This window comes from Mytilus galloprovincialis, chromosome 4 (assembly GCF_965363235.1).
Source record: "Mytilus galloprovincialis chromosome 4, xbMytGall1.hap1.1, whole genome shotgun sequence".
In the NCBI taxonomy this organism is placed as follows: Eukaryota; Metazoa; Mollusca; class Bivalvia; order Mytilida; family Mytilidae; genus Mytilus; species Mytilus galloprovincialis.
The window spans coordinates 17,182,282-17,254,370 of NC_134841.1; the positions used below are offsets into that span (position 1 = coordinate 17,182,282).

The following is a 72,089-nucleotide window of genomic DNA, read 5'->3' on the forward strand; positions in this document are numbered from 1 at the left end:
TCGATCCGGCCCATATGTAAAGTCGATCCGGCCCCAATAAAAAATATATTTATAAGGAATAAAAATAAAGATATATATTAATTGTAATTCATAAATGTTTCTGATTTCTTTTAATTATAATGTAAAAGGTGTACGGTGTACGGTAAAAAAAAAAAAGGCCTTTGAAAAATATTTTCTTTAGATGAGCATACAAAAAGGGTTCTGATCTTCTATCTACAATATACTAGAAGTAAAAAAAATATGAAAGTTTCACCTTAGTGAAAGATGATGATGTCAGAATCGTTATATTTTTGTGTTTCGCCAACTTGAAATGTCTTTGATTGTCTATGTAATGAAATAACTCAAGTGATATTTGCATGGATGGCACGGTTAACTATTACATGGGTGTAAAATGGCAACTTCATTCCTCTTGTGTTTGTGTTACTTCCACTTTTTATCAAAATATGGGATCTGCTTATTGATTTGTGCACAACCCGAAGACTAAATCTCCAGCCCGAGGTAGATAAACTGACTTTAAATGCGCAATGCATACTGCTATTACAAAAATTTCATGTTACTACAATCAACGGTTCAAGGTACTCAGATTAATTATCTTTAATATATTTTTTCCGGAATGGTTACTATTTTCGCGGAAAAGTAAGGTATTTATTTCCGGAAACGTAGACTTTTTTTTGCGGAAACGTAAAACGCCGACTGTAATCCAATACGTCTTTTATCTTGTGTTATAATAACAAATAGCTACATACACAACGGTACAGGCCGATCCCCAAGCTGATACATACAAATTTTGTTTTTCTTTTTTAAAAGTTCTTAAAATTCTCAAATTGAGAAATGTTGTTAGATTTGCCTAGTCCTTTCTATAAAAGAGAAGACATAATGCGTTTGTTTTTATATCACAATGGCTTTTCCTTGTGTGTTATGGGACCAATATGTGCATTTAGTGTCATATTGGTTTGTTATTGTCTTGCAATAAAAAATAATGGATACTCATATTACTTGGTTTTTTTTTATCTACACACAACTTTTCAAAGTATTGTCAATTTTAAGAAAAAATAAATTGACTATATTCGATATTACAAAAGAAAAACAAGTGTAACATGTGTTATAGAAGCCTCTGATGTTACCTGAAAAAAATACAATTAATTATTATTATATAAACACCAAACACCAAACAAAAGATCAAACTACAAAGACCTTGTTGATAACGTAACTTTAATTAATCAGGATTTGATTGAACTTTAAGTGATTACGATTGGCATTACCTTAGTTCACAATCATCAGACAATTATTGAATAAACAAACCAATTATAGACTAATGATTTGGTTAAACAAGACATTAATGATGAGTTAAATTTTTACGGTTCCATTGGACTGTAAATATTTATTTAGCTACTCTGTGTGAGAAGTAAATAAAATAAAAATCGCCATGACATTCAAAGTCAACTTTGAAAATATCTTCACATTTTAAAATATCATTGGAGCTGCTGTACAAATAGACACAATAACTATAGTTCAAAGCCACTAACAACTTATAAAAAAATCATGCATCTAAGACTAAACTAACACTCAGTTTCGTATCGATTTAAAATAGTTCTTTAACTGGTACTTCAATACTTCGTTTACCTGTTGTGATCCGTCATCGACACTTTTTGCAAATTCCGTTTATACAGCCCATATGTAAAGTCGATCCGGCCCCAATAAAAAATATATTTATAAGGAATAAAAATAAAGATATATGTTAATTGTAATTCATAAATGTTTCTGATTTCTTTTAATTATAATGTAAAAGGTGTACGGTGTACGGTAAAAAAAAAAAAGGCCTTTGAAAAATATTTTCTTTAGATGAGCATACAAAAAGGGTTCTGATCTTCTATCTACAATATACTAGAAGTAAAAAAAATATGAAAGTTTCACCTTAGTGAAAGATGATGATGTCAGAATCGTTATATTTTTGTGTTTCGCCAACTTGAAATGTCTTTGATTGTCTATGTAATGAAATAACTCAAGTGATATTTGCATGGATGGCACGGTTAACTATTACATGGGTGTAAAATGGCAACTTCATTCCTCTTGTGTTTGTGTTACTTCCACTTTTTATCAAAATGTGGGATCTGCTTATTGATTTGTGCACAACCCGAAGACTAAATCTCCAGCCCGAGGTAGATAAACTGACTTTAAATGCGCAATGCATACTGCTATTACAAAAATTTCATGTTACTACAATCAACGGTTCAAGGTACTCAGATTAATTATCTTTAATATATTTTTTCCGGAATGGTTACTATTTTCGCGGAAAAGTAAGGTATTTATTTCCGGAAACGTAGACTTTTTTTTTGCGGAAACGTAAAACGCCGACTGTAATCCAATACGTCTTTTATCTTGTGTTATAATAACAAATAGCTACATACACAACGGTACAGGCCGATCCCCAAGCTGATACATACAAATTTTGATGCCTTGATTCTGATGTTTTTATATCACAATGGCTTTTCCTTGTGTGTTATGGGACCAATATGTGCATTTAGTGTCATATTGGTTTGTTATTGTCTTGCAATAAAAAATAATGGATACTCATATTACTTGGTTTTTTTTTATCTACACACAACTTTTCAAAGTATTGTCAATTTTAAGAAAAAATAAATTGACTATATTCGATATTACAAAAGAAAAACAAGTGTAACATGTGTTATAGAAGCCTCTGATGTTACCTGAAAAAAATACAATTAATTATTATTATATAAACACCAAACACCAAACAAAAGATCAAACTACAAAGACCTTGTTGATAACGTAACTTTAATTAATCAGGATTTGATTGAACTTTAAGTGATTACGATTGGCATTACCTTAGTTCACAATCATCAGACAATTATTGAATAAACAAACCAATTATAGACTAATGATTTGGTTAAACAAGACATTAATGATGAGTTAAATTTTTACGGTTCCATTGGACTGTAAATATTTATTTAGCTACTCTGTGTGAGAAGTAAATAAAATAAAAATCGCCATGACATTCAAAGTCAACTTTGAAAATATCTTCACATTTTAAAATATCATTGGAGCTGCTGTACAAATAGACACAATAACTATAGTTCAAAGCCACTAACAACTTATAAAAAAATCATGCATCTAAGACTAAACTAACACTCAGTTTCGTATCGATTTAAAATAGTTCTTTAACTGGTACTTCAATACTTCGTTTACCTGTTGTGATCCGTCATCGACACTTTTAGCAAATTCCGTTTATACAGCCCATATGTAAAGTCGATCCGGCCCCAATAAAAAATATATTTATAAGGAATAAAAATAAAGATATATGTTAATTGTAATTCATAAATGTTTCTGATTTCTTTTAATTATAATGTAAAAGGTGTACGGTGTACGGTAAAAAAAAAAGGCCTTTGAAAAATATTTTCTTTAGATGAGCATACAAAAAGGGTTCTGATCTTCTATCTACAATATACTAGAAGTAAAAAAAATATGAAAGTTTCACCTTAGTGAAAGATGATGATGTCAGAATCGTTATATTTTTGTGTTTCGCCAACTTGAAATGTCTTTGATTGTCTATGTAATGAAATAACTCAAGTGATATTTGCATGGATAGCACGGTTAACTATTACATGGGTGTAAAATGGCAACTTCATTCCTCTTGTGTTTGTGTTACTTCCACTTTTTATCAAAATGTGGGATCTGCTTATTGATTTGTGCACAACCCGAAGACTAAATCTCCAGCCCGAGGTAGATAAACTGACTTTAAATGCGCAATGCATACTGCTATTACAAAAATTTCATGTTACTACAATCAACGGTTCAAGGTACTCAGATTAATTATCTTTAATATATTTTTTCCGGAATGGTTACTATTTTCGCGGAAAAGTAAGGTATTTATTTCCGGAAACGTAGACTTTTTTTTTGCGGAAACGTAAAACGCCGACTGTAATCCAATACGTCTTTTATCTTGTGTTATAATAACAAATAGCTACATACACAACGGTACAGGCCGATCCCCAAGCTGATACATACAAATTTTGTTTTTCTTTTTTAAAAGTTCTTAAAATTCTCAAATTGAGAAATGTTGTTAGATTTGCCTAGTCCTTTCTATAAAAGAGAAGACATAATGCGTTTGTTTTTATATCACAATGGCTTTTCCTTGTGTGTTATGGGACCAATATGTGCATTTAGTGTCATTGGTTTGTTATTGTCTTGCAATAAAAAATAATGGATACTCATATTACTTGTTTTTTTTTTTATCTACACACAACTTTTCAAAGTATTGTCAATTTTAAGAAAAAATAAATTGACTATATTCGATATTACAAAAGAAAAACAAGTGTAACATGTGTTATAGAAGCCTCTGATGTTACCTGAAAAAAATACAATTAATTATTATTATATAAACACCAAACACCAAACAAAAGATCAAACTACAAAGACCTTGTTGATAACGTAACTTTAATTAATCAGGATTTGATTGAACTTTAAGTGATTACGATTGGCATTACCTTAGTTCACAATCATCAGACAATTATTGAATAAACAAACCAATTATAGACTAATGATTTGGTTAAACAAGACATTAATGATGAGTTAAATTTTTACGGTTCCATTGGACTGTAAATATTTATTTAGCTACTCTGTGTGAGAAGTAAATAAAATAAAAATCGCCATGACATTCAAAGTCAACTTTGAAAATATCTTCACATTTTAAAATATCATTGGAGCTGCTGTACAAATAGACACAATAACTATAGTTCAAAGCCACTAACAACTAATAAAAAAATCATGCATCTAAGACTAAACTAACACTCAGTTTCGTATCGATTTAAAATAGTTCTTTAACTGGTACTTCAATACTTCGTTTACCTGTTGTGATCCGTCATCGACACTTTTTGCAAATTCCGTTTATACAGTTCAAATTTGTCACAAATTCCTCCATATAGTGAATATAGTTTATTCATATTTTATTATGGGGCCGGATCGACTTGTGGCCGGATCGACGTGGGCCGGAACGACTTGGGCCGGATCGACTTGGGGCCGGATTGACTTGGGGCCGGATCGGTTTGGGGCCGGAACGACCGGATACCAAATCTTGGTAAGGTCAACTACAAAAACCTTTTGGGCGTCTGGGTCAGAGCTTGATTTTTTCAAGTCAGTTGGATTTGTCCGATATGTATTTTTACACAGATTTAACTGATGGATCCCATTTTTTGTCGCGAAAACCAGTAATGTATCCCCTTCACCAAATTAGTCAATAGCGGAACTATTAACGTGCATGCCGAGATACGGAAGGTTTAGCTAGTTATAAAACAAGGTTTAACCCACCATGTTCATCAGAAAATATCTATATACCAAGTCAGGAATATGACAGTATTCGTTCCTACTTATTTATATATGTTAAGAATGCTTAAAAGTTCTTCTTTGTAGGAGCCATAAATTATAGAGAGATAGATTTGCAAATCCACAAGAAAGAAAAAAAAGAAAGAAAAGAATTTATCGAAACGGGTAAGTGTCAAACAGACAACAACCCGACTAAGAAAGCCACAGTCTTGATTAAATAACACTCCAGTGATATCTTTTTTCTTAAAACTGCTGATTGTTGAACAGAGCCTGACATCGACAAATGCACAAAATAATTTATAAGTTTTTGTTGTTTGGTCGATGTCTCTGTTCAACAATAATCAGTTTTTGTTGGTTGGTCGATGTCTCTGTTCAATAATTATCAGTTTTTGTTGTTTGGTCGATGTCTCTTTCCTTTTCTTACATTGGTTATTATTGTAGATTCTTTTCTTTACACGATTTGTTGATCAAGTTTAAAAAGGAGAGTCAGTGTTTGTTAAAAAAAAAACTACTTTTGTTTGGTCGATGTATCTGTTCAATAATTACCAGTTTTTGTTGTTTGGTCGATGTCTCTGTTCAGCAATTATCAGATTTTGTTGCTTGGTTGATGTCTCTGTTCAACAATTACCAGTTTTTGTTGTTTGGTCGATGTCTCTGTTCAACAATTACCAGATTTTGTTGTTTGGTCGATGTCTCTGTTCAACAATTACCAGTTTTTGTTGTTTGGTCGATGTCTCTGTTCAGCAATTATCAGATTTTGTTGCTTGGTTGATGTCTCTGTTCAACAATTACCAGTTTTTGTTGTTTGGTCGATGTCTCTGTTCAACAATTACCAGATTTTGTTGTTTGGTCGATGTCTCTGTTCAGCAATTACCAGTTTTTGTTGTTTGGTCGATGTCTCTGTTCAACAATTACCAGTTTTTGTTGTTTGGTCGATGTCTCTGTTCAACAATTACCAGTTTTTGTTGTTTGGTCGATGTCTCTGTTCAACAATTACCAGATTTTGTTGTTTGGTCGATGTCTCTGTTCAACAATTACCAGTTTTTGTTGTTTGGTCGATGTCTCTGTTCAACAATTACCAGTTTTTGTTGTTTGGTCGATGTCCTGTTCAACAATTACCAGATTTTGTTGTTTGGTCGATGACTCTGTTCAACAATTACCAGATTTTGTTGTTTGGTTGATGTCTCTGTTCAACAATTACCAGTTTTTGTTGTTTGGTCGATGTCTCTGTTCAACAATTACCATGTTTTGTTGTTTGGTCAATGTCTCTGTTCAACAATTATAGATAAACTCACCAAAGATACAGGACTACAACTTCGTACGCCACTGAGACGCTCGTTTCCGAGTCGTTTACAAAGGGCCCATCAGGGTTTCTACAATCAAAAAAGTTAAAAAGGCAAAACACAGCTTAGGAAATCTATTCCTTTGGTATAAAGTCCTTAGTAGTCGAAAAATTGAAAGTTTTGTAAACGGTTAGTTAAGAAGGCTCCGTTTTGAAGACCGTGCTTTGACCTAGTATAATGGTTTACATTTACAAATCGTGACTTGGATGAAGAGTTGTCACATTGGCACTCTCATACCACTTCTTCTTATATCTATCACTTTAAATATACCTATTTCTTTAAACTTTTATCAACTAAATCTTAAATGAGTAATATTTAAAAAAAAAAAAAAAAAAAAAGGTCTAATCAAAATTTTTTTGTGGAGTAACTTTATGAGAGTAGAACTGCCCTGTACAGTCAGGCGGTCAAACGGTAATTTTCGGCTACCATTAGCATCGAATTAATCAAAATTTTAATGTGATTCGTCAAAAAATCCGGCCTTATCATGGTTCGTCAGAGGTCTCAAATAATTATAGTTACCGTTTATTTTTTTTTTTTGGAAATAAATTAACGTGATTCGATCGTCAAAATCAGTCAATTTCTTTTCACGTCTTCAAGAAAGTGTACATTTTAATATCTTCATGCACCAAATGCAATCATGGTTTGAAACTTTCGAAGCGATGCGATTTTAGGATTTACTATGTAAATATAGTTTTATTATTGTTCAAACCAATTTTTGGCATATACAAATTATTGATAACGTGACATTAATGGATGTCACAGTGTTAGCTTGACAACAGGGTTAGATATAAAGATAAGATTCTTTGGAACTTTTAATTTCCCAAGATATATCTGAGACTACTAGTCTTATGATATATATATATGTAGATATATTTACTGGTCCTGATGTGATCAGTCATAAGATGCTAAAGCTGTGTCCAGAAAAGGTAGCAGTTCCGCTCCATATTATATTTAATAAGTCCTTAAGAGAGGGGATATACCCAACTAGCTGGAAGATAGCAAATCTGATACCCATTTTCAAAAAGGGAGACTCATCTCTGCCATCAAATTATAGACCGATATCCTTAATTAGTTGTGTAGGAAAAGTTATGGAAAGAGTTGTGTTTAAGCACTTATACAATCATTTAAAAGCTAATAAATTAATTTATGAGTATCAATCAGGATTTCTCCCTAAAAATTCAACTGTTCATCAACTCCTAGAAATATATAATTGCATATTAAACTCCTTGGAAAAAAAAAATATAAACTGTTTTGTATTCTGTGACTTCTCTAAAGATTTCGACAAAGTTTGGCATAGGGGTCTTATATGTAAAATAAAAGCGTATGGTGTTGACGGAAACGTATTGAATTGGTTTCAGGATTATCTACACGACAGAAAACAGAGAGTAGTATTAAATAACTCGTCTTCTTCCTTCTGTAATGTCTCAGCTGGTGTTCCCCAGGGATCAGTTCTGGGCCCTCTTCTCTTTGTCTTATATATTAATGATATTGCTGATAAGCTTACTTCACTGTGTCGGCTATTTGCTGACGACACATCATTCAATTATTCTGGTGACGACGGAGAACAGATTAAATCTGTTATCGATCGCGACTTGAAAGAGCTGGATGTTTGGTCTTCTAAATGGCTTATGTCATTTAACCCAGATAAAACCGAAATTATGATATTTTCAAATATTGAGACTCCAGACCTTAGCTTTTCCTTAAATGGTAAAAATACACCTTTAAGTACATCTCATAAGCACCTGGGAGTTAATTTCAGTAGTGACGCAAAATGGAACAATCATATTGAAAGTATAATTACAAGTGTAAAGAAACACTTAAATGTTCTACGTAAACTTAAATACCGATTATCTCGAAATAATTTAGAAAAACTATATTTAGTTTTTATTCGACCCATTTTTGAATATGCCACGGAAGTGTGGGATAATTGTGAAATAGGCTACTCACATAAATTAGAAAATTTGCAATCAGAGGCCGCAAGAATAGTAACAGGTCTACCAATATTTACAAAAACTGAAACTTTATATTCTGAGGTTGGCTGGGAATCTCTTTTTGAAAGAAGAAGGAGAAGAAAATTACAGATGTTTTATAACATGAACCAAAAGCATGCACCGGAATATTTATGTAATCTTGTACCTCCTTGTGTACAAAGTACAACCAACTATCCGTTGCGAAATGGTCATGATATTATTGTTCCATTTTGTAGACTTTCCCTTACTACTGAATCGTTTATTCCCTCTACTATACGTGAATGGAATAAACTTGATCCAAAAATTCGCAGTGTCGACTCTATTTCTAAATTTAAGAAAGAATTAAAAAACGATAGTCTATTATGTAAAATTGAAACGTTTTATTTGTACGGCCCAAGGAAATTAAATATAATCTTAACCCAATTGCGATGTTCCGCTTCATTCTTAAACAATGACCAATTTAGAGCTAATATTATAGATGATCCTTCTTGCCATTGTGGGTCCGATATTGAGGATGTTTACCATTACTTCTTCGCTTGCCCAAAATACACATTATGTAGAAAAACCTTATTTCATAACCTTAAATGGCTATCTGAAAACTTTGTTTTAGATACAAAACTATTAATTTGCGGACACTTGGAACTTTCGAACGAACAAAATATTCAATTTTTCAAACATGTTCAAAATTTCATAAAAAGGTCAAACAGATTTCTTATACCTTGATAGAGCGTTATTATTACTGACACGGAACGTCATCATTGTCATCAATTCACAAGTCATCGTCACAGAATTATACGACTTTTCAAATTTTCTTTTTCTCTTTTACTTTCTATCCTCTTTGCTCACCTATCAAAGCTAGTATTATATTGCATAAATTGTTTGTTTTATATGCATGTCCATTATATTATACTATTATTGTAACTTTATATTGTATTATGGAGAAGACTTCATAAGTATGATTTACTTGTGTCTAATCCATTTTGCTTTAATTCAGCAAATAAAATATGTTTAAACTAAATATATGTAGATTAAAAATTACACCACTCCAGACCCTTTTGTTTTCCACATAATTAATAAGGTCTGGAGTGGTGTAATTTTTAATCTACACCAATGTCCTATATTAGTTACATATAAAGTTGAATTCTTTGATTTGTCGTTTTTACCCGATGACGGCTGATAAATTGGACCTCGTAATATATATATTTGAAGTGATAATAACTGAAAATTCACTGACTGTTTTTTTATGATGGTGTAATAGGGTTCTTGCACAGAATAAAAGGATTCGTCAAGTTTAAATGTTTTATTCATACGACATAAATAAATTAACCCATGTATATGGTACAAAGGTCTATCACCTGTTTGGAAACATCACCAGATTAATATAATATGAAGATATTCTGGTCCTGATTAATATGGAATAAGTGTCCAAAATATTAAACTATATAACTATTTTAAATATGGCTGCTATATGTAAAGCTTTCTCTCAAGGTATATCAAAAAGAGTGGCAAAAACTATGAACTCAATGACTGTGACCAATAGTAGACACATGACTGACTATAAATGAACCAGAAAAATAGAGTAGAACTGTACTAAGAAGATGTAAGAGGATAGAAGAATTGATGAACTTTTAATAAACATATAATAAAACTACTTATTAATATTAATTATTCTAAAAGAAAATAAATATTAATGCTAAACACTCTACCACAATCGGGTCTTCACGGTTTGTTCACCAAGTTATGGTTGTTGTCTGTAATGTACTAGTTTTGCTTTTATTAATACGAGTAAGTTTCATACATAAAGCACTAAACTGGTTAATAATATTAATATCATGACTCATATATATAATATACCATTATACATGTTTCTCGACACGGCATTAATCTGGTGAGTGCTCCACATAATAATGGAGGAAAATACATATTACATGGGAACTGAATAACAGAACTGAACTTAACTGGTTACCACTTGATTGTGGAAGTTTTGACCTGATTAGTGGACATAGTATGGATCGATATATAAATTTAAACAATTCCACAACATATATGACATAAAGGATTTTAAAATATACCATTCCGCACGTGTTCTCAGTTAAGCTGCCCCCCCCTAATTGGACCTCATTCAGTGAACAAGATAATATTGCATCAGCAGCAGCTGTTACGTAGTGGAAAAAGTTATTCTCAAGCAGTCAAGGTAAGAAATTTACACTGTAATTTTATATGAATCTAGTGTATATAGAAAAATTGAGAGTTTTACAAACATGATAAAATTAGCAAATTGAAAAATAACACTTTGTCTTTGTAATTATTAAAATAAACATCGTAATTTCATACAAAAAACACAGTTAAACAATGCAGACAGAGACATTGACATTGTATACTTGTTATTTCACACAAGTAAGTACCGGTATGTATAATGTAAACGACCGCTTTGATTCGGACTTCATCAGTTCATGTGAATTTGTCACAATTTATTATACATAGCTTAAATTTATACAGGAACATTAGATATATGAGGGTCTGAATGGGGGGGTCTGTTATTCTGTAAACATTTAATTTTCACCCCTTTTTTCTCTAATCTTCAAAAAATAAGTCTATTCTTTAAAAGTGATTTTTTACGCATTATTCTCTAATTTTTTCCCCAATTTTCTTTAATCTTTAAAAAAAAGTAAAAAAACATTCTTTTAAATAAATGAGAACGGTGATTTCCAAACAACAGCAAGGCTTTCATTTTTTTCTTAACAATGACGTGTTGATGTGTATTGTTCTGCATGATTAAAGTGCTTGTTCCTTGAAGTAACAAGTCAAAATTCTCATCAGTTCTTTCCAGTGATTCTGACTACATATAAGAAGATGTGGTGTAATTGCCAATGAGACAACTCTTCAAAGAGACCAAATGACACATAAATTAACAACTATAGGTCACTTTACGGCATTTAACAATGAATAAAAGCCAACCGCATAGTCAGCTATAAACAGGGCCGGATTCAGGTTTTTTGAAAGAGGGGTCGTAGTTTGTAAAGATCGGCGAGCGGAGCGAGCCGAAATTTTTTTTGGGCCCCTTTTTAGGACTAAAAACATTAAATAAGTGAAATATGCACTTTTTAAACGGTTCCTGGCGTGGGGCATGCATATTTTGTAGTTGCTGGTAAGGTGTAAGAGTTGGACATTTTAGATGCTGTATCTCCCTTTGGATCCAAGAGCTATGTACTGATACATTTAATGTGTGATTTGTCAGTAAAACATAGGCATGGAAAATCCTGCACGTTTGTTGTAAGTTAAGTTAGAATAACCTCACAGAGTTCTTGTTGTTAACAAGATATACGCTGGGCTATTCAATTGAATTTGAAATACGACCGACACGAGTTAAGAAAGACAAACAAGCAATTTTTATCCAAATGTTTGGTTGATATGTTTCACCCAACAACATTAAGGGAAATAAAGGGTTCCAAATCAATCAAAGGCTAAGAATGAGTCTGAAATGACAACGAATTTATAAATGCCAGCCGTCAAATGAAGACATAAAGGCCACACCCAGCAGGCAGGTTGCAGTCTGGTCTTGAAAAAAGTATTCCATATATCAGTTCGGCGAAACAGACATTCCGGTCAGACACGAAAACCCCTGCCACAAAAAAATATGCCCGCTTTTATTCATCATGTTCATTTAATGCTAAATAATTCTGTTGGGAATTTTCGTTTCTAATAGCAAAAAAGTGGACAAGATTTTTGTTTTGCGTCTAGAATTTTTGTTTAAGGCAAAAATCAGAGTTAATTTTTTTTCTCTCAAATATCCAAGACTGTCTCCTCAAATCAAATGGTTCGTACTTACGACTTTAAATCTATATAGAGCTTATGCTGACTGGGGATCATTATTCAGCTATATTATTTCAAAATAGGCTGGGGCGTTTGGGGTTAAACATGTTTCCGTAGTTAGATACTATTGCTGTGGAACTTTTTTTTCATGAGAGTGTAATAGTCTATAGAGCATTACTTTCTGTTTGGTGGAATAGTGAAATAGAAGTCAATATGTTCTTGCTAAATCCTGTGTCGCTTTGAAGGTGTCACGATTGTCATCCTCAGCCTACGCAATGTATTACTGTAATTTGAATTTCAAAATGACTGAGAGATGTTTTATTCGCCCTCTACGCCCCCCTCTGGATCCGCCACTGAATTAAAAGTCCGAGTTGAAGTATCGGAAACCAGTTCACATTGACTGAATCCTATAGCCTGTTATCACGAAACCAAAAAAGGTTTACCAAGTTTGTTTTCACTTTAATCATATTTTTACAATGCTAATTTTGTCTGGATTCCATGTCAGAATCTTTCATAATAATGGCCAATACAGTCAAATCATACAATAACTGCCAATCATGCTGGTGCCTCAATCCCTTAAAATCTGACAAAGTCAAAAGATGAAGCTAGTAATATACATCATTGGCCCCTTGCTTTTACACAAAATAAGGTTGATTTTAATAGCGCGCAAAAGTGACTAAAGCCCTCAAAATCCTAGCTTAAACACTGTTTTGATAATTTTCTTTAAATTTTAAGAAGGGAAAATTCTGTTAACAGTTTATTTTTAGCGTTTTCTTTTATTAATCATTCAATATTCATTATATTTTTAGACCACGCATTTCTCTAATCTTTATTTTTTTTGCCCGTTATTCTCTAATCTTCATTTTTTAAGGGCATTATTCTCTAATCATTTAACCCCATCCAAACCCTCATATATACATTTGTACTGTTCTCAGATTTATGACATTCATGTTTGTGTTGGTTGTTCAGTAATATTCCACAGTCACATATCTATAGTATCCAGATAAAGATGGTAAATCACACCTGTGTAAAATTTCCATCAAGAGCTAATTAATGCAAAAATTATGATGATGTAATATTTGCCACTGGACACAAAGTATCAGACATGTAGTCAATCAACAATGATATGATATGTAAATATCCAAGGATATAAATGCCTTTAAAATATTAAAAATGTGATAATATTACTGTGTATACCAGTATTTTCAAAATAGATTCCTATTTAAAAAAAAATGTGCCCATACATGTATACTATAAAGAATGTAGATCTGCATTATAATAAAAGCACTTTCAACTGCAAGGCATATGATGTGTCTGTGATGTTGTAAAATGACATACACTTTGAAGTGTAAAAAAAATATTATTAATAGCAAACACTTGGCATATGCTACATTTTTTGTAAGTTTAAAATATGATTTAAATGGATGAGGTGCCTGATGGGTTATTTTCGTTCTTCGTGATTGGCTTTTTCTGCTATCTTGATCCGTTTTTTTGAATTTTCTTGATCCGTGATGATGGAAATTTATTTTCTGTGAATCGTGATTGACAAAAAAAATCAACTTGTGAATTGTGATGAGACTCCCCATCAGGTCCCTCATGGATAGGTACATGTAGCAAGGTCACTGTTCATGTTTACTACCATCATGACCATATAAATTTATCTGAAAGCCATTTTATTTATTTTTATTTTCTTCTTAGAGTCTTTCCATCTATCAGTCATGTCAGTATCCTGTCTATTCTTATTATATTAAATCCTATTATATAGGGTATTAAAGATAATAGCTTAAAATATTTTAACTTTTTAAATGGGTCAAATAAATATGTCAATACAGTGTACAAAGTAAGGATATATACAATTGAATTATTGTTTAAAACCTTAAACCTTTAAAATAACATCACATTTGAATGAAGTATGATACAAACATTAATGGTATATAAATGGCAACCTAAGAAGATATAAGGTGATAAGTTTAACATTTAAAGGTAATTTATAAAGAAAGAAGATGACACGCAATAACTTAACCATGTAAATATTTGTTATTCCCTATGCCAAGGATGTTTATTAGTTATACATCCTTGCCTATGCATCGACATGGAAAATAAACATATCACACACCACAAGAAATATATGACAAATGTATGATATTGTATGTCTCTGTTAAAATATAACAAAGACAAACAATATCATATATTACTTGTGGTGTTTGATATGGTGATGACTTGTTGATGGCCATAAGAATAAAACAGGAGTAGTTTAATTGGGGAAATGGGAGGGAGGGATTGGATATTTTGCAAAAAAGTGATTCTTTAATTTGTATAAGTGTAAATTTTTAAATAAAAAATCAACAATACATATTTTTGTTGCTGATTATAGGTTTAATTTTTCCAATGTGTGCTGTGAATGGTAAATATGTTTGATGATGACTTGTATTATTTCCCAAACCAGACATGTAATTTTAAAGTACATGTAAAGTCTGGTCAAAGTCCACAAAACAACATCTCACGAATGAGATTATCAAATGTAAAACATGGGGAGAAGGGATAAATAAATGTTATAGAGGGTCATTATATGCTATGTGATTCTTATGAGAAAATTTTTGTTTGTTTTAAGCATAACCCAGAATGTTGAGTAAATTAGTAAGACAGCCATTGGCATGTGCAGTCAGACAGGTGTGTGCACAGGGATCAGGTGTCAGAACAATTGCCACACAGACCAAAAAGTCAGAGGAAGTGTTTAAAAGAGAGGACAAGTTTGGTGCTCATAATTATCATCCCTTACCAGTAGCTCTGGAAAAGGGAGAAGGTAGGTTTATGTATTGGTGCTTATAATTCATTATCAACCCTTACCAGTAGCTCTGGAAAAGGGAGAAAGTATGTTTATGTATTGGTGCTCATAATTCATTATCAACCCTTACCAGTAGCTCTGGAAAAGGGAGAACGTATGTTTATGTATTGGTGCTCATAATTCATTATCAACCCTTACCAGTAGCTCTGGAAAAGGGAGAAGGTAGGTTTATTTATTGGTGCTCATAATTCATTATCAACCCTTACCAGTAGCTCTGGAAAAGGGAGAAGGTATGTTTATGTATTGGTGCTCATAATTCATTATCAACCCTTTAATTTATAAAATGTAGAAAAAAAATCAGGGCTTTTGTTGTCCTATTGCTGGAAACAATTGTTTATTTTAATTCAGTTTGACGCATATCACCTTATATTATGGATATAAATAAAGGCAACAGTAGTATGCAAATGTTCTAAAGTCCTAAATCGATTTAGAGTAAACAAATCCCAGTTACAAACTATAAGAAAGGGAAACAGAGTAGTACAGTCAATCTAGCATAAATTTGACCCCAACCTTGAAGTAATTGCAACAGAAGATTTTTAAGTTTTAATCTTTAGCATTATACCCCAAATACATGAAATATACACAGTAAAAAGTCTCAAAAAATCTAACTTCAGGAAAACTAAAAAATCATGATTTTAAAATTTCTATGAAGATTTGCATTGATATGGGAGATAACTTGGCAAAAGAGGCAGAAATATCATTAAAAATTAATGCAAAATTATAACTGTACTGCTTCTATTCAACAGAATGTATTAATTCTTGATAAGGTGTCTTCATATCTTTTATCAAGCTTCAATCTAGATTCCATAATTCATTAGTTGACCATTTATTAGATTTTTCATTTTCTTTTAACAAGGTAGATGTGAACAAATATAATTTACAGCTATAAACAATATTAAATATTCACATTTGTTTTTTTGAAATGGTCACAAACCCATGAATTTGCAATTTCCTTAATGAAAATTGTGCAAAAAAACTAAAAATACCAATAACGCTTCAGTTTTGTACTTTTCATGAGCAGAAGTTTATATAATGTTGTCAAACATGTACTTATTACCCCATCAAAGTATCATATTTTACATGAATTTTAAGAAAATCAACCAAACACTGACTTAAAAAAGAGTCATATTGCAGAGTTATCTCCCATTCCAATGTTAATTTCCATAAGAAATTGAAAATGCAAAATTTCAGTTTTCCTCAAGTTAGATTTTATGGGACTTTTTTCTGTGTATATTTGGGGCGTAATGCTGTAGACTAGAACTAAAACATTTTCTGTTGCAATTAGTTTGAGGTTCAAACTTAGTTTGACTGGACTAAAAGGAACAACAGGAACACTGAATTGCAACAAAAATAATCTGGAACATTAAATAAAGAAAACAGTTATTGAAAAGAGAGAGAAAATGCAAAAGCTTCTAATATTGTATATATCAACTATTGTCAGGTTTTGAATAGAGTGCAGAATATAATTGATAGGTCTTGTGAAATTATCGATGTATTTGAACTTTGCTCTTTCTTGATTTGTACAGGTTGTTTTGTTTGGGATGTAGAAGGCAACAGATACTTCGACTATCTAAGTGCATATAGTGCATGTAATCAAGGACATTGTCATCCAAAGATTGTCAAGGCATTAAACGACCAAGCATCCAAGTTAACCTTGACCTCAAGAGCATTCTACAATGATGTGTTGGGAGAATTTGAGGAATATATCACAAAAATGTTCAAGTATGATAAAGTACTTCCAATGAATACAGGTTTGTGTTTACACTTGAAGATAAAGCTTAGATATTTTTCCTGCATTTAAGGATGTACTTAGGTGAAATAAAATAAATCAAGAATTTAAAGTTAATACTATAAGTCAGAAGAGCATTAGTTAAGGAACAAAATAAGCTAAACATATTGATAGGTCATGGGGCTCCTTTGCAAGGTATTTGATTTTTATACGACCACAAAATTTCAATTTTTTGGTCGTATATTGGTATGACGTTGGCGTTGTCGTTGTTGGCCGAAGACATTTGGTTTTCGCATTATAACTTTAGTATAGAATAGAATAGAATAGAATAGAATAGAATATTTTTATTTACCAAATTAGGGCCCCAGGAGGGCATATGATACAGACAATATTATTATAAACAATAACATATGCAATACACACACAGTAAAGATATGTAACAAGTGTTATAAAAATAATAAAATAAAATAATATAACACAGAAAATACACTCAACAAAATAGTAGCAATGTATTATTATTCAATGAATACTATGTTGAAAATGACTCAAGTGCATCCGGTAAGTGTATCTTCACTTTGAGAAGACAAACATGAGGCATTAGTAGTTTGTGCGGAGAAATGTCAATATATAAAAAAAAAAAAAAAAAAAATACAAAAAAATACAAAAAGAACCCAATAAAAAACAAAGCAATTAAGCACTCCCACATTTGACTATGAGGTATACTGCAAATAACAAAGTTTATTTAATAAAGGATATTTAATATGACTTATCTGCAGAAAGCACCAAGAGTCGGTGCTTAAAGGGGAGTCCCTACTTGTACTTAATGCAGATGAGTCAAGCTCCTTAATTATTGAAAATATATTTTAAAAACATATTTCTAAGATTATAGATTCTGTGTCCAGCCAGCAAAGATCATCAAGGGACGGTGCCAAAGAATTTGAAATTTTTCTTATGATCTGTGCAGGCTTAACAGGGTATCCAAATTCATATTAAAGAGTTATAATGAATTAGTTATTGCAGATTAAGTTGTACTTTAATTCTTAGTATCTTCTATATATTTGTAAAATGCAAATAGTACATTAGGATCCTCATTATTCATTATCCAAATTAATTTGTTATCAATATTTAAATTTTGAAAGTTTGGACATGATTTTAATATATTTTGCATCATTTCCTCTCTTTTTAATAAATGAGTGTCACATTTAAATAAATAATGAACTTCATCCTCAACCTCACCAGAGGTGCACCTGAGACAAATTCGGTTTTGTCGAAGAGTACCCTGGTATCTACCAGATTCAATTTGCAATTTGTGAGCAGATATTCTTAATCTAGTAATACATTTCCTTTGCTCAAAATGTCGAATTATTGACAAATAATTTTCAAAACCATAGTTGCACTTGAATGTTACATAAGTTCGAAGTTTACCATCTTTATGTATGTCTAGCTGTTTTTTCCACAATGCAGTATAGTATCCCTTAACTATCTGACCACAGTGTAGTTTAAATGTTGAGTATTTTTCAAGAATATGTTTTTCTATGCCTGACATTTTTTCCCTTAAAATATTAATTGATCCATACCAAGAGTTTTTTTTTTGTTTCAAATAGCTTTTTAGAACAATTATATGCAGCTTTTAACAAGGGAAATGATGAGCCAATATTTTCTAAACGATGCCAATATCCTAAAACATGTTTGACTATATCATAGTGAAGTGGAAAATGGCCTAATTCAGACAAAACTGCAAAGTTTGTACTCTTCCTATTAACGCCTAAAATATATTTGCAGAATTTAATATGAAGTTTTTCACAAAGTATCCTTGAGTAAATTGTATCCACTGTTATGTTTTCTTTTATTAAACGTGCAGTAAAGGGATTGAAATATCCCCAAATTACACACCCATATAAAAGTATAGGCTTTATTGTATGGTCAAAAACATATATATAAAGTATAAGTAAATAGAAATCTATGAAATTTAAACACAAGGTTTATGACCATAAAAGGAAGGTTGGGATTGATTTTGGGACTTTAGTAGAAGTAAATAGAAATCTATGAAATTTAAACACAAGGTTTATAACCATAAAAGGAAGGTTGGGATTGATTTTGGGAGTTTTGGTCCCAATGGTTTAGGAATAAGGGGCCAAAAAGGGCCCAAATAAGCATTTTTCTTGGTTTTTGCACTATAACTTTAGTATAAGTAAACATAAATCTATGAAATTTAAAAATAAGGTTAATGACCACAAAAGGAAGGTTGGGATTGATTTTGGGAGTTTTGGTCCCAACAGTTTAGGAATTAGGGGCCAAAAGGGTCAAAATTAAATTTTTTTTTGTTTGATTTCATCAAAAAATGAATTATTGGGATTCTTTGATATGCCAGATCTAAACGTGTTTTAGATTCTTAATTTTTGGTCCTGTTTTCAAATTGGTCTTCATAAAGGTTCAAAGGGTCCAAAATTAAACTTAGTTTGATTATAACAAAAATTGAATTCTTGTGGTTCTTTGATATGCTGAAAATAAACATGTACTTAGATTTTTGATTATGGGCCCAGTTTTCCAGTTGGTCCAAATCGGGGTCCAAAATTAAACTTTGTTTCATTTCAACAAAAATTGAATATGTGGGGTTCTTCAATATGCTGAATATTACCATGTATGTAGATTTTTAATATTTGGGCCTGGTTATCAAATTGGTCCACACTGCGGTCTAAAGGGTCTTAAATTGAAAATTATTTGATTTCATCAAAAATTGAATTCTTGGGGTTCTATGATATGCTGAATCTAACCATGTATTTAGATTTTGGATATTGGACCATAATAGATAAATGTCCAATTTAAAATTTTTCAGTTTTTAAGTTTAAGTTCTTAAACCACATTCATTCTGTGTCAGAAACCTATGTTGTGTCAACTATTTAATCACAATCCAAATTCAGAGCTGTATCAAGCTTAAATGTTGTGTCCATACTTGCCCCAACTGTTCAGGGTTCGACCTCTGTGGTTGTATAAAGCTGCGCCCTGCGGAGCATCTGGTTGAAATATGGAGGGAAAAGGCTGACTCTGACTTTTACCTTATATTTGCATTGGTATTATTTGGGTCTTAAATTAAATGAAAAAAAAGAAACAAAATAAGCTAAAAATATTGATAGGTCATGGGGATCCTTTTCAAGGTATTTGATTTTTGAAATATGGAGGGAAAAGGCTTACTCGGACTTTTACCTTATATTTGCATTGGTATTATTTAAATGTATTTGGGTATTAAATTAAATGAAAAAAATCAAGAATCTGCATAAATTTTTACAAATGACCCTTTATGAGCTATAAAGTCTTAGATGAAAAAATAAATGAGTGTTATGGTAAAAAACCAACAAGGATTCTGAAAATCTAACACAAATTCCAAAACCTCACCTAAGTACATCCTTAATATGTTAAGATTTGGGAACAAATCATATGCACAGCATAATCATGAAAATGACTTCCATAATTTTAGTTAAAAAATGTTGGGGGTCATTAATTAAATTTAACATCAGTGTATTAAAAGGAGCCCCAAGTACTGATATTCACATACTTAAAAAGTTTGATCTACTAGAATGTAATGTCAAAGATTATACAAAGAGTAATACTTTAACTAAGATGTTGTAAGGAATTCAGACTGAGCTGCAATAGGGAATAAGTTCTAAGTTCATATGTCAGAAATCTTTAACATTTTTTTTAAGACCCACATAACATGTGGTATGATTGCAAAAAAAATGTGATGATTATCCATTAGAGACCAAATGAAGTAGATTTAAAAAAAATGTAAGCAACTATAGGTGACCTTTATAAGTAGGCCATTAGAGGCTTCCACATGCCAAAATGTAAACAGTTCAAACAAGAAAACCAATGGACTGATAAATGTGCAAAAGAATCAATATTTATTAAAAGACTGCAATTAATAACATCCAGGCCACTGTGATATAGGGTTGAACATATTTGAGAGGAGTTCACTATATGTATGCAAATTTACTCAACTTAAGGTCAAGTTACAGTAAATGGGCTATGTCACAGATTTTAGTTAAATTTGGCATACAAGTCTGGATCAATGAACTTCAACTAAAAATCGAAAAAATAATGCATTCATCTCATTTATCATTTAAAATATTACTGATTGAATTTCTACAAAATTTGTGAATATTTGTATAGAAAGCACATAAAATCTGCAAAAAATCTGCTTAAAATGGCCAAATTTCTAATTCTGCTCCATAGATTTGTTTTAAAAAACTATATGTTGTTGATACATAAATTTCCGTTATAATGATGCAAAATAATGGTAGGGTCAATGACTTCATTTTTACGGTATAAATCATTCAAAGTTGTGTTCTTTGTCAAAAAATCCAATAAAATGTCGAAATAATCGTAACATTGCCGCGATGCAGGCCGTAAAACGTTGATTTTTGACGTTTTTCACTACCAATTTCGGTAACACATTCATTTTTAGACAAAAAGCGAAGTCGGTGACCAAATAATTTTTTTATATCATTAAAACAGAAATGTATGTGGCAACAACATATAGTTTTTGAAGAAAAATCTATGGAGTACTGTAGAATTAGAGATTTGGCGATTTTAAGACAAATTGTATATGTTTTTTCGCCGATTTTACATGTTATATGTGCTTTCTATACAAAAATTCACCAATATTTAATGAAATCAATCTGCAATATTTCAAATAAAAAAAAAGAGATAAATGCATTATTTTTTTTATATTCAGTTGTAGTTCACCCAGCCAAGGTTGCATGCAAAATCTTAGCAAGATCGGCGACATAGCCCATTTACTGTTCCTTGACCTTAAACTATTTAAATTGTTCTGTATGCCCAAGCTGAAAAATGTTCAGATTTTCGACTTTCAAAAGATTCTTTCAATTTCAATGATTTTAGGAGTAGAAGGAGGAGAAACAGCCTGTAAATTAGCCAGGAAGTGGGCTTATAATGTAAAGAAAGTTCCAGATAACCAAGCAAAGATTGTGTTTGCTGCTGGTAATTTTTGGGGTCGTACCCTAGCTGCTATCTCATCATCTACAGACCCTTCAAGTTACTCTGGCTTTGGACCATACATGCCAGGATTTGGCATGGTACCATATGATGATTTAGGTTCTCTTGAGGTAAATACATTAAATCTTTCTGATTTGATAATGTTATTGTATCTCCTCTGTGGAGTTCTTATCATTTTATAGATGTATTGTCCCTTAAAGGTTGAACTCCTGTATTCAACTTTTCATTGAAAGCTGTTATAAAGTTTACTGCCAGCATTTTGCAATCAGATTTGATTTAGTTATTTATGATGGCCGTCCCCAATGGGGACTTAAATGCTTTAATAACTAAAGCAGGAACTTTTCATTTCAAGTTTGATTGGTTTTCTACTTCAATTCCTCAGAATTTCTTAATAGAACTGTTAAAGTATCAATTTTCTACATGATCAATATGTTACTGCGTTCAGCATATTACTTTTCCATGCAAAACTAGGTACATGCTTGGAAATTTCATAATCTTCTTTTAGACTTCTGGTTAATAAAACAACCATCACTATGACTATACATAGAAAAGGTATTTTTTTAAATCTAGAAAAATGTATCAGTGCCTGATTCTTCCAAACTGTGGTTAAACAATACATTTAGTATCTCAATTTATTTCTGAGATCTGAAATAAAAATGCTCTAATCACAGCCATGAGAAAATTCTTATCTTTGCAACTGCTAATTATTTGAATTAAAATGCAATGATATTTTTTTTGAAAATTTAATGTAGATTTATAAAATAACAATTCAATGGGATGGAAAGTGACAAATGTTTACCATGGACATTAAAACAATTTTAGTAATACAGGCTTTTTGGGGCTTCTTTAATGGCCATTTTTAATTGTAGAGAGAATTCCAAGATCCCAATGTATGTGCCTTTATGGTGGAGCCAATCCAAGGAGAAGCTGGTGTGGTTGTTCCATCTGAGGGATACCTGAAAGGGGTTAGAGATCTGTGTACTAAGTATAATGTTCTATGGATTGCTGATGAGGTTCAGACAGGTCTATGTAGAACAGGAAAGTGAGTAGATGTTCACTATGAATACATACTAATTGTTTTCAGGGGTGGAATCTAAACCTTACCATATATATATATTATCCAGGGAGTCCAGGAAATTTTAGTTTGATTGAGTCAAAAACAATACCGACAAAAATTGTTAAAAAAATTAAGGTCCTTTTAACTGTCCAAAAACATACATATTTCAGTTCAAGCTGTATGAATTTATCCTGAGTAAAATCAACAATTTCACCATCTTTTGGAGTGTTTCTTATAGTTGATCTTAAAGTAAGATGCTATGTCATTGATTACCCATATCTCATGTATATTTGATTGGTTGCATACTCATAATTGCATGGCTAAAACTGAAGAAATTATAACCTGATCTTTTATGTATGATTACAACTAAAACAAGGGAAATGTTAGATCTCCAAAACTATTTAAACCCCTTAAAATCTGACAGATAAAGAGCTCAAAATACATTGTTTTGTATAGAACCTTGTACGTGATGATGATTGTATGTTGCCCTTTGTAGACAGTCTTTTGGTTATTGTTGTTGAATTTCTGTCTCAATCACATTTGCCCTGATCTCCTTTGAGTCATACTAAGTAGACATTTTTTTTTATGACAATTACAAACAAAGATCCTTGGATAACAACTGTCAACATACCTGAATGACAGAATAATAAGAGAAAAGCAAAAAAAGCCTCAGCAAAATTTTTCACCAGGTGAGCGGTTCAGTTTCTTATTTTCTGAATACCTTATAGTAAGTCTAAGGCAGTTAGGACAAATTAAATGGCATGACAGGAATATTTTTTTAGTTTGTACTTTAACTTTTATAATCGATTGTTTAGTTTATGTGTAACAAAAAAAAGGTTTCAGAATGTTTTGCATAGAACATTATGATGATAGTTTTGATTATTTATTTCAGAATGTTGTGTGTAGAACACAGTGGTGTAAGACCAGACATGTTAGTATTAGGCAAAGCTTTATCTGGAGGTATATTTCCTGTAAGTATTTCAATGTTTCTATTCTATCACTTCCTTAAGGTTTGATTTATAGTTTTCTGCTTCCAGCTGAAAAGACAAGATATTTTCGATTTAGTAGCAATAATGTGAAATATGAAGTATAGATTGTCAATGTTGGGATTGGTGGGGTTTAAGATCTAAGGATATTTGTTAATAGTCCTAAAGGTAGTATGTTAAAAGTCATAAATAGCAACCTTTACCATAGATTTTTTTCTGCTAGATATGGAAAAGATCTTTATGTAAAACTGTTGCTCATTTGGTTTCTACCAAGAAGTATGAGTTAAGTGGTCATTTTATGTCAAATGTGTCAATTTAACATGTCTATGATATCATGGTTTAATTATTCAACCAGACTGGGCCATTCTCGACTCAATTTCGAAAGGATTAAAGAAATTAATATTTTTGGCAATTTCAGATTCCAAATAATTCCCCCTTTTTAATCTTCAATGTAATTGAGATAATGATCTTATATTACATTTGTATTATATAATAAGTACTAATATTTACAAACATCAGAAGTTTAAAAATGGTTGTATACAGAGTGTTCAGACATCCTGTAATACAATTGAGTATGAAAATTGGGATTGCGTCAACAATTTAACAAATATTTCAGACAATTTTTTTTATAGGTGTCAGCAGTATTAGCAGATGATGAAGTAATGTTAACGATAAAACCAGGAGAACATGGATCTACATATGGAGGAAATCCTTTAGGGTGTAAAGTAGCAATAGCTTCATTAGAGGTTAGTTTTTATAAGCCTTGACTTGTTATGGTATACCACTGCAGTCCATCAATGTGTCTGTTTGTCAACAATTCATACAAACTCAAAGTTGCTTCAACCAATTCATGTGGAATTTTTGTTATTTCTTAAATATTTTTAAGCTAGGAAAAGTTTTGTATTCCAGCAGCTCATTATGTGGTAAGTGTCCCCTCCTGTAAAGAAGCTTACTGATTTAGTTGTTAAAGACTCTTGGAAAGGCAACACTAGCTTCATTAAATAAATTATTCATTCTGTATATCCTTGCATTTCTTGGTTAAAGATGATTTGATAATTTTTCTTGATCTAGGTTTTACTTGAGGAGAAACTAGCAGATAATGCCGCCAAACTGGGAGAAATGTTAAGAAAAGAATTAAACACACTTCCTAAAGAGGTTGTCAAGGTTGTAAGAGGAAAAGGATTATTGAATGCTATTGTGATAAGTGAAAGTGAGTATACGTTAAGGATTTATTTTTAATTTAATATGCGAATAGACTGGAAACATATATGACATCTATACATGATTGGCCATGATGTTTTATACAAATTAGTTATGAAACAATGCCATGAATGTTAAATTGTGATTAAATAAGTCTACCTTTGGAAATTGCAAACATTTTATGTCCAATATTGTGAAAGCGTCTATGATATCAAACAACTACAGTTAGGACCCCCTCTTTAAGTATGTGTTGCCCAATTTTAGATGAGCAAAAATAACAAAAGCAGCAACGATACTTAATAAAAAAGAGATGACATTTTTGGTACATATACTAATGGGAAATGAGGATTTTGTTGTAAATTGTGATAAAGACACCAAGTTTTTTTTACAGAAAATCTACAGATTTTATCACTGAGATTTTTGTTATACAACTTTAGACATTATAGTTTACTCACTTGTTTGTCCTTGTTTATGTTATGCTACTGTTTATTGTTTACAAAAAGTTCCACAGTGTTTAGTCTCATCCTTGAAGGTAATCTTGAATAGGTCCATACTCGTACTTGTTTTCACTAATATTTAAATTAAACAATTGTAAAGTAAAATCAATGGTAACACTGCACACAGTCATCTTCTTATATTCTTCTATTGATAACAAATTGTCAGATAAAGGCTGTGGATTTTTCTATAAAATTCCAATATGTTTAGGGGACATATTAATCATTTGATTTGAAATGGAGGGGATTTGCTAAATGAAAATCCTGATCTGGTAAGAGCTGAAATTCAATAACCTTGCATAAATAGCATAGATAGGATGGAAAAAAATATTCTGTAACACAAAAAGAAATACTCTTGCCACCCCTTCACCCCCACCCCCCTTTTTGCTTAAAAATTAAAGTCAAAAGGTTTTCTACTTCACCCTTTTCATTGCTAAGTGTTAAAACTCAGATTAATTAACATTTCATTATATTTTTACAGGATTTGATGCATGGGAAGTATGCATGAGACTTAGAGACAACGGATTACTAGCTAAACCTACACATGGTGACATCATTAGATTTGCCCCACCCCTTGTAATGAACGAAGAACAGTTAATGGAATCAGTGAACATTATAAAATCTACAGTGATGTCCTTTAATTAGAAAACTTTAGTGATTTTGATTGTTTTAGGTCATATAATTGCTTATTATTGAAAAAAAAAATACTTATAGACTTATTTTGATTCAATCAAGAAATGTTGCCAATATTTGGCGGCATTAAATAATTTGAAGGGAACAATCTGTGTCATTTGAAAGGAAGTACATTATTTGCAGTACTTTTTTTGGTTTTACAATATGAAAAATTACACAGAATTTTTGATAAACTTAATGTTTCCCTTGAATGTGTATATCTTAAATTTTTGGTGTATGGACATCATTCTTTTCATTATTTTTCTTTCCTTATACTATATATATAGCTTGATTCGGATTTGTGATTGATTGAAAAGCTTAACTTATTTTTTTGTGCATCATTTTCTTGTTACATGTAATAGATCTGCAAACTGTTTAAACATCTGAAGTTATTTATATTTTGAATAGATCTTTTTGTAACACTGAAGTTTAATTTTCAGTGATGAAGACTTAATTGTTTTATAATATAAAATGAATAGTAGCGTTTGAATTCTTTTTTCTTTTATTTAAATATTAAATTGAAATAAAAATTCAGAAAAATTATTATATTGTTTTGTAGTAATCTCCGTTTTAGACTGAATGTTGAATTAAATGTGAAGATTTGGTTAAAAAGAAAACATTGATTTGTTTCGATTTACTGCAAATTTCAGAAATTAAAATTGCATTTTAGTTTATGCATAAAACTTGACATTATAATGTCAAAGAATAATCATGGCAGTAAATATATTTAAAATTTTGTCTGTTTTTCTATATCGTGTGCATAAATTTATTTGTTTATCTCTTTTTATTGATTGGAGATAAATATTAACACTGATAAACACACATCATTTTTTTTGTTTTTGAAAGGTCATGAAGAAGTGGCAATTACTATGAGTATAACTCATTTTTTATTTTGAATCTCATTACATCATTTATATTTCATTTGATTATGCTGTCTTGGAGAAATAAGTTATAATTTGCTAATTACTATGTCTATCATGGCATGTGTGGTAGACAAAATATTTTGTGCATACAATATGTTATTTTGAAACCAAATGTAAGTGTTTATCAAATAATGGATGTGGTGGGGAAATAAAAATACCTCATTTTTGTCTCAAATTATAAAATAGGCAGTCAATTGAAATTATATTCAATATAGTTGACACATTTTTTTTACTGAAATTGATCTAGTCCAATTTATACTTAACTTATTATTTTTTTTAAATATCTATCAAACCATCAGCTTTATACATGTTAATTATTCATACATACTATGTATTCTTATTGAACCTTACAATTCAAGTAAATATTTATGAAATCCAAATATGTTTGAAATCTCAATCTTTTTTAAGGCTTGTTAATCATGAATATTTTGGCATTTTTCAGCATTTGTAGTTTAGACTTTTCAAAACTTGACTAATCTGCAGGCAGTTATTTGTATGTTACCATAAAGGTATTACAGAAAAAAACAAAGGACATTGGTTATATTCCTCATACTTTACATTTCATGACCCATAAAATTCCCATTTTAGCAAGGCTTATTGACAATATAATAGATTTCATAACAAAAACATACATTCCTTTCCTCCATTGACAATTTTTAACACATACCTGATTTGCATAGGATTTTTTCAATTAAAAAAAAATATCAGGTTTAAAGAATCAATGCATTGCAAAAAGGAATATTTCATCAATGAAATTCCAGTCGGATATTCTCTTGAATACCCTTTTTATATTAGATACAAATTTTATTAGGTCTGATAAAGATTTTTCCTAGGTAAGACGTTTCAACTGAGGCACTACACAGGCGCCAAAAGGCGTCATTATGGAGTAAAGGGGGTGGCATTGAAAAGTGTCATTATGGAGAAAAGGGTTAACATTTGTCGGATTGAATTTAATCAGATTTCTGCAGGACTAATGTTTTGTATGTAAGGTACAGCTCTTATACGTGATGCAAGATCCGGTCTTGTCAGATTGTCGTAAAATTGATATCAAAGTTAAGCATATATCATAGATGTCTCAGCAGGGTTTCGAAAACCTTCACAATTTGATTTTTAAGGAAGTGATGCCTTTTGATAAGTGCTATTTTTTGTATGGAATATTGAATTGTAAGTGCTATTAATTGTTTGGAAAATTGCATTTTTAGTGCTATTAAATGTATGGAAAATTGAATAGTAAGTGCTATCAAAACTACATATCTTGTTAGATTTTTATGATATTTATATGAACAGTTCATATTAAAATTTTGTAATATGCAGTATTATTGGAAAGTTAAAATGTTGACACTACTTAGGTCATGTAAAAGCATAATTATTTTTTATACAAAATGTATTGAGTCAAACGTTTTATTGCATTTTTTTTCCGGAAATTTTAGAATGGTTTCTACTCATTGTCTACATTTAAACTTTTCTGTATTCATTAAAACCATCTGAATCAATGACATTGTGTTATCTTGTGATTACTGATTTTGATGGGGATTAGACATGTTTTGAAGCTAGCATCAGGAATGGTCAATATTGAAAGTTTACAAAGATTCATAATCTGTCGAATAAATGGTATCATATTCTGGTATCTTATTGACCCCTTTCTCCAGACACTCTTGATGGTGGAAATAAAAATAAATCCAAGTTTGCCAAGCATATGTTTTGTTATATTTTTTTTAAACCAGGGAAAAGGGGGTATACAGGTTTACCTTTGTCAACCTCTCTTGAATTCATTTATGTTACAATTTCCACAGCCACTACAAATCAGAGGTTTTTGGTATGTATAGCCATTCCTATTGGGAAGTTAGACTGACCCTTTTTCAGATTTTCACTTTTCTACAACTGGCTTGCTTCAAACAGATTTATTTTTCACAAGATACATGTTTAACAAAGAATCTTTCTCAACAACTACAGATCAGAAACATTGAAGATAAGATCAAAAATGAACAAATTAGGTGCATCATAGCATTTATTAGTTAAGATTCTAAGCAAGGTGTTGTTTAAATTTAATTAGGCTTAAAATTCAAGTAACACTACGTCATTGTTTAGAAAAAGGAAATATAACAGAGTCAATGTCATACAAAAAGAAACCCAAAACTCAACTCATTCTCAAGAAGAAATGAACTAGGACTGCATCATGTGAAAAACTTATCAGAATTATATACGCCAGACACACATTTCTTATACTCAACACCCATCCACAGAGCTTGAATTAAAAGAGTTTGAAGGCCAAAATCGAGACAAAGTTGAAGAGCATTGAACAAAAAAAAAACGTTCAAAATTGTGCCGAATCTGGCTATTGGTATAGATGGAGCTTATGTTTTTTTATTTTCTACCTCGCTTTGCTCATCCAAACATAAATTATTTTTTATTCTATATAAAGAAACAACAAAGACTAATATGGCAGGAGATACACACCAAACAGTTTTAATTTAACAATTTTTTCAAAATACATATGCATCACTTGAATACTAAGTCTATATTACATCATGCGTCAAATTATGCATCTTAACTGTTCATACTAATATCTACAAAAAGAAAATACAAAGAATTAGTATTTATACAAAGCACAATATTACAATCTAAATTTAATAAAGTTGTTGAACAATTTTTTTGTGTGAAATCTCAATGAAATGAAATGAAATGAAATGAAATGAAAAGGGCGCATAAAACAATTTAGAAAGTCCGAAAATTACTCAGTATTGTGCAGCAGAAATAGTAAGAAATCTCTAAATGAAAAGAAATACAAATACTTTTGAATGATTTTAATGTTTTAACAGCACCATAGCAAAATAATGTATATGATAACAGTACAAAAAAGTGTTTCCTCATTTATGTTCTCTTAACTAGATTAAAAGTGAGATAAGTGTACGTTTCACTTCCTTAACCTATTTATTTCGCATTTGTATGGGTTAGTGATCAGTGTACTTTCTGATTTTGACATCAATTTCATGGTTAATTGGTCAAAGTTACGAATTTTGTGTTTCAACCAGTCTTTTTAGTTATTATAAGCAATTATAGATCAACTATATTTGGTGTATAGGATGATTGTAAGGTGAACAGCTCTTGAAGTGTTTATCTGAACTTGACACTAAACGCAATAGTTTAACTATTTTGTTTATGGATCTATACCGTGTTTTGTACAGGTCTGTCAAGCATGGTTTATCTGTTCTTGCCCTCATTTTCATTGCTCATTTGTTGAACTTAACTTTTCTTGTTTAGGTCTGTTGTTTAAAAGTGCTGGATTAATTTATGGCGTTCTTGTATGTCTGGCAGGGCTTATCTGCTTTTGTTTCCGTGTATACATGCATCCATGATAATGTGAATTTTAAGTAATACTTGTACAAATTTAAACCCCTCTTGACCTTCAACACAAATGCAATCATGATCAGTTAAGCAGGCGAGACATTTCAGCGATAACATGAACTTGGCAAATAGCTTTGAGTAATATGACAATTGTATTTGGTATTTAGATTGACTGCAATGTATATAGGTCTTTCAAACATGTTTGGGTTTTACCTGACAGTGACCTCATTACAAAGTTCAGCAATTCAAGTTTTTAGGATTATGTTTGCTTCTAATGAAAAAAAATAAATAAAAAAATAGTCGATAATATCCTATTGACAAAATGACTGAAATCATTTTCATGGACATTTGGATCAACATTAAGAATTTTTTCATTAGGATTGTTTCCTGGATACCACAGATTTACTAATTCTTTCAGATTTTATTAGTAATACGTAAAGATAACTATATTTTGTGTTTAGAATGATTGTATCGTGAGCATGTTTGTATAATGGGTTCATTGTTATATTTTTGTAATCAGAGAAAAATTCAGAATATTTTCAGTCAATGTTACGTTTTGTTAAAAAAAAAGAGGTACGAAAGATACCAAAGGGGCAGTCAAACTCATAAATCTAAAAGAAACTGACAACGCCATGGCTAAAAATGAAAAAGGCAAACAGAAAAACAATAGTACACACGACACAACATAGAAAACTAAAGAATAAACAGCACGAACCCCACCAAAAACTAGGGGTGATCTCAGGTGCTCCGGAAGGGTAAGCAGATCCTGCTCACATGTGGCACCCGTCGTGTTGCTTATGTGATTAAAAATCCGGTAAATAGTCTAATTCGGTAGGTCACATTCATGAAAGGGAAGGGAATTGTAGTTACGACGTAAGGAACATATCCGATATCATTTGTGAAACGGTTATTCCATAACGGTCAACCAACTCGTGATGGCGTCCGTAAAATTTACGAAGGGATGATTTCAACTTCACCATTTGAAACTCTTGGTTTAATAGCTTCCTTGTGAGCAGCAAACCTCTATCAAGAAAATCATGATAGGAAATGCAAGCACGGGAATATCGTATCAATTGGGAGATATATACCCCGTATGCAGGTGCTGCTGGAATGTTGCTACTTAGAAATGGAAAGTTCACAATTGGAAAGCTGAAATCATCTCTTTTGTCGTAAAGTTTTGTTTTCAACCGACCCTCATTGTCAATTTCTAGATGTAATTCAAGATATGAAGCCGACTTAACTGTATCTGTAGTATCCTTTATCTCTAGTTCGATTGGATAGATGCGTTCCACATAGTCACCAAATTTTGAATTGTTTAGTGAAAGAACATCATCTATATAGCGGAAAGTAGAGTTAAAGGATATTGCTAACTTCTTATCTTTCTTCCTAAGAAGTTCCTGCATGAAGTCAGCCTCATAATAATAAAGAAACAAGTCGGCGAGTAGAGGGGCACAGTTTGTTCCCATTGGAATGCCGACAGTCTGTTGAAAAACACGTCCTCCGAACGTAAATCAAGAAATCAAGCATCTTGATAATATCAGTTTCAGAGAATTTTTTGTTTGAATCAGAGTGATTCTTTACAAAGTAGGATTTATCCCTCCCTAAGACAAGATACTTGTATCTACGTTGGCCATTCTTTTTTATGAAGCAAAGTTATACCAACTCTTTCAATTTGTCTTTTAGTTTGGAATGTGGAAAACTTGTGTACAGAGTAGAAAATTCAAATGTTTTAATACTGTTACAAGATGAAAGAGAGTTAGATTGTATGTACTCTAAAAGATCTTTTGAATTTTTAAGTATCCACATCTGATTCACGCCACCTCTAGAATAGGCAGTTTCACAATAACTTTGAAGCCCGTCTTTGATTGCTGATAAAATAAATGTTAATAATTTAGAGGTTTCGTGGAGCACTTCGAAGACCCAGCAATATACCGTTGTTTGTAAGGACACTTATGTAGTTTAGGTATCCAATACAGTGATGGAAGATCCAGTTCTTCATCTTTGGTTGAAATTCCAAAGGAACATAGAACAGACCTATGATTATCCAGGATTTCCTCTTTGGTAAGTGTTGTGAGGGTATATGTTGAGTTTCCAAGTGAATTGTCAATACCTAATTCGTTTATCAAGCAGTTGATGTAGTGACTTTTACACACAAAAACGATGTTATTTGGGGCTTTATCTGCGGGGACAACAACATATTTGTCATGGAGGTCGGATAGGTGTTTTGCAACATTTGGATCTTTAAAGATTGACGTAGCATGGGCATTGATGGACCCATTCAGTTTCTTAATTCTGATTTGTATCAACGACCTCACTGCCTTAATCCATTCGGAAAGAGTGTCTACGTCTTCCTTCTCGCGCTTAGCCCATTGCCTGGCATAATCCTCGACTGAATCCATCAAAATTTTAAAATTGTATTTCCAATTGATGGATTTAGGCTCACGATATTTGGGACCTTTCGATAACACATTTCGTAGAGAAGTGTTATTAACAATGTTAAGGTCACCGGTAATAACGTGGCCAGCAGGATTATATGTGAATTTGGAACTAGCACAAGTGCAATCAGGAGGTTTAGACTTGAAGTCGTCAATATCGAGATCCTGCAAAACGCGTTTGTAATTGAAAATTTTAGTTGCAATAGGTTTGGTATAGGTATAAGAAATTATTGGTACAGACTGGTCTTTGAAATAAGGAGGTATTTTTCGATTGCACTAATTTATGATGAAGGATATTGCCTAGGTTGACGCCATCGAGACCTTTGTTGGCGAAGGAAAGATTAAGAAAAGATCTTTTCTCTTTTTCATCTTTTCCAATGAGGAATCAATTGAAGTAGCATATTTGACAATATACAAGTTTGCGTTGCCATCCTAGCTCTGAAACCTGTTTCTCAAAAATATTGATTTTTTAGAACAAAATCTACATTAATCCCATAGATTACATACAATATTTCACACACACACAAAAAAAAATACGAGTTGACTAACTTTTTCATGTACTTTAACAGCCCGTATCATTATGGTACATGCCTGATAATTCTTGACACAGACCATCAATTTGGAATATCAATTTCCATGAAATCCTAGAACACAGTTAAACGACTTCTCTAAAATTTTACTTAGATTTTGCCCGATTTACCTAATTTCACAACATGAAAACAAATATTCAGAAAGAATTAATCTGGAATAGATATTATACCTATATTTCGATTTTGTTGAAACCCTAGATCAAAGGGAGGTTTTTCATAATTTTTTTTATTTCTTTTCACAAAAACTATGATTCTACCCCAACCCCTAATTTCAAAACAATACTATTTACACAAGGAATCAATTGAAGTAGCATATTTGACAATATACAAGTTTGCGTTGCCATCCTAGCTCTGAAACATGTTTCTCAAAAATATTTATTTTTTAGAACAAAATCTACATTAATCCCATAGATTACATACAATATTTCACACACACACACACAAAAAATCGATATTCCGCACAACAATTATACACAATTTTATCAATTTCCTGCCTATTCATATGAACAATTGTGTTTTGCGTTCATAAAATGTATTAGTAAAACCTTTACCATTGTTGAACAATTTTTTCGAAAATAATAATTTGCACAGCCATCATATTTTAAAATGGGTTTATATGATTACATCATAAATTTGATGCTTGATGTTGCCTATTCACAGCAAATGTTTCATAAATAAGGATGGAGACTCTGTCGGAAAGGTCAGGATCACAATTCATGACTATGAGCAGGATTGCCAGTTTTTCGTGGAATGGTTGAATGAAATACAATCAAAACCTTAAATACTGAACTGATATATAAATCTTCCAAGGTTTATCACTATTTTTGATATACATACAATATAGTTAATTGATCATATCATTCTATCCTATCCATGAACATTTCTAGGAATTTTTCAATGAAATATATGCTCAGATATTCAAGATACAAAATGATGAAAAAGAAAATTACATAACTTTTGCAATGTGCAGTTCTTAAAATAGCATCCAATGATGTCTTTGTTCAAGAAATTTTTAAAATTTGAGTTGAATCAGCTACAACCAATACTTTATACGATTCAATGTTTAATTTTTCGTCTCACTGATAAATCTAAGCAATCTTGTCAAGATTAGTGGTTATCTCCTGGCACACTTGCTTCCTCCACCTATTAAAGAACTGACCACCACGAAGAAGATAAGTGCGTTGAAAGTAGTGTTAAACACTAATAATCAATCAATGGACCAAGATCACAAAATTGCTCAGATTTGTCCTAAATTCAAATATACAAAGTCATGTTTGACTCATAACTGTAGAGTATTCAAGTTACTTTATACTGTTTTATCTCACCATTAATGGAAATGAGATGTGTAGATAAACTCAGCATAGATACCAGAATTTACATTTTATATTTGTGCCAGACGCGCAAAAGACTCATCAGTGACGGTCGACTCAAAAGAATTTAAAAAGGCCAAATAAATGACGAAGTTAAAGAGCATTGAGGACCAAAAATTCCTACAAGTTTTGCCAAATACAGCTATGTAATCTATTTCTAAAGTAGAAAAGCCTCAGTATGTCTGGGGAGAAGGGTCTAGTCTTGAGTTTCATATTGCTTGAGGTTATCTATATACCAACATTTGGGGAAGGTTAGAATATCTATCTGCAATGGCAAGACAATACATTTTATTTATAAAAGATGGCGGAAACTCGGGTATCCATTTTTGAGCTTTGCTTGCCGTTAACTCCAGTATGAGGTTAGGGATAATGAGTTATGCAAAGCTTTATATTTTTATTGTAGAAATTTTGTTTCATTGATGTCCCTTGCTCTGTGTTTCCATCTGCCATAAGTTATTTTTCTTAAAATAGTATGTCAATGAAACTTAGTATGCAGTTGTTTCCACAGGGAGATGCAGAATTTGGGAAATGTTCACCAAGTTTGTCATCTTAAGAAATAATTTGAATAGTTCTCATGTTTTTCCATGACGCCATCTTGAAAAAAAATTTCATATCTGCTTTTTTAAACATTTTGGCCTCGATCATCACTAAAGAGACCTTGATTGTCGAAATACGCGTTTAGTTCAGAAAAAATGGTACCTTTTATGTTACTACCTATGTTCGCCATCTTTGGAAATATTCTCAATATCACATTATGTTTACCGTTTTTTGAAACATGAAGAATCTGAATACGACCCTGTTGGCCAAATTCGCCATTTTTGCCATTTTTGGAAACATTTTGAGTAGGAACCATTCTTCGAGTTCGCCATCTTTGAAAACATTCTGAAAAGAAGCTATATTCGCCAAAGTTCGCATCTTTGGAATCATTCTGAACAATACCCTTTTCATGTTTAAATGTTATGCTATTTTTGTCAAGTTTCATTTTTATTTTTCGGAATCTGGCAATACCACACGGATCGATTGACACATGATACATCAATTTGGATTTATCTAATCATATACTACAGATTATTATGTCAACACAATCAAATACCTCAGTATTACCAGAGACACATGAATATCTGTCTCTGGTATAACTTTAGTTATGATACACACCAATCAAGCAATTTTTCGATAAAGGGACATTGCTCTTATTCGTGCCTTTTCATTGACAACTGTCCGCCCATTGTGACAGTCGCATCTTGATGCTGTATATGGTATTAAATGGGATCTTCAGCTAGATAGATGGTGTCAACAATCAATAACGAGGAAAGGGTAATATGTTATCTGGAGATATGACTTGCATCAGTCAGTGTAAATCATTGTGTCATTGTTTTGACATAGGAAGCCAGATTTTAGATATCTTATTCCCATTTAGGTACGTATTACCCCGTGAAGACATGACTGGAATGATGCCCATCACTTAGAAAAAAATGTTTTTCTGTTTTGTGTCTATTGAAGTTACTATTAAAAGATCTAACTGATTCTTGTATCATCTATCAGCAAAGGGCAATGCATTTTTAAATTTTTTAAAAGCCCTGATGAATAATTGTCCAAATTGATTTTATAGCTTTATGCATGTTAAAGTCAGGAAAATGAGTTATTTTCCATTTGTTAACATAGTTGAGCGTTTGATTTTGTCAGGTTTTTATGCTTCCTCCTTTTTTTTACCCTGGAGTTCGGTAAAATTATTAATATGTTTTATACTCTAACCATCAGACATCATATAAACTCATCATTGATACCGGTACCAGGCTTGCATGATACACATGAGTATATTGATCAGGTGGTAATAGGACTGGATGATTTAATTACATGTATATATTGCTAAAAACAAAACATTAGTGTGCTCCTTTCCTTTTTTGTTGCTGTACAACCTTTATAGTAGCGAGATGATCTTATGTGGACTTCATTACCTATTGTTATAGCTATAGTAGATGCTAACAAGAAACATTTTATCAGAAATATGGCTTCCTTTGTGACAAAAGGACGCACTTACTTACTTACACATTGACGAATTCATAGGTCGGGAGGAGGCATGACCCTATCCTCGTGGATATTACCGACCGTGCGAGAGCTGTATAGCCAGTCAAGATCGTTAAAAACTTCCAGTTGTTGTTGTATCCTCGTGGTTCGTACTTGCTGTTCATCACTGTCTATATATTGCAACACTCAATTGTTTCGCCATAAACGTAAAGACTGATAAACCTTTAGATAGGACAATCATCGTTTACCCATACAAAACAACGTCACGATAAGGTTCGACCAAAAAGAAAGTATGTAGAACACATCATTAGACGAATGAAAAGATAACTAATGCAGTACAGTCCCTTCAACTGAACATGCTTAACGATGAATTTATATAATTATATCTAAAGTCATATCGACATCTTAAATTGTATATAACTTGTACTAGTGTTTTCAATAGAGGTTCAATTAATCTCCACTATTTAAATAATGTGAAATGATGTGTCAGGTATTCGATCATTGATATAATAATTTCAGATTTAGAACAATAAAAATGTATATACTGATTGAATTCAAAATGACATTTACTGAGGAGAATTTCAACCCACTCAGCTATCTGGTATCGTAATCGGAATAGGTTTCGGTTTTGGGTTAAGGTGAATATGTCGAATAGAGCATGTGTTAACCAAGTTTGTCACCTTCAGAAACATTCTGAATAGGAACAGTATTCGCCAAATGTGTCACCCCAAAAACATTCCGAAGAGCACTTCAATTACCCATATTCTGAATAGTACATATGTTCACCATGACTTAAACTGTAATACCTTTAAGTGAAAATTTCATTGAGTTATGCACGGGTAGTTTGTTGACTCGGTCATAAAATTTAATTTTTATAGTAATTTAAAATGATATTCTCAATTTGGTTGTCTGGTTTTCATAGTGTTAAACTGCCTATTCTGGTTTTCATAATGTTAAACTGCTTATTCTGGATTTCATAATGTTAAACTGCCTATTTTAGAGATGAATCAGATGTGGATACTAAAAAATTCCAAAGATCTTTTAGAGAATATACAATCTAAAACTCTTTCATCTTGCAGTAGTATTAAAACATTTGTCTTTTCTGCACTTTACACAAGTATTCCCCATTCCAAACTAAAAGACAAATTGAAAGGGTTGGTATTGCTTTGTTTCTTAAAAAAGAATGGTCAACGTACAAGTATCTTGTCTGACATTATCAAGATGCATGATTTCTTGATTCACATATTTGTGACGTTTGGAGGATGTGTTTTTCAAAAGACTGTTAGTATTCCAATGGGAACCAATTGTGCCCCTCTTCTTGCCGAATTGTTTTGTTATTATTATGAGGCTGGCTACACACAGGAATTTTTTTATGAAAAAAGATAGCAATATCCTTTAACTTTACTTTCCGCTATATAGATGATCTCCTTTCACAAAATAATTCAAAATTTGGTGACAATGTTGAACGCATCTATCCCATCGAACTAGCGATAATAGTTATCAAAGGTACCATGTTTATAATTTAGTACCCCAGACGCGTGTTTCGTCTACATAAGACTCATCAGTGACTCTCATATCAAAATATTTATAAAGCTAAATAAGTACAAAGTTAAAGAGCACTGAGGACCCGAAATTCAAAAAAGTTGTGCCAAATACGGCTAAGGTAATCTCTGCCTGGGATAAGAAAATCCTGTTTTTCAAATGATACAACAGATACAATTTAGTCTGGCTCATATCTTGACTTATTTTTAGAACTTGACAATGATTGTCAGTTGAAAACAAAACTTTATGAGATGAAAAAGAAAAAGAGATGACTTCAGCTTCTCAATTGTGAACTTTCTATTTCTATGTTGCAATATTCCAGCAGCTCTATAACCTATCGAATTAGACTCTTTACCGGGGTTGTCTAAACATGAGTAACACGACGGGTGCTTCATGTGGAGCAGGATCTGTTTACCCTTCTGGAGCACATGTGATCACGACCAGTTTTTGGTGGGGTACGTGTTGCTTAAACTTCAGTTTTCTATGTTGTGTCTTGTGTACTATTATTTGTCTGTTTGACCCTTTCTTTTGTAGCCATGTCTTTGTCAATTTATTTTCGATCTATGAGTTTGACTGTCACTCTGGTATCTTTCGCCCCTCCTTTAAGGAAATTATCAAACCATTTCATGCATATATACTAAATCAAATGGGAACGTTCTTTATTTCATTAGAAATCCATTAGAAGTTTAGCCGGCACAAATATTTCATTCAGTTTTTGTTTGATCAAAAACTTTCGCTTCGTCTTATCCTTCGGGCTTTAGTGCCGATGTTTGCCAATCGTGATTTTAAAAACATAAACTGAAATTGAAAATAGCACGTATATAATATGTAATAAGATTTTTGTTTTTGATTTATTTTTATATTCTCTCTTTTCCTTTTTTTGAAAAGGAATGACTGTAATATTTGTTTCTGTCTATGAAGAAATAACATAAAAAATGTGGTGCACATTGAATAACCCGTGGGCAATTTATTTTAAAGTGTGCACCACATTTTTTATGTTATTTCAAATAGACATAACAATGTTACAGTTATCTTTTATAATCTATTTCAATTTCATTTTAAACCGGATTAAATCATGAAAAACATTGACGACATCACGGTCATATGACAAAATTATGTCTATGAGCTGATATACAAAACAACGTCAGCTCTGCTGGTGGACTGTTAGTCCCCGAGGGTATCACCAAGCCCAGTAGCCAGTACTTCGGTACTGGCATGAAAATACGGATTTTTTGTGTTATTAAAATTTGCAGTTACAAAATGTTAAAAAATATTATAAATTAAGGAATGTATCTCCCTCGTGCAAAGCTCTGATTCCTTTCACGGATTTGGCTATACTTTTTGGTCCTTTTGGATTATAGCTCATCATCTTTTATATAAGCTTTGGATTTCAAATATATTTTGGCCACGAGCATCACTGAAGAGACATGTATTGTCGAAATGCGCATCTGGTGCAGGAAAATTGGTACCGTTTATGTTATTATCAGACGCGTTACATCCAAATTTAATTATTCAAACATGGTCATAAAAGTTGTCCCATAGATTAAAATTTTCTATCTAATTCGGTTAATACTGTCTTCTTCTAACATTATTTTATTCTACTCATCACCGGTTTTCTCTGCGCACTGGCAATTATTGAATTTCGTCGAGGTGTCATGTTTAAGGTCACTGCATACGAAAAAATTTGTCGGCAACTAAGAGTACGGGAAGAAAATAAATCAATGGCAGCACATTTCTGACGATTTGTATGAAATAAAGGATGAAAGTCTATATACACATTCCTTATAATAAACTATGCAAAATGCCTGTACCAGCTCGGGAATATGACAGTTGTTGTCCATTAGTTTGATGTGTTTTATCATTTGATTTTGCCATTTGATAAGGGACTTTCCGTTTTGAATTTTTCTCGAAGTTCAATATTTCTGTGATTTTACTTTTTGCTACTGAAGGATTTTGGGATAGGGTATGGGTTAAGTATATTAAACATATTCATATTTTTTGGGTTAATTTCAATGATCGTATAACTTTAAAAAGATCGATCCAAATAGCTGGAAAGTTAAGATTTGTTTCTTTTTTTTATTTTTTCAGACCTGAAATATCTATAGCATTATACAAAGTAACATCTGACAGTTCAGTCAATTGTGCCTGGTAACGACGGTTTTAGATCAAATGGTAAAACTACAAACATATTTTTCAATGACATTGTGCAAAAGTTATTTCTCAGTAAAAACAAGACACATATCAATCTACATGATGGGTTGAATATTTACAATGCAGAGGACATGAAACATACAATATAACAATGAATTGTGTAATCTGAACTAAGTAATTACTTTTATTTAAATGTGTTACTTACACCAGAGACATACCTATATATATGTTTTTGCTTACACTGTATGAACCATTGATTATTCTGCGTTTTTATAGTTATCAAAAGTACCAGGCTCATAATTTTCAAGTTTGAGTTTGAAGTAACACCATTGTTTGCCAAAGAATAAAGGACACAACAAATAATGAATACAGAGCAATAGACAATAATAAGAAACAATAGACAATAATGGGGGGGGGGGGAGATTTACTAAGAAAAGAAGAACACAAATCTAATGATTAAACACATTACTTCGAGTTTGTTGTATTTCATTCTTTTAGAGGTGCGAGTTTAAAAACGTGATGACGTTGTAATTATTAGTGAGAGCGTGTCAGTAGTACATTGGCGTGGGCCTAGTTATCATAAATTCATGACAAATGGTATACAGCACCATTGTCGCCTGTTAATGAACCAACTTCTGAGCTTTATTTGGGGTTTAATTAATTAAGTACGCTGATGAAAGCAGAATATGAAGTTATAAAGTACAGTATATACAATATCTTTTTATTACTATATAATACTTCAGACGATCGTCGGCTCGGAGACAAACCGGCTTAACAATTTTTGTCTTCAAATCTAATAGTATCGATAGATAGAGAAACACTTCTTCAAAAAATAAAGAATACAGAAAAATGGCCTTCATATACAAAGAATGCAGTAAAATGGCCTAGATATGCGAAAAATGCAGAATAAAGGTTTCCCATCAAAACTTTCCACTTTGCTACATTTGCTAAGTTCCAGATTTATGACTATAGCAATGTATAAAGACAACTTCCAAACAAAGTAGCAGTAATAACCGTATTGTCACCAATATAGCAGTTGGTAAATGTCATTTCCTGCCCAATACTAAATTGAAAACAAGAAGTAGTTTCCCAACAAAGCTGTGCACAATCGTTCAAGTTGGTTGCTGTCTGTAACCGTACATGATTGATGATGGTTGTGTCATTGGCAATTCTCCGAAAGTAAACACATCTCTCGTTGATCACGTTATTATCTATAAAATACACACACATACACATATATATATATATAAATATCTATATATAATAGTCTATAATAGTCTTGAAAAGTCCCAAGATGGATGAAAGCGCTAGACAATGCTGCTTTTAAAACTTATTTTGTGTATTTAATTTTTGATATATAATTCTGTACACCGCTTGAAAAGAAACTTTTTTTGTATATATAAACTTCGTCTCGGGCTGATATGGGGGTCTCGGGATGATACCCGGGCCGATATGGAAAAGGCCATGTATTAATCCATAATATTATATTCTAAAATAGTAGTGTTTTCAGTTCTCCTAAAATTTCCTTTGAAAAGATTTCCCGACACAATCGTCATGAACACCAAAAACCATCGTCTTTAGTCAAACTGTCTTGAGAATTGTATCTTGATTTTTTTAATTAACATAGCTTTTAAACTTTAAATGTAGTAATTGACCCTGTCAAACCAAGCCAGTGCAGAAGTCACTGGATGGATTAGTCGGATTGTGTTACTTGGATCAAATTTGATTGGAAATCTAATAATATGGATTGTGAAAACCCTCAGGAATGTAATTTTCCTGAGTTTTATACTGTTCTTCTTCTACTATTAGTGAAAGTTAAATGATCATGACTACCCGTTCCCTTTCTATTTTGGACTTTTAGTCTCATGTGAATGTAATTTCAACATTGATGAACTGTATAAAAAGTGAAAAAAATGTTATAAAATGCTATAGTATTAATGCTATTGTAATTTACCAACAGAATGCAATAACGCCATGTTTCTTCTGCATCATAAGTTCTTTCAAATATTTAAAAACAGAATTATAACGCGATCATATGGGTAACCTTACCTACAGTGGAGGAAAGTGTTGTTATCAAAGGCGTTGTTTGAGCGTCTGAAAATTTGTCTTCTAGTGTTACCGACGACGTGTGAATTTGGGTTGACACGGCTTTTGATAACAAAGGTGTTGTATGAGCTTCAGGAAACTTGCCTTCTGGTGTAACAGTCGATGAGTGAACTTGCGTTGATAAGGATTCTGTTTGCGAAGGTGTTGTTTGAGCTTCAGGATAGTAAGCTTTTGGTGTTAAAGTCGAAGAGTGAACTTGAGTTGTAAAGACTTCTGTTACCAAAGGTGATGTTTGAGATTCAGGATAGTTAGCTTCTGGTGTTAAAGTCGATGAGTGTACTTGAGTTGTTAAGGCTTCTGTTTGCGAATGTGTTGTTTGAGATTCAGGATAGATAGCTTCTGGTGTTAAAGTCGATGAGTGAACTTGAGTTGTTAAGGCCTCTGTTTGCGAAGGTGTTGTTTGAGCGTCAGGATTACTAGTTTCTGGTGTTAAAGTCGATGAGTGAACATGTGTTGATAATGCTTCTGTTTGTGAAGGTGTTGTTTGAGATTCAGGAAAGTTAGCTTCTGGTGTTAAAGTCGATGAGTGAACTTGAGTTGTAAAGGCTTCTAATACTTGAGATTTTGGATAGTTAGCTTCTGGTGTTAAAGTCGATGAGTGAACTTGCGTTGATAAGGCCTCTGTTTGCGAAGAAACAGTAACATCAATTGTATAGTCACCTGAAGTAAAACATTTACGTCGTTGTCATTTTTTTTTATGAATTAATCATAACGGGCTTTTAATTGATGTTAGTCGACTTTTTCTTTAAAAACGAAATTGGAATTATTGAGTTGCAAAATCAACAGAAATAGCATGCTTATCATTTATCGGTTCATGTATAAAGAGAAAAATATATTGTGTTATTTATAGATTATAGATGTGTATGGTGAACGATAACCATCAAACATACCGTACATTTGACGAGTCGAGTTCTTTGTCATATTTATAAAAGTAAGGAAGTAACTTACGTAAGTAATTATTGTTTATCAAATAAAATATAAGTAGGTGATATCCCTAACAGAAAATTCATAAGGGAGCACGTAAAGAATTCTTAAACGCACGAACTATATTTGGTTGCAAATTACAAAAAAGGAATTGTGTTTGCTAACATTTTTTTATACATGTTAATATATAATTGTTACCGGTAGCTAAATGTTTCGGGTAAATTTTTCCAAAAAATGCATTTCAGGCACGCCAAAAAATCTATTTACCAACGAGAAGATACTTCAATATATGTCAATAAACTTTCGGGTCTGGTTGATTCTGCATATCACATTAATTCATATGTAAATCATATGGTCAATAGTTTGTACAATTTAGTTATATTTCTGCATTTAATGTCATTTCATATCTGTATACATCATTAAAAGGGGAGTGTTTGAATGTGGAGCAGGATCTGCGTACCCTTCTAGAGCACCTGAGTTTTTGGTGGGGTTCGTGTTGCTAAATCTTAAGCTATCTATTTTGTGTTTTGTGTATTATTATTTGTCTGTTTATCTTGTTCATTTTTAGCCATGGTGTTGTCAGTTCATTTTCAATCTATCAGTTTGACTGTGCCTCTGGTATCTTTCGCCCTCTTATTTTAAATTTGGAAATTTCATTAAGTTAAGGTGTTGTGGGTTCGTGCTGTTATTTTTTTTTTTATTTCCAGTGTTTCGTAGACTATTGTCTGTGATATAGTCGTTTTATTTGCTCTATTATTAAAAAAATAATTTGTGTTATTTTATGTAGAAGAAGTAATGTTTTACTGAATATTAATTACCAAAAGAATCGTCAATGGTTAACACAGGATCACAAAGAAGAGGTGCTCCTTTCAGTGGTGATTTAATCACTGACGAATTATAAAACTGAATACAAGAAATGTTGCCATGGAAACCAGAACCTATTAGAACATGCGTGGTATCTTCTAAAAACAATTTAAATTGAACTATGTTTAATGTCAGACTTTCTGGATCAATTATCTGTTTTCCTTCACCGTCCGTATAGACATGAAAGAAATCGAATTGTTTGTCCCACAGAAAGTTGAAATTTACTCCAATGAATTTTCTTTCTGTAACTTTTATTCTGCTTGTTACGTTGTACTGATTGCCGTTGGTGTCTCGCATTGTACAACTTAAAGTTCCATTTGAGAGTAATTCTAAATGAAATGGTACAGTGCCATTTTGATTTTGGTATTTGAGTATTGTTGATCTGCTATCAGTCTCACTAGGTTCTATGTACATCATCCAAGACATTGCATATTCTCCAACACTAAATGACTTGTTAATATTGTCGATATAAACGTAACTATCATTAGAACCATTAAATGACAGGACACCAAACCGGCTGTCGTCACTTTCTACCAATGCAACATTATGGAGCTCGGCATAACTGTTAAATATTTCAGAATTGAAATTAATAAGTGTTATACACATATGTAAAGACAAAAAAAAGCAAAACGTTAATTCTATCATACTAGAGAAGTGAAAAAATAAACCACAAAGAACATTCGAACTCATTGGTTTAATTCAAACTGACATCGTCATTGCAAAAAAAAAGATAACAATACCAGAAGACCGACAACAGTAAACATAACGCAACGCAAAAACCTAAAAACAGAGCAACACGAATTCCAGCAAAACCGGAAATTATCTCAGGTGCTCGAAAAGAATAGGCAGATCCTGATCCACATGTGGCATTGTGTTGTACAAACCGGGTGATAAGTTTAATTCAGTTGATCACATTTATTGATGAGAGGATTGCATTGTGGTTACGATAAATGAAAAAAAAAACGCCTTTGCATGTAAAACATATATATTTCATTACGGTCAAACAACTCGTTATGACGCCCATAAAACTTTGAAAGGATATTTCAACTTAACCTCGGGGAAATGTAAATTTAATTGCTCCCTGTATCGAAGAAATAATGGTAGGAAACATGGAATATTGAATATTGTATCAACTGGGATGAATACTCGTTATGCAAGCGCTGCTTGAAATTTGCTACTGTACATAGTAATTGAGAATTCACAATTGGAAATCTAAAATTATCACTTTGTCTCCATCTTTTGTTCTCAACAGATCCCCACTGTCAATTTGAAATTGTAAGTCAAGATATAAGGGAAACTTAACCTTATCTGTTGTATCCTTTATTTCAAGTTCGATAGGATTGATATGTGCAACATAGTGACCGAACTTATTATTATTTATTACGTGAGAGGCCATCATCTTCATAGCGGAAAGCGAAATTGAAGCAAAATGCGAGCATCTGTTTATTCTCCTTTTAAAAATCATGTTAGAAATTAGCCTCATATGAATTAAGAAACTAGTCGACAAGACGAGGGTCACAGCTGCTTATCATAGGGATGTTTGTTGAATAAAACGTCCTTCAAACAAAACAAATATAGAAACTATCAATAACTTTAAATTCGATATAAAAGTGTGACGTCACTGACATGATTTAAAAAAAAAACATTTCAAATACTAGTATATTCCGTTCATGGAATATACTAGTATTTGAAACTAATATTTTAACCAAGGCAAACTTGACTTTATATGTTTGATATTCTGTCATATAGCCCCTAATGATGTACGGAAGTTTGATTATGTAATTTATACACGTTTCTCGTTTCTCGTTTTTTTATTTAGATTAGACCGTTGGTATTCCCGTTTGAATGGTTTTACACTAGTAATTGTTGGGCCCTTTATAGCTTGTTGTTTGGTGTGAGCCGTGTTAAAGGTCGTACATTGACCTATAATGGTTTACTTGTATTAATTGTTATATTTGGATGGAGAGTTGTCTAATTGGCACTCACACCACATCTTTCTATATCTACTTAAGTATTTTCAAATATCTAATATCCAAAGTTTGAACTAAAGCGATTCTGATGAGTTTAATCGAGAAATCTCTTCGGATACCACATATGTATCTAGTGATGTATTAATCTAATAGATAGATAGAAGGACACATAGATGAATATGTAGCCAGATAGATAGATAGATGATAATCACAATTTTATAAATAATTCACAAGAACCACTCGTTTATATTCAAAACAAATGACTAAAGATTTATGAAATATAGGCTCTGATGACATGAAAACAAATCAGCATGACGAATCTCATGAGAAATAATTTGTTTAGGACATACCATAGATAGTTTACTGTTGATTTATTTAAAGGATACAGTTTGACCTATTTCATTAAGGTAGATCATAATTAAATATTTTTTGAGACAGAATTTTCTTATACTTAGCCAGAATGAAGATTTTAATATGCTCTTTTCAAAAATATAATAAAAACGAGGGGTCACCGTGCTATTTTTCAAGCTATGAGTCGTTCAAAAATGCCTAAATTTGGTTAGATTGTTCATGGAAAAACATATTTGTGTGCATAAAAAAAATCTATGAGATAGAATTTTGAAATAAATTGTGAAAAGATAGGTTTTGTAATATGTTTTAAGAAAATAAAAAGAAAAAATAGTGTCACCGAACTTGTTTTCTTGCTACAAGTAAAAAGAAAAAAATCCCTATCTAACCAGTATAATTTTTTACTAAAAGAGTTATCTTCCCTTAAATGGCTCGTTTGAAAAAAAAATGATTCTAAAAGCAAGAAAAATGATATTTGTTTAAATATTTTGGATAATACAATAAATTGCCAAGTTTTCTTTATATATTTAAACAGTCTAACCATTAAATTGCAAATCTGTCTTCAAATTTGCAGATTTAGGCAAATAACTAGACCGATTTTTTACTGTGATTGTTCAATCCAAGATAGCGGTATACCATGACTCTACCTTAAAATGAACCATTCTGTTAAACTGTAGTCTAACAGAATATGTATAATATCACCGACAAAAACATTTTGTTGGCGTCTTTGAAAGATTTTCGATTCAGTCATTTTGTTTTTGTTTAGATTATTAAATTTTATTTAAATTTTTTGTTTATTTAAATGTATGTTTACACAATTTTTAGCTGCTACATCTTATTTGTTGACACATTAATAAATAACGTCTGTCTGAGTTGCTCCAAAAAATTTCGGGAAGTTTCGCTAGCTACAAACCAGGTGTAACCCTCCGTTTTCAATTGACTGCACCTTGCTGGTGAAATGACAACTGTTTGCCTGTCGTTCCTTTTGTTGTTATTCTCTTATTACATTTTTTGTTTGTGATGCCTTAGTTATAATCATTTGCAATAAAGAGAAGAAGTTTTTTCATCACATTTAATAAAAAGAAGCAAAAGATAGAGAGAAAAAACAAGATCTAATACAACTAAAAAACTTAAGCTGAAAAACATGTTAACGAGATTTTCCAAATAAGGTCAACGTCCAATTTTATTATATTGTTATCAAAGGTACCAGGATTATAATTTAGTACGCAAGATGCGCGTTTCGTCTACATAAGACTTATCAGTGACGCTCTGATCAATATAGTCATAAAGCCATACAAGTACAAAGTTGAAGAGAATTGAGGACCTAAAATTCCAAAAGGTTGTGCAAAATACGGCTAAGGTAATCTATTCCTGGGATAAGAAAATCCTTAGTTTTTCGAAAAATTCAAAGAAATTTATTAAATAAAGACCATATAATTATGTTTATCAAATCAAAATACATAGAACGTATTAGTTTATACAATAAGCCAGCTGTCTGAGGATAGATAACACAAAAAAATTTCTAGAGAAGATTCCAGTTATATACATACGTGCGGGAGGAATTATATTCTTCGTCATGTTTTGATGCTTCTAATTTCCAGAAGTTAAAAGGATCTGGATCTTCTTTAGAAACACACCAATCGTTCTTTCTGTTCACAACAAATGGCAAAGTTGTCAACAGAAACAGCAAACCTTCAGGAAATATAATATTCAAAATTAAATGATTTTTTAGGAGTTTTCCTTTCACCCTACCAAAATACCAAACTGTCAAAATCTTATAACCTGTCAAGATTAAACAGGTGTATTAAGCGGTGTATAGACTGTTACATGGAGCTTTACTATAATTTTTACCATGCATTGATTATTATAACATATACTGTTTTCCATTATTATTATTATTATTATTATTATTATTATTATTATTATTATTATTATTATTATACATACCAGACACACTGCATATTCCAGTCATCGTGGCCGACTAATGATAATGTCTAATTTATCAAACTTTATTCTAATGACGATCGTAAATATGAGTATAGCCGCTTCTTTTAAAAAACATGGCTTTTAGCTTGTTTCCCAGAATTATTTTCTCTGTATCGATTTATGACTATTGAACGGTTTTCTATTGTTGCCTTTATTTCCATTACATGTTTATTTGTATTATCTTTATATTTACACCAAAATGCATTAGAATGTTGATATTAAAACTATTTCTAAAACACTAACAGAATCATTCAATTGTTTTATATACGGATTCTTATTAAATGATGAGCTTGAATGGTTATGTAAACTTGAGTTTAATAATTTATTGAGGTTTTGGAACTATCCGATAATGGTTTGTTATAAGAATTGTCTGAAAAGTTTTAACAAAATAATACTTATCTCCAATCTATCAAACTTATATTCTGAAGATGATTGTAAATATAAATAGAGCCGCTACTTTAGGAGAATGTGATCTTCCATTTCAGTTTTGTTTGTTTTATAATCCTGGTACCTTTGATAACTAATTATCCTAATGTTTACATCGAAATGGCTTAAATATTGATATAATTTGTCAAATACTTTTTCAAACATCAACAGAAGCCTTCGCTTGCTTCATATGTGGATTGTTTTTAAAAATTGCTATAACATCAAACTTGATTGCATTTTTTCTAGGTTTTGGAATTATTCAACATTGGTTTGTAATGAAAATGAAGATACAAGTTACACCCCCAAAGATGTGGCTTTTTGCTATTAATCTGATACAATTAGGATGGTAACATAGTAACTCTTGAATACGTCATACACTGGCAGAAGTAAATCCAAAATAAATTTTATACAACTATGAATGTTCATTATGATTAAAAGAGCACTGTGGTCAGTTTTTTCATTCAACCTGCTGTTTACTTTAAGGAATGGAAAAGTAAGCATAGGAACTATTGCATAGCCTATATAGCTATAAGCTAAAGGATATGTATTCCCCTAAAGTTCATTAATTATGAACCTTTAAGTTAACATTTGTAACCTATAGCATAATACTTTTGGATTTTTTCACCTGACACAACAACAAGTTTACTTTATAACTATTTACACCATTGGGTCGATGCCACTGCTGATGGACGTTTCGTTCCCGAGTGTATCACCATCCCAGTAGTAATCACTTCGGTGTTGACATGAATTTCTATCATATGGTCTTTTAGTAAACATCCTGTTGACAAAACTTTAAATTTTTCGTAAAACTAAATATTTTCTTATTCCAGTAATCGATTACCTTAGCCGTATTTAGCACAACTTTTTGGAATTTTGAGTCCTCAATGCTCTTCAATTTTGTACTTGTTTGGCTTTATAACTATTTAGATCTGAGCGTCACTGATGAGTCTTATGAAGATGAAACGCGCGTCTGACGTATTAAATTATTATCCTGGTACCTTTGATAACTTTTTACTTGTTAGACTTTGTGAAGTTAATCAATGGTTTATCCTTGAGTTTGTAAATAACACCTCTTAGTATCCCAAACAAATGATTAGAAAGGAGCATCAACACAAACAGTTCTGATTGTGTAAGTGCATCAAACACTATTCTTGGCTACTCACGATTTTACTTGATGGTCGTTCACTTATATAATAAAAAGATGATTTTCTGGGTTGATAACCATACGTTAATGCTAAAACTATTAGTCATTTTACTAAGAATGATGAATATCGCTTTTTATTTTTTCAAAATAAGCATATAGGTAGATCGAAGAGGTTGAATATTCAATGTACCTTTAACAAACACATTGTTCAGGTTCTAAAATATATTGGTTTTCGCATGTCTGGACTAATAAAGGAAGACAATAAGAAGGAAACTTGGATCTCTAATGAAAAATAGATATGAAAAATATTACTTTTCCCGTTTATCAGATAAGACCATAACACATTATGTACATATTACTAGGAAGTCGGAATTTTTGTTTCTTAATAATTTCTTAATGTATCAAGTAATGTTATGAAATATGTCATTACCGAATCATTGACCATCTAAGCGGTCCTCCATCATCAGTATTTACCCAGTGCCAGTTAATGAAAAAAAGAGTTATGAATAGGCTATTTGCCAATTCCCGTAATTGACTCTGTAATTAGAGATCCCTATTTTGGTTGTCTCCCTTATGAGGGACATTAATTTTTATTTACAATGGAAAGCTTACACAAATTTACCTGTGCGTAATGTGAGTAATCTATAAGGTTTTTAAATCTTTTAATTACATTAATTTGTTGTTTAGCTATATACTTTTGACATCAAAAATTATTTTCCATGAAAAATTAGTTAAACCGCAGAAACATTACTTTCATTACTACCTTACGTTGTCAGTTTGTTTTAGATTTATGAGTTTGACTGTCCCTTTGGTATCTTTCGTCCCTCTTTTCAATTCATCATGCTTTGCACTGGCAAAAGGGAACTTTGTCCGATATGGAACCAGTCTACGATTGACAAAGGGAAATAATTTGTTTAAAAAGTGTGTAATAATAGAATCAAATCGGTAATTGGCAAATGGAATGTTATGTGCATCCGAAGCAGTTTCCTGGTTTAACATATATTAGAAACACTAAAACCCTTTACCAAAAAAAAAAAACCCTTGAAAATCATATAAAAGACTCATATTAATGCTTTAATGGTGTTTTTTTTTATAAGCTAAGTTTTATTCTATCTCTATATGTAGGATATAAGTAGAGTATTTTTTTTTGTTTCTATATATATGTAATATCATTACAACTAAACTATGAACTTTTATGAAACTAATAAGTAATATTACACTTTATTGAAGTGAATATTAAAGAAACATTGCAACTTCTATAAAACATAAGGAACAGTTGCAGCGACGATAACATAAAAGGACGTGTGTCACTTTGACTAACATTTTTGATATGAGTTATACAACTTAACGTAAAATTTCAGGTTTTAAAATTAAATTCGACAAAGAAAATGTAAAACCTAGATCTGATTGTTGAAACAACAAAGAAGAAGATAATGATAGAGCCTGTGTCGCTCACCTTGGTCTTTGTGCATATCAACAATAAACACAGATAAATTCATGACAAAATTGAGTTTTGGTGATGGTGATGTGTTTGTAGATCTTTCTTTACTGAATATTCTTGTTGCTACAATCATCTCTATCTATGATGAACTTGGCCCAGTAATTACAGTGGAAAATATTTCCTAAAAATTTACAAAAATTAACAAAAATTTATGAAAATTGTTAACAATTTACTATAAAGAGCAATAACTCCTTAAGGGGTCAACTGACAATTTTGGTTTTGTTGACTTATTTGTAGATCTTATTTTGCTGAACATTATTGCTGTTTACAGTTTATCTCTATCTATAATAATATTCAAGATAATAACCAAAATCTGCAAAATTTCCTTCAAATTACTTATTTCGGGGCAGCAACCCAACAACCCGTTGTCCGATTCATTTGAAAGTTTCAGGGCAGATAGATTTTCACTTGATGAACGATTTAACTCCACGTCAGATTTGCTCTAAATGCTTTGGTTTCAGAGATATACAGCCCGTAACAGAGTAGTGATCGAATTCGCGTTTCTTTACCGTCAGAATAAGTTACGTTATCGACAAACTTATTTTAGAAGTGACATAATTTAATTTTCTTCATCAACAAAATATTTCATGTCCAACGTGTAAGTTTTCATTGTTTAAGTCGAAGTTTTTTTAACACAGTAAAACATTTTTTATAATCAACCTCTGTCATTGGCATTTTCATTTTAACGGTAAAGGATCAAATACAGGATCTCCCAAATTTCTATCATTTGTTACGAGGAAATGTTTATTGTAGAAACGATGACTGCGACTCAGATAAATTCATTATGAATAGCATAAATACTCATTGATTGAATGACATTGATCATGACTTTATCGGAGTCGCATCCATCGTTTCTACAATAAACATGACCTCATCGATTTGCTCAATGTAGATATTATATACTGCTTGCTTGCACTGTGAATATTTATGGGATTCAACACTATAATAGTTTTTCTTTCGTCTGATACAGAATACCCCATATCTTTTCTTTTTTCATACCTATCTGTTTATTATGTCCCGGGATTATGTCAATCATGCATTGTTGCAATACCGACATGCTTGTACTTTGTCACAGAAAAAACTGAAATAAATTTCCTTCAAATCGAAGTAAAAAATACAAATGTACTCTTTAACATTTGAAATGTTGAAGACAAAATTGCTCTATATCTTAAGTTATTGACGAATATTTGAAATTTAAACCTCTATAAGATGTGATGTACGGCATTTCATTTTATCATTGGTAATGATCCATATCTGACAGAGAAGAAATATTCATAATTCTCAGAAAGTTTTCATAAATATTGTTAGAATCGTTCCAACAATCAAGACAACAGAGACAAACAATATGAAAATGAAAAGATATGACTTAAGTGTTAGCATGTTCAGGGAGACGGCACTCAATTTACAAAAAAAATAATTGATGTTTTAAGGAACTGTAGAGGTCTCCACAGGTTTTCAACAAGGGTAGAATTCAAAACCTTGAATATGAAAGCCTCAAAATCCATGATACTTTTTCTGTGCGGTAGTTGTATCTACAAAATCCAATCATGTACACGACATATAATACATGTATATTCATACATGTATATTTATATATTGGGAATTTATTTTTGTTTCCAAACAGAATTATAAGGTTATGTATAAGTGCCTCCGTTCACTGCACAATTGTAAATTGTCTTCCTAAAGACCAGCAAAAATAAATGGCACAAGTTCACGTAGTCATAAAAAAAGTAGTATAATTTACGTTATCGAACAAAAAATCAGAAATACGGAATATCATATGTGAATGGTTAGGAAATCCGTTTCGCCTACATGTTTTAAAAGTCAAAGAAAAATGTTTTCCCTGATACAAACGTTTTAAGAACCAGCTTTGTGTAACCTATAGACAAATTCGACTGGATATAAGGAAGTTTATATGTTTACTCTGATTTGAAATTATCTTTTAGAACTTTTTTTAGTAATTGAGAACCTATGTTGTTTATGGGTAATAGGTGAAATGTTGCATGATCCCTCAAAATGACAGCAAGCGCAGTTCAGTTCCGGACGATTTTCATTTGTACACTGCTAAAAACTGTCAGGTCCTGGCCATGGTATATTTTGGAGAATTTTTTTTTTACTGATTTTTACTAAAAAAATATATTCTCTGTGTGTGCCATTGCAAGAAATAGTTTTGCTCGTTATTTTGTCATATTAAAACAAATTCTCAACAAAATTTTCCCGTTTAAACTTTACTAGAAAAAAGTTTGGCATGTGAAACGGACGAAGACATATTCTAACAGAAGTACAAATACCAGTCCTCCCTTTTGTGTATACATATGAGAAAACATTTCGAAGTTATTGATTGAATTCAAATCCATCACAAATACGGTACACATTGTAAAAATAAAGGACTTCATTCCTATCAAACACCTTTTTAATTGTTTACCAGTATATTTCTTTTAGTAATAATAATACTATCAAGACGTCCTTCCATAAATCTTTTTTTTCTGTTCTGACTTTGAAGAAATGACTACTTTTCGCCCAATCGAAATGGTGCATGGACATATTTTGTTTCATATTATTAGAATTATTTTCAATATTATCGGTATTAAACTTGATTATCGACACATGAAAGTTTGTCAGCATTGTCAATCTTTTTAACGTTAAAGTACCAATAGTTCGGTCACTACTCAATTAAGTTTGTCAATAACGTAGCTAATTTTGACGGTAAAGAAACATCAATTCGATCACTTCTCTGTTACGGGCTGTAAGTCAAAATCTACATTTCACCCCTATGTTCTATTTTTAGCCATGGCAGCCATCTTGGTTGGTTGGCCGGGTCACTCCACACATGTTTTAAACTAGATACCATAAAGATAATTGTGGCCAAGTTTGGATTAATTTGGCCTAGTAGTTTCAGAGGAGAAGATTTTTGTAATAGATTACTAAGATTTACGAAAAATTGTTAAAAATTGACTATAAAGGGCAATAACTCCTAAAGGGGTCAACTGACCATTTCGGTCATGTTGACGACTTATTTGTAAATCTTACTTTTTTGAACATTATTGGTCTTTACAGTTAATCTCTATCTGTAATAATATTCAAGATAATAACCAAAAACAGCAAAATGTCCTTAAAATTACCAATTCAGGGGCAGCAACCCAACAAACGGTTGCCCGAATCATCTGAAAATTTCAGGGCAGAGAGATCTTGACCTGATAAACAATTTTACCCCTACAGATTTGCTCTAAATGCTTTGGTTTTTGAGTTATAAGCTAAAAACTGCATTTTACCCCTATGTTCTATTTTTAGCCATGGCAGCCATCTTGGTTGGTTGGCGGGGTCACGCCACACATTTTTTAAACTAGATACCCCAATGATGATGGTGGCCAAGTTTGGTTAAATTTGGCCCAGTAGTTTCAGAGGAGAAGATTTTTGTAAAAGTTAACGACGACGGACGACGACGACGACGGACGACGACGACGGACGCCGGACGCCAAGTGATGGGAAAAGCTCACTTGGCCTTTTGGGCCAGGTGAGCTAAAAAGAAATAGTGTATTTGTCACATTTTGTTTCTAGATAGTAATATTCGTTTTTTAATGTGTTCAACCTTTTGTGTTTGGTTTGGATTTCCAACTGTTTTGATTCACTCGTGCGCCACTGATGAGTCTACTGTAGAAGAAACTCGTGACCGTCTTATCAAGTTACAAGCTTGTTATATAAGAGGAAAACCCGCAATAATTAGTAATAACATTTGAATGTAGAATCTATTAAGTTCATACATTCCCTTCAAGTTCGAAAGTTTTAATTTTAATAAAAAATCAATAGTATTGTTTAAACCACATATATTAGTACTATGTTTTACACATTCTTTGAATATATTGTTCAAAGTTTTGGCTCCTTCATTTACAGTCACATATACTTCCCAATACGCTCATTTAGTTTATTGCGAATATTTCATTGAGATACAGTCTACATCCTGCAAATGAAAAAGAATACAAATAAACATATCATTATGTTCATGTCAATGAGGGTCAACATTGGTACTATTGTTGATTTTCCTATGTACTGTTTGTGTTTGCGGCTACTTTACCAATTCCCAATTAAATACGAATAAAACAAATATCAATACCTATGTACAACAAACGTATATGTTATGGTTGATTAAATTAAGGTTGCGTTGAACTCTATTATTTGGTTTTGCTAGAGTTTATTTCGTATTTCATGACGAGTGATTTGATGACTACTTTGAGATTGATATATAGACATCTAGTTACACGCAATTTCATTAATTTTAGTATTTTTTTTTTTAAATTTTAACCAAAATTGTACTTTTACTTTGCAAAGGTATACTTTTAAATTTACATGTTGGATGGAAAGTTTTCTCATATACACTCACACCACATCTTCCTATATCTATGTTAAAGGTTAAGGATGTGACATTTTTACACAATCACATTTCTCCTTTTAACTTTAATCAAAAGACAAAAGGTTAAAAGTTATTAATATGTAAACAAGAACAGAATGGGCAATTTTTCATTTATTTTAATGAATGTGTTACGTCATTTGATCTGATGAAAATCGGCTTAAATTACGTCATTGAAAAATCGTCTCTCTATATGAGGTAATAACATGAGTAGTGATACAATGCTTATATGTACGAATTAGAAATCGTTTATACTTTAAGTAAATACCTGTCTTTACGGATATGTGATATTGGTTGTAGTAGTTTCCTGTTCCAACATCGTTGTTGTCATTTCACGTTCAGTCGTGGTTGTATCTTTATCTGTAGATGATGCTGTCGTTACTTGATCAACAGTCGTTTTTGTTGTTCCCTCATTCATCTTTGTTGTCGCACCCTCATTCATCATTGTTGTTGTTCCCTCAGTTACCATTGTTGTTGTCATTCCTTGATTCATCATGGTTGCTGTCGTTATCTCTGCAATCATTGATGTTGTCGCTGTTGTTCCTGTCGTTCCTTCTGTCATCATGGTTGTTGTCGTTCCTTTATCTATCATTGCTGTTGTCGTTTTATTATCCATCATGGTTGATTTCATTCCATTATCCATCATTGTTGTGGTTCCGTTATCCATCATGGTTGTTGTCGTTTTGTTATCCATCATTGCTGTTGTCGTTTCCTTAGTCATCATTGTTGTTGTCGTTCCATTATCCATCATTGTTGATGTCGTTTTGTTATCCATCATACTTGTTGTCGTTTTGTTATCCATCATTGTTGTTGTCGTTTTGTTATCCATTATTGTTGTTGTCGTTTTGTTATCCATCATTGCTGTTGTCGTTCCCTCAGTCATCATTGTTGTTGTCGTTCCATTATCCATCATTGTTGTTGTCGTTTTGTTATCCATCATTGTTGTTGTCTTTCCATTATCCATCATTGTTGTTGTCGTTTTGTTATCCATCATTGCTGTTGTCGTTCCCTCAGCCAACGTTGTTGCTGTCGTTCCTTCATCCAGCATTGTTGTCGTTTGTAATTGTATCTCCGTCGTTGACTTTTTACTTTCCGGCAATGTTGTTAACTTGTTTGTAATTATTGTAACGGTTTCCTTTTCCATCATTGTTATTGTCGTATTACCTTTCGCTATCGTTGTTATCTCGTCTGTAGTTGTAGTTGTTTCCTGCTCAATCATTGATCCTGTTGTATCACTTTCTGTCATTGTTACTTTAGTAGTTTCAATATCCATCATTGATGTTGAATTTTGTCTTCCCGCTATCGTTGTTACCCCTTCGGAAGTGATTTTTCTCGTTTCTGTTTCTTGTTTTGTAAGTGTGGTATATGCTAAAGTTGTTTCGCGTTCTGTTGTTAATCTATTTGCAGTTGGTTTGGGACTTGGGATAATATCTGTTGGAATAATTTAAAGAGTTATGGAAGTCAAACATATAGAACTAGTTTTATCTGCTGATCAGAATTTTAAAAAGCAAAAGAAAATAATCAATCAGAAGCATTTCTCTCATAAAATTACAAGTGAACAGTGAACGAATATTCTTGAGTCTACCTTTTTATTATCAATTATATGAACATTTTTATAATTTGCAACTTCGTACTTTATTTGGCCTTTTAAACATCTTTTGATTCGAGCGTCACTGATGTGTCTTTTGTAAAAAAAAATGTTAATCCTGGTATTTATGATGAGTTTATTTGCCGTTTGGAAAAGTTTAAATTATTCGAAATAGTAAGAATTTTTTAGCCGTATTTGACACGACTTATTTTAAATTGTGGATCCTCAATGCTCTTTAACTTTATACTTGTTTGCCTTTTTATTTTGATCTGGGCGTCACTGATGAGTCTTATGTAGACGAAACTCACGTCTGGTGTATCAAATTATATGACTGGTAACTTTGATAACTAATAAAGACCTCTGGATAATAGTTATCAAAGGTACCAGGATTGTAATTTACAGACGCGCATTTCGTCTACATAAGACTCATCAGTGACGCTCATATCAAAACTTTTATAAAGCCAAACAAGTACAAAGTTGAAGAGCATTGAGGATCCAAAATTCCAAAAAGTTGTGCCAAATACGGCTTAAGTAATCTATGCCTGGGATAAGAACATCCTTAGTATTTTGAAAAATTCAAAGTTTTGTAAACAGGAAATTTATAAAAATGACCATATTATTGATATTCATGTCAACACCGAAGTGTTGACTACTGGGCTGGTGATACCCTCGGGGATAAACTATATGAAACAAATTTTAGTGCGATTAGCACATGGTTCTAGTTATAATATTTCATAAAAATTTCCTATAACTTTTTTTAACTTTGTATCAATTTGGAAAAAAAGCAAGTGTTTGTAGCTTTTTCAAAGTTCAATTAAGATCATTACAAACAATAAGACTTTCTAAATCAGGAGTGTCTTAAGCAACAATACAATAAGGCACACTAATAGACAAACGTGTAAACAGTCCATATATATAAAGCTGATAAAGATACCAGGATTATAATTTGTACGCCATTTGCACATATCGTCTTCAAAACCCTTTAACCCATTAGTGCCACTTGAATAAAAATAATAACACGCCAAATAAAGTACGAAGTTGAAGAACACTCGAAGAAATTCCGAAATGTTTTGCCAAATACAGTTAGAATAGTCTATCCAAGGAGTAGAAAATCGTTATTATTTCTAAGATTTAATGTTATGATAGCAGTTAATTAATAAGTATGACTATAACAATGTCATGTCATGTCAACACAGAAATGCTGACTACTAGGCGGGTGATAACCAAATTATGATAAACTTACCAGATTTCAGTACCGTAACATCAACTCAGTGGTTGTAAAAAGAATCAAAGATACCTGGCTTATAATTATATATTTTTAATTTTCCAATTTCGTTTGTTAAAATTAACATAACAAAAATTACCTGTCTTTTGTTCACTCGGCAGATTATCTGCAAAAAGAAATCAATTCTTGATTTGAATTCCTTAAAATAACAAACAGTTGTAATCTGTAGATAACTACTAAAGAACTAAAAATATATTTATCGCAAATTGGAATGTTTATCGTTAAAGATGACTTGAATTTTTTGGAATTCTTCGTCTTTGACGAACAATTGTGATTTCGTAAGATTTCGAGTAATGCAAGTGTTGTCAAATAATTTGGTGTCTTATACTTTAAAAAAAAAGTTATGCGCTGTGCAAACATACATAACGTAAAAAACGACATTTTCACTTGCTGCAGTTTTTTTTTATTAACCTTTCTAGATTTGTTGCTCTTTTTAATTTTATAAAAGAGAGGCGAAATATACCAAAGGGATCTACACACGCATTAGAGGAAAACAAACTGACATTGAGATGACAAAAAATTAAAAATGACGAAAAGTCAAACAACTGTACACAAACACAACTTCGAGAACTGAAGAATGAGCAAGATAGACCCCCACCTAATCCTGGAATTGATCTCAGGTTCTCCAGAAGTGAAAACAGGTTGTACTTTATATGTAGCATTCGTCGTGTTGTTTCCTTATAATGATGCATGGAAACACTTTCGTGAGTGACCTATGATTGACAAATACCCTGTATTTTTCGAGTGTCTTCAGAATTTGATTTCAACAATTTTGCCAATGTGAAAATAACTTTTCGAATGAATTGAAATTAAGACTAAAAAAATATTTTTTCTTTAACGTAGGACATTATAATTAATTGATAAAAATCTGTCTTTACTGTTAAGCTAAACAGCAGATTAAAATCATGCAAAATGAATTCTCATTAAACGATGAGCATTTCTGGATTTACCGCCAGTAAAACCACTCAATTTAATGTGATCAAATAAATCTACTAATACTTTATAGAAATTTTAACTTTAAATTAAAAAAAGATAACCACATATTAAAAGTGAAAGATTTTAAATTCAAACTCTTGCGTTAACACCCAGTTGGACGACAAACGCCTGAATCTGACAGATAAAGGTCAACTTGTCGACACAAAAAGGACCCGTATGTAAAATGTTTACGCCCTAAAACAGCGCCACCTATATTTTTCTTCTACGGCATCCCGTATGTCCCGTTCTGTAGTAAATTAAAACATTAAATTAACTTAAATATAGAAAAGTAAGTGTAAAAAACAAATTGAAAGATATATTTGCAGATTACTGGTTATGTATGATAAGCTGGCAATGTGCGCAATGTCCTTTAATCCAAGATTGAAAATTAGTTTGTTTCCTACGTCAAAATGGCGAATTTCAATGATTACATTTTTTCATCTATTTATAAGCTGACACATTTCGTATCTAATAATTTATTAGCAATTTCATTATTGATCTTTGAAGATCATCCAATTAAATTTACCGTAAGAAAGTGGCTCATCGTTACCAGCCATTGTTACAAAGTAGCCATGTGTTTTGTGGGAATACCCCGGGAATGTTGTGTATTTAAAATTTACGGTAAAAAATCAATTTTATCTTCATTATATTTCCATGCATACACAAGTTGTTACAGGAAATGCATTCTTTATAGAACTTATAAGGTAACCAAACATGTTTAATTGTCTGCCTGAGCAAAAATTCGTGTAAGTAAGCCTGATGGGTCGTTTTGAGACAAACACGTGGACTTGGGATTGTTGATGTTTGTTTACCTAAATTGCACGTTGTTGTTACTAAATACTTAACAATTACAATTATCGTGTGATACTTTTAAGAGTTGTATAATACATTTGCCTAAGAAATACGTCTAAGGTCCAGGAACTTCCTTTACTAGGTCTTTAAAAAATGAGGCTGTAATGATGTTTACAAATTACCATATAATATTTGAAACCTAATATTTACATTACAGCATTTATTCATTTTTGCATTTGATATATTTCACATGTACAATGTACGAACATGCATAACAGTATAGAGTAAATGGACATACATGAGTTTTATTTCCACCCTAGGTATTAATTTTAATACTTATTATCTCATAGGTTGGAACAAATAGGGCAGATTGCAATATTGACCACTATGTATATATATAGTATCTAAAAATAATGCTGATTGATGGGCCAAGTCATCAACATTCTTTTTTCTAAGTATACAGCTGCTTTTCTAAGGATTAGTAAGGAAATACTTTAAAGTCCAGTGGATAAGTCCTGTCTTTTTTGTCTTAGTTATTTCCTTATTAAGGTCTTTCCTCTCCGTGAGGAAAGACCTTATTGTTTTTCTAATGTTTTTTTTTCTTTTTCTTTTTCTTTTTTTTCTTCCAACATTTTTTTGACATGCCCGCCTCTTGTTTCTGTTGAAGTTATTAAGACCAAATATGGACCATCGCTAAACCTCACCAAGATGTATTACCAAATGACTCTGTTAAGGATTTCATCATCCCCTTTAGGAGTTATCTCCCTTTTATTGATTTTTTTCAACATGGCCCCCCCCCCTCGTTGGTTTTAAAGATATCATAAATGTAGATCTTATCATGATGTATTACCATGTGAGGCTGAATAGGATTTCATCGTCCCCTATGAGAGTTATATCCCCTTGAAACAATTTCTTTCCTTTACATTTTTCTCAAAATATATAAGAGATAGAATCGATTTGAAAACGGCAACATGTACAGGAACAGATGGTAATGTTAATGAACATGTACAATCATTTTTTATTAACCTTTATAAGGAGTTATTCCCCTTGAAAAATTGTACATAATTTTAGAAAAATTGTATTTCGAGAACCAGAAGTTGTAGAGACTTGGGACCTTCACCAATAATCTTAAATGCATGTGACCTTTAATATGCACCCAAGGTCAAAGGTCACCGAGTGCAAAAAAAAAAAAAATACGCTGCAATTTGAATAATTTACATATTAGGAAAACGATAAGACTTTGCTACATACATACAGCGTATAAAATGTTCTTCTCGACGAGCTCTACATTTTATACATTAAGGTCAAAAATGTCCGACTGTCTGTTCAAAAATTACAATGAGATAATTCTTAAAAGTATAGTTTTGTGTATATATCTTTTAAAAGGCAACAGATAGCAACCTACTATAAATTGCAAAGATGATCAGTAATTCAAGACCATCAATTTGAGGTCAATGTCAGGTCATGATGAAATTTCACCTTGACCTTCACAGTATACTATGACCTTGACCTTGTAATATATGAAAGGTCAAGTGGTCCTGAGTTGAATGATGATAGTCCCATGTTTCTACGACTTCCGGTTCTCAAGTTTGTTATTGCATCATATATTCGATGATTAATTATGACCTTGGTGAACTTTGAAATTGTCCCAATTCTTTTTCTATAATGTTGTCCTTCAACTGTAGATCATTTATCATTTAACAGATTTGAGATATCTATTGTCGTTTTAGAGATAATGCAGTTTGAAGTTTTGCAAGCGGAGGCATGTATTTCTGAATCAACAAGAGCTTACCACTTTAAATGTTTTAGAAATTGAAGAGGTTAACATAGTTATATGTTTGACCAAATACCAAAAACATTCCATGGAAAAAAACACCAAAAAATCAATTTGAAAATTTCAAGTTTTGCATTGACTTTGTAAGTTTCATAACTTCTATTTATATAGTTGATATTGCATCATTATTTGCACTTTGTCAAATGGGGTCATCTGATATATCAAATAGAAGGTCTTCAGAAACTCTACTTAAAAATGAAAATTTTAAACCCCCTTTTCATCCCAGGGGGACGGGTGGGGTCATTTAGTGCAAACATTCAAATTTCACAGATGGTAAGGTTGTCGTATATCAAATGAAAGAATATAAAGCGTACATTTCAAATTTCAAATTGACGTCTCCCAAAAATGGGTTGGATGGGGTCATTGAGTGCAAAAAATAAATTTTCTTTTACGATAGGGTTGTTGTATATCAAATGAAAGGTCATGATGTGTACATTTGAAATATCAAATTCCCGACCTCCAAAATTAAGTTGGATAGGGTTATTAAGTGCAAAAATCAAACTTTCTAGAACATGGTGTTGTCGCATATCAAATGAAAGCTCATCTACTCTGTTCCATATATCATAATTCCGATCTCAAAAATGTAGGCGGATGAGGTCATTTAGTGTAAAAAGCGAAAAGTTTCAGAAGGTATGCTTGTCGTATATCAAACAAAAGGTCGTACAAAGTACAATACGAAAACATCACTTTTACAGGAAAGACCTTTCAATTGTTTTACAAACAATTGAGATACTAGTTTATATTATTATTTCTTATATTCTCTTGTACATGTAATAAGCCAAAAGCTAGTATGACTCTTTTTTCTTTCCTCATTTGCTTGAAAACAATGAATTTGAAATGTATTCATTGTTGATGTCTGAAAGGTGACTTATAATTTTTTTAAAACTGCTAACAGACACTTGGACTCTGGTGGATAGTTTTATACTGATATCCCATTGGCAAATATACCATATTTAAATTCATTGTCCCCTTTATAACTTTTTGAAAAAAGAATTTTATGATAATATATTAAAAATTTTGAAAGGTAAGCAAAAGTGCCAAATTTAATTGCCTTTTTATTCAAAAAAACATAAAGGACTTGAAAAGTGCTGCAATTTACATAAATAAAACTTTAACAATGATAAATGTTTTGAACTAAAAAAATGTCAGTATAGTACAGATACTGTTTTATCTAAGATGTTGAGAATATTTGCCATTAATAATATATTTAATTGTTATGCCTTTAATGTTTCTACTATATGTTTGGCTCTGATCTGGCTGTGGTTTAAAATCTAAGAATTGAGATGGTTATATTCATATTAATATGGTTATTATTGTGTCAATTATAAAAGATCATTGTAATAAATTACTTTGCTCTTCATGGGCCCTTAAATTGGAATAAAAATATCTTATCTTATCTCATCATATACCACATCTCTTTATTTTAGTACTTACAGGCTAACTTGAGTATTTAAAGTAAGTGAAATGTTGACAAGCTAAGTCATGACTGTTAATTCAGATAGTATCATGAGGTTTTTATAAAAGTAAATAATGCGATTAAATTGATTATCTCAATAAAAAGAACTTACATTCTGATTTGGTACTGTGATATTATTTCTGATATCAGAATAATAAAAATCTCATTGTTGTCCATTCTTCAAATTTTTTTTTTGAACATGCTGCATTTAAGTCAGTTTTGTTTTTGGCCACTATAACATGGAAAGTGACCAATATCTATGTTATACATGGTAGTAGTCTCAGGTTATTGTTTTTGAAGTTCAATTGACTATGCATTTTAGAGCATGTAAATATGAATTTGGATTAAATTTGAAGTTGATTCAGTATATTTTATGACATAATACCACTAATTTATTTCAACTAAGCATTTTTAAACTTTATTTACTGGTCAGCTTATCTTATAATTCAATCAATAATTAATTGAAAGGACTCAACAGTTGGTTGCAGGACTTATGAATTCAATATAAGAAGAAGAAAAAAATAAAGCAAAACTTGAAATAATACATATAATAGGAATTATGAGACCTGCATGATATCAGATTGCAATACAGCTTTTGTTCAGTTATCTTTGTGTTGATTATTATGTTTAGAATCCGTTTCTGGTTCTTTTGGATGTTTAGATTTTTTTCTCTTGATTTAGGCAAGCAACAGAACTTGTACATCTTATATAGTTTTTTATCTCGGGGAAAATCCAGACAATTTTAAACATAGGTGGTGGTATTCTCAACCAAGGATAAAAAGGAGGGTTCCAACTATATGATCCCCTTAAATGCATTAATCGTCAATAAAAAGAGGAGGTTCCAATCACCAGACCCCCCTGGGATCCGTCACTGTATCTTAAAAAGCAGGTTTCAGAAAAAAAATTCACTTCACTCGTGAATATATAACATTTTAACAACATTTTTTAATGATAATTATATAAAATAAGGAAGCTAATTCAATCTTGAATTGAATACTTTGGTTTTGATTAATGTACGAGTACAAATAAGGCAATACGAGTCCAAAAACCACGAGGTATGCACGTTTACCAAAATATCGTAAACTCTGACCTTTTATCACGTGACCAATGTCGTGACCTTAAAAGCCATTAAATCGTTTGTCGTCCACCAAATAACGGCAGCGAATTATTTATTTTAAATGAATGAGTCTCGAAATAAAGTTGTAAGTTTACAAGAATTTGTTTAATGTATTTCACTTATTCTATAAAAATGTCTTTAATAAATTATTGCACACGTTAGAAATAATTCTGCTGATTAAGCTTATATAGGTTTATCTATATAGCTGTATTTTGTAAAAGAAAAAGCAGCATTTTCTCAGTTGATTACTTTCATAAAAAACTTTCAATTTGTTTATTTACAAGACTGTTATTCTATCAAACCCACTTGGATATGCATATATACGCTCCATACATTGTAAATATACACACGTGCAACTTTGATGAAATGACCAATTTCCCTTTTTTTACTTGTTTCAATATTTACAAGTTGTAAGTAAAGGTGGTTCACATCATTCATTAATTTTGAAATTTCCAAACAAACCCTTCTTCGTATTATTTTAAAAGGGCACTAGCAATGAGATATATGAAGATATGATTTTTGATTGTTCAATTATTAATGAAAGTGAAAAAGTGAAATGATATTCGGTTTTAGCAGCCACTATGGTTTAATTTTGTCAAAAAAAGTCAAGAAACATTAATAATGAAAAATTAACATGCAAGTAAATAATTTGACCTCATTGAATCCCTGTTCATGTGACCTTCGATTTAACTCCTTAGCTAGTGATGGATTTACGCATGAAGGATGCATGTTAAGTTATTAAAACAAAAAGAATGTCCACAATGAAAGCGATACAAAGGTAAATTATTTGATTGATTGATTCAATCCACAAAAACTTATTGTCATTCTCATCCTAAAGCGTGTGATTAAGCTACATCAGGTTTAATTCACAATTTTTACTTAAAATGTCCTGTACCAAGTCAGGAATATGAAAGTTGTTATCAAATAGTTCGTTTCCGTGTGTATTAGAGTTTGTATTTGTTTAACTATGGTGTTCCTGTCGTTCCCCTGTTTTCCGCTTGTAGTTTATGAGTTTACCTCGGTTTTGGTTTAAAACCCGGATCTTCTCTCATTCAATCAATTTTTGACTTTTGAACACCGGTATACTACTGTTGCCTTTATTTTTTTTTCTCATACAGGTCAACACGATAATTAACTTATTTTTTAACCTATATCATAAAAAATCAAATTACACGAGGTCGCTATCTATGTATATTTATATGTTTATATCGTGTTATGTAACAGTCGTCAGTTTTCATAGTGCATCAGGATAGTTAATTAAATGGCAAAATTCTATTGAATGTATCATCTAGTATATGAATTGTTACTGTTTATTTTAGACTTATTGTGATTTGGATATGTGTTTGAGTAAGTTCTAAATCAAATATGAAAATTTGAGTCCAGTTTGTGAACACGATTTTGACAGCTAGTTCCCTTTTAAAAAACCAAAACATGCAAGGTGGAGTCAACAATCCAGTCGTGAAGTTTAAAACAAGTTGGTTAAATGACAAATCGAACCGAAAATGAATTTGCAAAAAAAAAGACTCGGACTTCTCTTGAGCTGATTTTTAATTTGCGTATTGTTATGCGTTTACTTTTCTACATTGGCAAGGGGTATAGGGGAGGATTGAGATATCTTATACAAGTTTAACCCCGCCGCATGTTTGCGCCTGTCCCAAGTCAGGAGTCTCTAGCCTTTGTTAGTCTTGTATTATTTTTAATTGTAGTTTTTTGTGTTTCTTTGGGGTTTAGTATGGTGTTCATTATCACTGAATTAGTATATATATATATATATATATATATATATATATATATATATATATTTTCATCTTTTTATTTACTGAAATATGTTTTGCACTCAAAACAAAAACAAAAAATTCTTAGGCAGAAAAAATCAAAAACTATATGATTACTTACGGTCAATTTTTGATATCTCCACAACAAGGGCAATACATATAGCTATTAGAAGTACGATTAGAAGAAATATGCCGAGATTTTGTATTTTCTGCAATCCTTTTTTTTCCTGTAATGATTTTTCCTCACCTTTAAGTAGAAAGAAATGTATTACTGTTTAAAAACAATGAATAATACCATATCAATTTTAAAAGTATCAAAGTAATAATAATCGAATGTTGTTTACATTGTCTGACTTTGAGATCTGCGTCAATTATCTCAATAATCGTGCAGTATATACCTGTGTTTTCTACATAACAAATGATTGTACCTTGTCAGGAATATGATAGTTGTTTGGCATAACTTTTTGTAATTTTGGGTCCTCAATGCTCTTCAACTTAGTACTTCTTAGGCTTTATGAATATTTTGATCTGAGCGTCACCGATGAGTCTCATTTAGACGAAATGCGCGTCTGGCGTATGAATTATAAGCCTAGTACCTTTAATAACTATTATCAAATCGTTTTGATATGTTTGAGCTTTAGATTTTGCCATTGGGTAAGACTTTCCGTTTTGAATTTTCCTCAGTATTTTTTTTATTTTACTTTTTTGTAATGTTTTATATTACGGTTGTAAAATCTTAATTAACACTGAAGAATATAAAACATCGAAAGCAGAATGAACATTTTTCACTCAATTAAGATGTAGTGATTATAAAAATGTTGACTACAGACCCATTTTAATGGAATGCGCATACGCTCTTCTTAACCAAGGTAATGCTGTGCCTTCCGTCTTTTCATGGCTCAGGACTTTTTGTTGAAAGATGTGTTGTAAATCTTTACCATCGATATATTTATCACTAAATGTCAGAACAAATGAAAACAAAACACAACCTTCCCTAGGCCTGTAATAGAAAAAAAGTCATAATATAACTTTCCTGAACTGTTATCTGGTGATCTGGTATTTATGAATAATGATGACTGTTGTACAATTCCATTTATTAAAAAAGTATGTGTGCATTTTTATCACGCATAGACGATAGAAAAGTACACAATATAATGTTAGGAAATGGCAGAAATGATTGTTATGCCATAGGTCACCACCTCCCGGGTTGAGGAGAAATTGCAAGGGTTGGCTACGTACAAAGAACTGAACACCCTGCATGCAATGCAGATCGTATTTCATACTGCCTTTTCCTTACTGATGTGTTTAATATTTTTTGTCAGATTCGTACTAAGACCAAAGTGTGCTTTTACAGTAGGAGCACGCTAAAATTAATACCAATTTGGAAGAATTTTTGCAAATGTGTAACAAGAGGAAGTTTCCAAACACATCATTATTTACATGGATTGGGCATATTCACAAAATAATACTGCTTATAAGTAAATATACAAAATATATTGATATATTCAGTTTTATGTAAAGGTGTCAAATAATGATCTAAAAGATTAAGAATTTAAAAAAAAATAGAATTCAAACATACATTCTTCTTCCGTTTTAAGAAGTGCAAATTAAGTTAAGGATCATACTATTTTGTTTTAAAGTTTTTTTTTTATCCAAATGAATGACATATCATCTTTTGAATTAGAGCATTTCTACAATTTTCATTGTGATCTGAGTTGCAAATGTTCTGCTGGTAAATAAACTTATACTACAAATCTAATGTTATATATACTTTCAATTCTTGTTGTATGTTTTTGTTTTAACATTAATGATTATACTCCATTTAAGTAATAGTTGAAGTCCAATTTGGTTCAGAAAATTTTGTACTGAGGGAAAACTACTTTTTATCATCTTTTCAATAATGTTATTATTGCACTTCATAAGTTATATTGCATTATATTGCCTTATTATGAGTTTTAAAAAAGAGGGGTGGGAAGATACTGACAGGGCAATCACACCTATACGTAAAACAATTCCACCGGCAACACTGATAAACATCAAAGGAGGAACAAATATATAATTTCCACAAAACGGCACACAAAAACCCGGAAAACATGATCCACACCTAGCCCACAAAACCCTGGGTGACATCATGTGATTAAGAAGATCATAATCCACTAGTGACACCATTCATGCTACTCATGATAAGTTAACCATTTACTGATAAGTTCAATACGGAAATGTTGCTATTAAAGAAACGATGACGGAATTGTGGATACGACATGTTAAACATATCAAGCTTGAGGTGCACAAATTATTAATAATAAATAAGACAATTTTATCGTATTTGTCACAATTATTTTGGAATTTTGAGTCTTCAATGCTCTTCAACTTTGTACTTGTTTAAATTTATAACTATTTCGATATGAGCGTCACTGATGCGTCTTATGTAGACGAAACGCTCGTCTGGTATATAAAATTATAATCCTGGTACCTTTATAACTATTATAAATTCATCTTTTTTTTTTTTTTTTTTTTTGATTTCTACAAAGACTGATGGTTAGTAAACGGAAGATGTGCGTTCAGTATTCATGATTGTAATCACAGGTTTTAAATTTTGATCAATGCATATTTACAATATTCATTTCCGTACCTTAGGTTTGTTCCTCTAACAGACAGTAAATTATACTTAAAATGTGTTTTATTGTTGAACAGAGCTTTTATCTGCAAAATAAAGCATTTTGATTACTTTCAAAAACAATTGTTAATCTTGTCATTTCAATATTAAAAACCATGCCATGTGGTCTTGTATTTTTCAGAACAGAACTACAGAAATTATTCTTTTCATGGCAAGTAATCAATAATTTGCAAAATTGACGCACATTTGACGTCTAAATATGCACATCATATTTTATATAAGCTTTGGATTTTACATATTTTGAGACATATATTGTCGAAATGCGCAATTGGTACCGTTAATGTTATTATGTTCCCTAATATATGCCATATAACATGCAAAATCACAGTTTCATCAAAATGCTATTAGGTTTTTTTTTACAGACAACATTTATACATTGCATATTCAATTCTATTTAGCAATTGGGTTCGTAAAGGGTCACAAAAGATACTTATAATACACAGACATCAGATGAAGTGTTGTGATCAAACGTCTGAATATGTGATATCTTTTACAATATATCGGGGTCTTCTGCTAGGTAGTTCAATGTTTAGGTACTGACATGATTAATAATACATATTTCTGAAAATCTTGGTCGACAAATTAAAAAAAAATATTAAAACAAACCAGGTTTCAACTCCCACAAGCAAAGTTGACTTTTAAATATAAAGCTTTAGGTGGACCTTGTGAAAGAAAATCAAGGAACGCCACAATTTTACAACGATATTGGCTATTCTTTGTAGGTACATTATGAGTAGTGATATATATCCCTGCTTTAAATATTTCGGAGGTTTCCTAGAGAAGGTTAATCCATAAAAGCACTCCTGATATATGGAATTATAAAGTGTTATTTTTTAATATTTACAATGAGCCTCGTTTAAACTGCTGTTATTTGATGTTTTGTTCCGAAGATTTCAAGACCAAATAGTGATCTCCTGAAATCTCGATGTTTGTAAAAATGGCACAACATTTTCTTTGATTATCTGTTATACCAAGTAGAATATACAATTTCACATTATTGCTATTTGATTTAGCCTTCATCCTGGTAACTGACTTCACCTAGTGTATAAACTAAGAAACACTAGTTTTCACATAAAACATATCGAGACTTTCTATTTCGTTTTAAAGTTGTGTTCTCTTTGCGGATTTTTTAAAAAGATTTTACCTCAAACAAGTAAAATTCGAACGGAAATATTTCGAGAAATAAGTCATGAAGGTAAACTTTTCTTTGCATAATCCGAGAGCGCATATGGAATTGACGTGTGTCAGGATTTAAATGAAAAAAATATGTATCGTTTGCCTTTCAACAACTCACCTCTTTTTCTAATTCCAATACTACATTCTTATACTCGGTCCTTTGTTTATCGCCATAATGCTCTGCTTTCCAATCAGTTTTAATTAACATTTCGCCACTAATATCTATAAAGAAGAAATTGATTGAATGTCAAGAATATTGTGAAATTATTTAAGCTTTAATGAATCAAGGTACTGCAAAATTAAATGCATTGTTTTAATTTAGATGTTAGATATACGTCAATAGGACACAAAATACTCAGTATTTCTTATATTAAAATCCAATTGATCATATTCTATGGTAAAAAAGTTTTGTAAAATAGGTCAATGAACAACAAACTTATATTTTTAAATGACATCAAAACAAAATTAGATTTTGCCGATGTCCTGACTACCACTTTCAAGAATACAACAATACGCATTGTCATGAAAAAATAACTTGAGTATTATGAGATACTGGAATGACCATTAAAGACTATCTGCTTTAAATATAGGATAATCATGCATATGGCAGTCATTTACCAGTCACATTTGGAAAGAAAATAATGTTAACTTGGTTAGAAAACAAAGAATGGTCACAACCTCTACAACCCTGGATCAACATTTGAAGCTTAATTCAACAGATATAAATGAGAAAAAGTATAAAATATAAAAACCCAATATTTGGCCAAAAATATGACCAATGTCACGGACGTACATGAAATAAATACATACGGGAATAGTCAGTGCCTGTTCCCATTTTTTTTTGTCAAAAGAGAAAAGGAAATCGGTGAATCGATTAAGGATTCATTACATAATTGA

The 72,089-nt window shown here is 31.6% G+C and overlaps 3 protein-coding genes across 4 annotated transcripts in view; 1 reads left to right on the forward strand and 2 right to left on the reverse strand.

Moving 5' to 3' along the window:
• The first annotated feature begins 10,703 nt into the window (after nucleotides 1–10,703).
• LOC143071510 (ornithine aminotransferase, mitochondrial-like) lies at nucleotides 10,704–26,948 on the forward strand. 2 transcript variants are annotated; one of them, XM_076245859.1, is made up of 9 exons: nucleotides 10,704–10,847; nucleotides 15,078–15,269; nucleotides 16,838–17,062; nucleotides 21,940–22,163; nucleotides 22,923–23,095; nucleotides 24,003–24,081; nucleotides 24,729–24,842; nucleotides 25,168–25,306; nucleotides 26,272–26,948. In XM_076245859.1, exons 2-9 carry the CDS (start codon nucleotides 15,089–15,091, stop codon nucleotides 26,433–26,435), a joined length of 1,299 nt encoding a protein of 432 aa, XP_076101974.1. In that variant the 5' UTR covers nucleotides 10,704–10,847; nucleotides 15,078–15,088; the 3' UTR covers nucleotides 26,436–26,948. The 2 variants fall into 2 exon arrangements, with proteins under 2 accessions (XP_076101974.1, XP_076101975.1); XM_076245860.1 differs by lacking the exons at nucleotides 10,704–10,847; nucleotides 15,078–15,269 and adding an exon at nucleotides 15,509–15,541.
• A 14,528-nt stretch (nucleotides 26,949–41,476) lies between these two features.
• On the reverse strand, nucleotides 41,477–49,080 carry LOC143070508 (uncharacterized). The gene is made up of 5 exons (XM_076244769.1): nucleotides 49,003–49,080; nucleotides 48,606–48,747; nucleotides 44,692–45,299; nucleotides 42,893–43,609; nucleotides 41,477–42,054 (listed from the first exon to the last, which is right to left on the reverse strand). The coding sequence occupies exons 1-5, from the start codon at nucleotides 49,025–49,027 to the stop codon at nucleotides 41,810–41,812; spliced, it is 1,737 nt and encodes a 578-aa protein (XP_076100884.1). The 5' UTR covers nucleotides 49,028–49,080; the 3' UTR covers nucleotides 41,477–41,809.
• Nucleotides 49,081–55,879: 6,799 nt separating this feature from the next.
• LOC143071511 (uncharacterized) overlaps nucleotides 55,880–72,089 on the reverse strand; it is a 21,735-nt gene continuing 5,525 nt past the window's right edge. Inside the window, exons 3-9 of the mRNA XM_076245861.1 lie at nucleotides 71,311–71,414; nucleotides 69,972–70,042; nucleotides 68,170–68,339; nucleotides 67,461–67,586; nucleotides 59,470–59,496; nucleotides 56,786–57,948; nucleotides 55,880–56,070 (exon numbers count right to left, since the gene is read on the reverse strand). Of these exons, the coding sequence (XP_076101976.1) occupies nucleotides 56,792–57,948; nucleotides 59,470–59,496; nucleotides 67,461–67,586; nucleotides 68,170–68,339; nucleotides 69,972–70,042; nucleotides 71,311–71,414 (1,655 nt within the window). The 3' untranslated portion in view covers nucleotides 55,880–56,070; nucleotides 56,786–56,791. The remainder of the gene's footprint in view (nucleotides 56,071–56,785; nucleotides 57,949–59,469; nucleotides 59,497–67,460; nucleotides 67,587–68,169; nucleotides 68,340–69,971; nucleotides 70,043–71,310; nucleotides 71,415–72,089) is intronic.

Excerpts from the sequence above, each read along its gene's own strand:
- LOC143071510 (XM_076245859.1), top strand. The coding sequence starts at position 15,089 with ATGTTGAGTAAATTAGTAAGACAGCCATTGGCATGTGCAGTCAGACAG. Across the intron at positions 24,843-25,167 it reads TAGCAATAGCTTCATTAGAG|GTTTTACTTGAGGAGAAACT; the intron begins GTTAGTTTTTAT and ends TTCTTGATCTAG. Across the intron at positions 25,307-26,271 it reads TGCTATTGTGATAAGTGAAA|GATTTGATGCATGGGAAGTA; the intron begins GTGAGTATACGT and ends ATATTTTTACAG.
- LOC143070508 (XM_076244769.1), bottom strand. The coding sequence starts at position 49,027 with ATGACTGGAATATGCAGTGTGTCTG. Across the intron at positions 45,300-48,605 it reads GAATATAATTCCTCCCGCAC|TTATGCCGAGCTCCATAATG; the intron begins GTATGTATATAA and ends AATATTTAACAG. Across the intron at positions 42,055-42,892 it reads AACACTTTCCTCCACTGTAG|ATAATAACGTGATCAACGAG; the intron begins GTAAGGTTACCC and ends TGTATTTTATAG.